Below are 71,487 nucleotides of genomic sequence, written 5' to 3'. Positions count from 1 at the left end.
AAAAAAAATCCAGATACTACTTTTAGACAGAGAGTTACGAATAGGAAGCAATATGGGCACATTCTAGCAGCTGGAAAAATTATGCCTAGAATTAAACAATATAAGTGGACAACATAAAGCATAAAGCAGGGCTGTTCTTTCTCATTTGCCTTTTTTTTTTTTTTTTTGCAATGCCACAGCTAGAGCCTTTATTACAGCACCGCATTCCACCTCGAGCAACCGATGTCCAATTGCATCTTTTAAGAAATATTGTAGAAACACATTAACACCGAAATTAAGTAACTGGCACTATTTGTTGCCCTTGATTTTTGAATTCTCATTGGCTTTTGTTATTTTCTCTCCCACCCCTCAACAGAACAAGATAATTAGACAGAAGCAAATAAGACGTACAGAGCTAGAAAACAGAAGAGCCTGACATGTGTAGTACATGCTGTCAGCCATATGGCATTCTATATATATTGTTACAGATGAAAATTGTACCACACACTGCGCTGTACATTAACACTGGAATGGTATACAGTAATTCATGTGCATAAACTGATACTATCCGCTGTGTTGGCTAATAGATTTTTGAAGTTTTCTCCATAGCATTTTATTTTAAATGACAGTGTTTTCTATTAATGGGTGGGCACTGTCAGTTTGTTGACCCCGGTCGGGAAGGATGTCTTTTTGTTCAAATGGCAGCCATCATTTCTGTGAAGTGATGCATGTAAAAAAGCCAGTAAATGCAATTCACCTCACACGCGGCTGTCACTCAATTTGACATCTACATGTTGGAGTATTTTCTCAAAGTTTTCTCCATGTGACCTGCAAGTTAAAGATCAGGGAGGTTACCTTCATCCAGCCCATCCATGTGTCAATCATCCCCACCTAAAAATGAAAGTTACAAATAAACTGCAGCTACTATTTATACTCCGCTGCCTGTCCCATCTTTTTCATGTCAATCTTGCCGTTTCTCATTACAGCTACATCATGCTCCCCCCCACTTCTTCTTTGTGTATCCCAGATTAAGTTTCTTTGTTTTTCTGCCGCTGTCCTTCTGAGCGTGTAAAGTCTTTAATGCCTTAGCTCTCTTTTTGGCCCTGTGATAACTTCGAAAGGAAACTTAGAAAGGTATTAGTGGTCTTTTTAAAGCAATGCACGGCCAGAAATCAAATACAAGCTCCCTCCTCCACAGGGGAACACAAGATGCCAGGGAAGGAAATACAACCCTGCAGTCACCTGAAGCTGAACTATCCTTTCTGTGCAAAGGATGCAAAGCCCGTTGTTAGAGAAAGCCAACAGACCCACCAAAATGCAGAGGCAGGGACCTGCACGGGCCACCCATGGGGCTCCCACACCACAGGCAGCACTCCTCTGCCCGTGTCAGTGGGGACGGACCAGCTATCCACACCTCGTGAGTCCCTTCTCCCACCCCCCTGCAGGTCCCAACACAAAAATCCGCTTACTGAGGATCTGCGCGCAAGAGAAGGAAAAGGCTTATTGGTGTATTGGGTGGGACGAGATTAAATTTGACCCAAAGTGGGAAAACAGACAGCTCAAGAGTCTGAGATCCCTGAGACTTCCATGTCTTGCATTTTGAGATGCTCAGTGAAAAAGGTGTTTTCCGATATCATTGGTGTGTTGTTGTCACTGCCCATTAGAGACGAGGCATTTTACACATGCTGAAAGAATGCACCAAGGAAAAGAAAATACTACTGAAAAAGAAACTATTACTGAAAACCATCTCTCCTGATATTCAAACTCCTCTCTGTGCTTTAAAGAAATGGCTTCATAAAATCATGACCTCTTCCTAATCAACACAGTCAACCCTGTTCCCCAATCCCTGAACGCTGAACTGAGGAATAACCTAGAAACTGCCCAAGAAATCTCGAATAACTTCAGCTAGAATAAAACTTGATGGGAAGATAAGAGGTCACTCCTTCACACCCAACGGCTTGAGATCAAGCTCCTTGTACTACCCAAGGAGATCTACTCATCTGCAATATCCCAAAAAATACAATCTAGACGAGAAAGAGGGAAGAGCTAGGGAACAGTGCCCTCTCCGTTACAGAGCAGGATCATATAATTATTTATTTTCCTTATGTTTTGTTACCAAACATCTAGATCGAGTTTCAAACATTCTTTTTTTTGTTTCAGTGTTAAAACCCAGTTCATGTCGGGAGACAAGGTGGATCGGGACAAGGCAGCCAAATGCAGAGCCTCATCTCCACACAGGCAGCCAGCGCACTTGCAGCCCTGTTCAGGTGTAGTACACGGGGTTTTCCAGCCTTGGACACATCCAGGGAATCCAGAGGTGAGAGAATATTTTCGGCCTTTCTCCAAAGAAGTGTATTTCCAAGCACCATCTTGTGGGAGGTGCCTTATCTGGCAGACAAAATAAGATACTGCACTGCAAAGAGCAGAAAATACTTTTTGGCTTGAAAAGTTATGCCAAGGAGTCACTCTCACAGTCTTCGTCTCCTGCTCCATCAATATTTCGTACTTCCTACAAAAAAGAACTGGCTTAACAGAAAAGATGCATGGCAAATACGTGAGAATATCTCCATCTATCCAAATACATCTCCAAATATCTCAATAGTTGGGTTTTTTTCCTTAATGGTGGGAAATGCAAACTCCAGTGCTTGCAGGCAAAAGAGGGAGTTGAACCGAGGTCTGCTTCATCCTAGACAAGCACTCTGACTCTTGAACGTAAGCAGGTTGGGACCATCACTTCCCTAGTTTCTTCTTTGCTTTCAAAGATTTCATTTGAAAAGAGGGAAAATAAACAACCAAAAGAATGGTTTGATCAAACCTAGTATTTCCCTCCACCGTTTTAGCCTGGCTGCCAAATTTGGGGTAGGGGAGGGAGGTCACTCAGCCAGAAGCACAATATGTTCAGTCTGCAGAGCGGCTCTGCTGCGGGCTCCCAGTGGATATGCTTCTTTGGGCCTGCCAGATGGAGCTCCCCACCCTCCACTAAAGACCCTCAGCCCATATGCCAGGACTTACCCTGTAGCTGTACATGGCCCCAGTTCTGCTCTTAATAATAATTAATGGAAATATTTTCATTCCTTATCTCAGAGCACCCATAGAGACATTGTTCTAACCTGCCCCATACTCCAGAGCAAGAAATAGTGCCCAGACTTCTCTTCCTCTGACCTGTCATCTTCTGCATGAAGCTGAAACTTCTCTGTTCCACCTGCTGACTCTGTAGGAGCTCACCAGGACTTCATCACACCACTGACATGGCATGGTTAACCTCACTGGTTTACACGCACTTCTCCAGCCACGCCAGAAGACAGACAGTCCTTCATATATCACATTCACGTGGCCACACTGTGCAGCAATAAACTGACTAGATCAAGTCATTGTCAGTTCTTTGGTCATCTCCACCTAGTTCAGTGGCCTACAGCTTGCAAAACAGCCCCAAGAACCAGTTGTGCCGAAGAGCTTCCAGCTATTCCGAGACATCTTTCTGGAATAAGCGTGTACAACGGCCACCTAATGGCTGCTGGACTGTCGCACTGAGTCTCAGCTCCTCACTGGTTCAGCCTGCTCGTAGAAATTCAGAAGGGAGGTAAAATGTCCACCCTGCTTCAGCTTGTCTCTCTTGAGGGCAAATCTCCTTCTCAGCTAGGCTACAAAACGTGAGGAATTCCTCCTGTTTTCTGACACAGCTAACCAGTGAGGACGACATTTTCACAAGGTGGTTTGTAGGAACCGTGGCTGTATTAAATGACATATTTTACAGCTATTTTGACTGCATCGCTGTTTACATTTCAGACTTTCAAACCTACACGAAATGGTCTAAGTTTACCATTTAATTAAAGAAATTTTGATTTAGGAGACCCACCATTTGAGCTCACGTTTGCAGCCCACACTCACTGGCCAACGGGTCTGTGCTCCCCTCTGCTCACAGGAGGGCTCAGGCACAAACCTCCCCGACATGGTGACTACCTTCATCATTTTCTTGTGCCTCAGCTGGAGCACAGAAGAATGGACTGAGAAATAGGAGGAGTAAAATATTGCCGTGAACTTTTAAACTAAAATAGCAATAGAGAGTTAGATAATTAAATGGGAAACCAGACCCAAATGTCAAATAAGGAGGGAGACATCAAAGAGAAACAGCAATCTCTGATAAAGATCAAGAGAGAAAACTAAATTTTTTATGGCATATGCTGACAAATGGCTGAAGCAAAATATAACAAAGTAACTTGGTTTAGCAATATTTCTACAGATTGTCTGAACTACACTGCTGCCGAGATCAAAGGATAGAGCTGGAAACAAAATACCAAAAGAAATGACACACTCCCCTTCTATCTCCTCCCCCCCCCCCCATCACCCCCCCCCCTTTTAAATTCATATTTCAAACCTAAGACTCAGAGCTTGGAAATTTGTAAGGGTTTCTGGAAAGGTCACTCCATCAACTGAACAAGTGGGAACTTTTTATTTGAAATCTCTTTTTAGTATCCTTTTTTTTTTTTTTTTTCCCATTAGAAAGGTGTTCAGAAGGCAGGTCCAGCCTGTCTCTAGCTCAGATCTTTTCTCAGCTGAGTACCAGATTGCCCTCCGGGATGCACGGTTCTCCTCTGCATTTCTCTGGGTGACTCAGTCACATGTCTTCAGCAGATGGGTTTTCTGCATTTTTCCCAACAATGCCCCCATTGTTGTTCTGGAAACTTTTCCTCCCGCTTTAAGCCTAGCCCTCGTTATGTGCAGATTGATCCACTGGTTCTGATGCTCCTCTATCAACAGTTGCATCCTCTACGAAGAGAATAATCTCTTATTTTTGGTTTGCTTTGTTGACTTGCTCACCACTTTATCATACAGTCTAGCTAAATATATCTGTCAATGGAGGCATTTTGAACATTTTGCTAATAAAAAAGCCATCTGTAATTTATTTAAAGTTTATTTGCAGCGATCACGAACGCATGACCTCCTCCAATTATTTTTTGTTCATATTTTCCAATTACTTAAAAATTAAAAACGAAATTTCATATGGAAAAAACCCTGATTTTTCCATCCTACTTGAAAGCCAGCTCTCAAGATAGCTGCTTTTCCGTAATACCGAGAGACTGGGAGATAAAGATGATCTCTGACTATATTCTCCTCCTACATGAGAACAAAGACTGTTTTGATAAGCGGAACTGGGATCCTTCCTCCTCAATGGAAAATGATTGCGCTCAAAACTAAGACAGCCAGGTGAAATCCTGGAGTACACGTTACATGCAAGACTAAACTAGATCTAATGCCCCTTTCTGGCTTAAACGAAGTAACAGATTTGCTGGAAGTAGCATATGGGCCAGCTACTTTCTGCAAACGTGTGAGAGTTAAAAGGAAATTGCAAGTACATTGGAGGGCAGGGTAGAGCCATTAGACAGGAGGCACAAACGTTGACAGATACAGTGGTTTAGTGAGTTTAAAATGTCTACTTAGTTTAAATGCAAAATTACTCTTCAGTCAGTTCTTGCAAGCTGGAATAGAGTAAAACACCACAAAACGTGTGCAAACTGCTGCAAAGTCTCCAGTGGAGCTTTTGCCATTTTCTACGGGATCTCAGTGTTTCACCTTGTCTGCAGCGTGAGTAAATACCAGTTCCTATCACCAGCTACCCAAGAGTACGACAGCTACAAGTTGAAGACAGATCACAGGGCCAAACTCTCGATAGCAGGAAGAGGATGTTTATTGCCATCCATCTCTTTATCTCTTTGCAAGAGAGACGTATTATATGCATCTCAGCCTAATATTTAAACCAAAAATCTATTTACATCAAGGGAGTTGTTCAGAAGTACAAGTGCTAATTGCTACGGTTTAGAAAATGTACAGACGTGAGAGAAGAGACAATGACTTGAACTGGGGGAAACTCACCATAATATTCACCAATTCAGTCTGTATTATCAGATGCTAGCAGAGATGAAGAGCTTTCTAGCTCTTTTTGATCCTTTAGCTTACATGTTTGCAATGAACAAAGTTCAGCAAAATAAACTGTTGATTTTAAAAAGCTGTTTGTCTCCTATGTATAATATATGCTGACATTTCCTCCCTGTTGAATCATCTTGTGCCATTCATTATACTCATCCGCTGTGTCTTTCCTCTGACGTCTTTATATTTATAGTTCTGTGTCTTCTATTTTTTTTCACTGCCTCTTAGGACTGTGGAGTCAAAAAACAAATGAGGTGCCAGCAGAGACAACTGCCATTGGATTTTTCCAGGGCTTCCTAATTTGCTTCTGAAACATCCTGCTATAAATCCTTATCTCACTGGAGTGGTATGAGCCTGGGTTTATACAAGATACATATGAGAGCAAACTTTGGCAAGGTACAGCTTAATCACAAAATAACAGAATTTTGAGGGACTTTTTGAGGTCCTTTGGTTCATTCCAAGCCACAAAGAGGAACATGAAACCTAATGACTTCTGAGGCCAACCAACGTCCACAGATGGAGACACCACAACTTCTCTATAAGATCTATTCCAATGCTTTGTGCACCTCTCACCCTGCAAAGCCCCTCTAGATTTAAAATGATCTAAAATAAAGCTTCAAGTGAAGTCCTGCATTCCTAAATAGACAAAACACCTACTAATTAAAATTAAAAAAATCAGTCTGTGTAAAAACTCTTCATTCATCGTTGTCTGCTGGCAGAGATTTTCAAACTCTAACAGCAAGGAAAAAATCCATTGTTGCTGATGACAAGCAACAAGCATTCTTTGTTAGACAATAAAGCTTTTTAGTTTAATTCCCTGTGACTTCAAGACACAGTGTATCAAATGTTTCTGGTTTCACACTTCACTACCATCGTTTATTTGGAAACAGAAGAGGCAGCACATAAAAATACACAGTATTACAGGCTGCTTCTAATGGACAGGCAAATCCAAAATACCTGTCTGAAACTCCTCCGTGGAAAGTTTTCTACCTAATTTCTACACTGAGCATGGAGTTTAGTACATGTATTTGTTAGGGAGTGATAAGTGGTGGGAAATTGTTGCTCAGTAGTAGGAATTAATGGTAGTAATTAAGTTTCCAGATTATAAGGCAAGTGATAACGAAGTGTTGATTGCTGCAGGTGAAAGAATGACTACAGCACTGTATCCAACTGGGAGTTTGGTACCTGAAGCTTTAACAAGCTCAAAACTTCCTAAATAAACTTTTTTTCTGTTCTTTTCCACCTAAAACAACTGGAAGAAAAACACCAAACTTGAAACAGACATTGATCTCAGCCCCACCAGCATTATATAACTTTAATACAAAATTAAGTAATTTCAATACAGTTTAAACCAGTAGTACAAGGACATCGCAGACTGGTCATAAATCTCGTTGTCTGATCGAATTAATCATCAATGCACGTCCATCCACAAACTTCTTCATTCAATTAAACGTTGATAACACTGTAGTTTCCCCTCAGCTTTAACCATTTTTTAATTTTAGGCAGAAAAAAAGATTTAAAAGCAGCGTTGTTTCACATGCTGGCTACTCCTTGGCTAGAAAGGGATTTGTGATTCCTTTTACTGTCCTCCAGTACCCAAGATTATAATTGCAAGAACTATATGAAGTTTCAGAAAGGAAAAATACCCGAAACTCTAAGTAGTTCATGGGAAAAACAGAGAAATTAAGAGAGAAGATAACGATAAATAGACTTTGGTGATTTCAGAAGGTCTGATCTAGGGCTTAAATGTCGCCTAGAGCCATGGTCCATCTGTCCTTGTTCAAAGCTCAGCTGGGAACTCCCAGTGCATCGGTGCTGACGCTACCTGCAACCCGCCCTGTTGCACTGCTGCTCTGCTCCTTCCCGCTGAACGAGTCACTGTAAACAAAGAATGGTTAACCAGCTTTTAGAAAACTGGCTTTTAGAAAAGAACTGCTGGCCAGCCTTCAGAGATAGGGAGGGAGGCCGATTTGTACTAACCCTTCCGCATAGATCCATTGGTGACTAACTGACACCTTAAAGATAAGAATGCAGCAGAATCCGCCAAGCGAAGGACACCCGGTGGGATCCTCCAGTCAGACTGTGGGGCTCAAGGAACACAAAGGACTGAGCGGGAGAGACAGGGAGGGCAGCGAGCAAGAGCTGGTTCTGCGAATTGGAAAAGCCCCAGGATGATACAGGGCACGCGCCACAGGGCAAGTTCAAAAGTTCAACCCTGAGGAAGACTCGGACCTTCATCCCCAATGGCCACCAAGGACCCCTGATGGGGGCGTAACTTGGGCGGACTGAGGCGGGACTATGGGAGGAACTTATGTTAATGGCTTCCTGCAAATAATTAGAATAACCCAACCTTTTCTTAGAAATGTAATGAATAACCATGAAAGCTGTAAATATAAGGCAAGAATCCTAACGCTTGGGCGCGTACGGATGGAAGGAGCCATCCCCCGTGCTGCCCGGTGCCGCAATAAAGAATCCCTGCTGGAAAACATGGAGTTGTTATTGGGTTTTCTTGGCTTCGTTACACCAAGCCCAAACACAGGAACGGTTAACAGCAAAGCGGTCCAGAGGCAGGAGCTGTGACCCCCACACAAACGGGGCTGTCCAGGGATCTCCTTCCCAGCACGAAGGAGCGCTGGGCACGGAGCAGGGCAGAGAGCAGAGGCTCAGCAGCGCGCTTCGGAGCGCAACCTCAGAGCGCTGCCTCCAGGGGCAGGGGAGAAGAGATCTACTGGCTGAATCGTCTCGTACACCCAGATGCACAGAAGTAACCAACAGCTTTGGCTGCTACGTGACCCTTCTGCTGGCTAATGTGCTGCCTCTTCAGGCTGGGATTTCTCCTGTTACCTGGATCAGTCAGAGATGCACAGACGGAGAAAGGGAGAAGGAAAAATTGCACAGAAAATGTTCCACGCACAGACGGAGAAAGGAAGAAGAAAAAAATTGCACGGAAAACGTTCTATTTTAGTTTAAGCAACGTTTTTTTCTAGCTAATTTTCCTATTTAGCACCACCATCTACGACACAGTAGTCATCCACGCACGGCAGAGTGCGATGAGACCTGCTTGGCTGATAAAGCGGGGGTCTGGCGGGCTGTGCTGCTCTCCACAGTTTGCTGGCATCTGATTACCCAAAGAGGCAGCCTGCCTTTGCAGAGAGCCCTCCTGCCCCAGGTCAGGCACACAAGCCAGGGAGGGTGAGGGACCTCTCTACCTTTTATAGAGCTTGTGTCCATTCAAATCAAGATAATAAGCACTATTCGCTCTCATGCTCCAGGCTGTAAGATGATCGCCGACAGGTCTCGGAGAAGAATTTTCCCACAGAGCTGGTGAATAGCCTGTGAGCGCTGTGGTTTGCCTGTGGCCTGTTTTCTCCAATCTGAGATGTCAGCCGCTGGTAGGGACTGGTTAGCACAGTCTGTTCCAGTATAAGCACCGAAGCCATACATTAAAGTTGGGGATCGCAACTGATGCAAGTTATTCCAAAGAAATAACTGTGCAAGAAGCCACAGAACAGCTGTTACTCATTAATTACCGATTCGACAAACGCAGTACATCAGGAAACCAGCATTTACAGGCACTAAAGAGTTATAATTCATCTCCAGCAACTGTTATCAGAACTCCTAACCAACGAACAGTTTAGTGCAGATGAGTTTGATGCGCTTCTTCAACGACGGCAAAAGAGGAAAAGCCTTTGCAAACGCCTCCATGTGCGTGGGCACAATGTCCCTTTTAACCGCAATCCAGTAAACCAGACGTTAAGATATTAAGTTGGAAGTATTCAAAACTTCGGAATCAGGTCTGCAAAAACACAGGACTGAATTCGAAGGTCTTTTATTTTTCTCTCTTCTTTTTTATAGGCCTTTGTGGTAGACCTTGCTCCATGGCCACAAAGACTTTATTTCCTCTTACTTTATTAAATAAAAGCTGAGACTCTCAGAAATAAAGCAGGAATCTAAAAATCTGGAATGTGAGCAATGCAGCAAATAGAGCAAGGCTTGCAATGAAATGGGTAAGCGCTGCCAGTACTGTGATTGTCTTTGAAGACATAACTGCTACGCAATGAAGAAGGCACTGAGGCAAACTCAAAGAACACATTCCCCATGGGAAAAAAAAAAACTCAGAAAATTAACAATACAAATTTTAGGTCAAGAATTTAACCTAAAAATACAGAAAATAGTTCACAAGGATCAAAAAGCAAGAGATATGAAGAGGAAACCTACAGAGGTATGTAGCCTACAGTAGGATTACAGGCTTTTGACTCCAATTCTTACCACGAGTAAGGATTAGCTTTGATTACACAACGGCTCTGTTACTATTAGTGACTTGCTCACTAGCCAGTTACAATAAAAGCAATGCAAAATGTATTTGGTTAATTTTGACATCAGAAACGCAGCCACAGGGCAGTTATTTAACCACAAATATGGGAAGAGCCCTGTTTTTTATCTTCCAGAAGTAGATGCAGAGTTCAGTTCATACTAAAATCAACACCATTATGCAAATACTGCCATTCCTTCTAAAATCTCTCCTATACCTTTACCCCACATAAATAAAACCAACCAACCCTCTAACCCCAGTCTCTCAAGCAATGCTTCCAAAGCACATTCGGTCTTAAAAAAGTCACTGTTCAGACTGAAGCAAATAATCAACCAAAACCATTTCTGTACATGCACTTCTCACATGGGATTGCCTGAAACTTGAGATTTCCAGTTGCCTGCTCTCCTGGCTAACTCAGCTACAGTGTGAACACTCACACACACAATAGCAGAAGGTAACCTACAGCATTCATTCTGTCCAAGGGCTTGTGATATTCTTAGCCAGATGATACCACCACAGAGGGTCATAAGGAGACAGAGCTCTACGTTGCAAACAGTAGGACAAGCAGATAAATGCATACGTTGTGATCCCTCAATACATTACATTAAGGTCTGATTTGAGGACGAAGGGGATTTGATAACTTCCCAGAGACGCAGCAACTCAATATATAATTGGTTTTCGACTGCCTTCAGAGCACCTCTGCTCTGCACCTCGAGCCAAACAGTCCTAAGATTTAAGACAGATCCCATTCAGCCCTTGTCCTTTCAAGCTGAGTGCCCTGTGCACCGGGTTGTGGACTCCTGTTCCTACTAGTGTTCACTGGACTAACTAATCTTGAACAGGAAAAATTAGTAAGGCTCCTGTCCCATCCACCTGTAACGCAAACAAATCACTTGAGAGATGAGATGTGAATTTCCCTGTTCAAAGGAGGAAATCGAACATCCATCTCTATTTGTGCAACACACAGCATTTACTTGTACAAGTACTCTGATCCCAGCTATTTGCAAGCCATTTTGGTGGTCAGACCACTGCTGTCCTTCCACCTTTCCCCAGCTACAGCTCTGAATCAACATGGGGATCAGGTTTGAGTTAAGCTTGGAGCTCTTCATCCGCTCTTGTCAGTGCTGATTCTCAAATCAAGGAGGATTCTCAGGCAGTTCGCAAACACAGCTAAGGAACAGAAGCATTTAAACACTTGGGCATCTTCAGGAAGTTAAAAGTTTTTGGGAACTCCATTTTGGAGTTAGCCAGTAAATTTTACTTAATATTTAGGTGCCTACGGGTACAGCGTGGCAGTCAGCTGAAGCACACTTAAGATTACGTTCGTTCTGACAGGGGCGATTCTGACCTTTCCAACCTGAGTGCACATCTCCAGTGCTGCTTCTGCTTCAGCTCTAGCAGCCTGCGCAAGAAACGAAACTTTCCTTTTCCTTTCTCAGATGACCGTGCTTGCAGTGGCATCAGCTTGTTGATCCGAGCATCTGCATAACTACTCGAGCGCTGCTGTCAGTGCCAGACAGACCAGGACCATGAGCCTGAGAACCGGGAGAAAGCCCAGATTGCTCCTGTTAGCAGCAACGTTGACTTAAACCATTTTAATTCGGTTGCAAAATACATTCTTAACTACTTTATAATAGCGCCCTGATCCCATCAAAGGGAACCAGGAAGACAAACACACGCACAAGTCTCTCTTTGGAGCACTGGTTCGGCCTATCTCTGTGTGCTACTCCACACCGGCAGGTCTCTGCTTCCAGGTCTCCGTGCCATTCCCTACAAATGCTTCCACTCCCAGAGGAACGAATGCAGAACTCTAAATACAGAAGACAGAGGTGAAAACAGCATTGTAGCTTCTGCTTTTTACTTAATTGCCCTCATTGCAACAGGCATTTCAGCAGAGGGGTGAAAGTCCAGCTCAGTTTCTGGCAGGAGGTTTGGTTAAAGGGGGCTATGATGGACCTTAGCTGTACTCGTTGAAAAGTAGCATACCGTGCTAACTTCACCCACAGTAACTGCAAAACCCTGATGCAGGTGACACTTTAATCTACCACTAATCTTCTAACTGATAAATACATCCCTTTTTCAAATCCAAATTCTCTGATGCCTCTAGAAGGAAGAGGATCCTGCTGACTAAAGACAGTGTTAACACCTCCACTGACTCCCTGGATTTTAAGGGAAAAGTTCAGATACTGATCTGAAACTCGAACTCTCTTAAGGGCTCTTTCTTTCCTCATTACTTGCGTGGCCAAAATGGAAATTTACTATTAAAATTTTCAGAGAAAAAGCATTTGGGAAGAGAGCTTGAACTACTGTTATTAACCTTACCTAGTTGTCTTAGCCAGGAATCACAGAATTGTAAATAATTACCTTTACAGAAATCAGACAAAAAGACTGTAAGTACAGATACCCTTCAGGCCTCTACTGTTTTCTGGAGTTTTTTGTACACCGCACTACAAAGATGTTCCAATACCATAACCAAGTGATAGGCAGCATGCATACTCCTTTTTTTCTGATACACTACTACATATTTATTAACAGTTCGTTTAAATTGATTTAGTTCCTTTTTTTGACCAGTAAAGAAAGTCTTTCTTTGAAGGCATTGAAGGTACCAAGACTGATGTCTTTCTGATCTTAAAAGACGGAGCTGGCATACTGCTGAGTAACTTTTTGCATTGCTTTATTTATTAATTGGCACATGCAGCTGTAATTATGGTGCTCAAAACACATCATGCTATGATAAGTAAAGGCAGATATTTTTTTCTGGAGTCTTTTTTCCAGTGAAAAGGCCTCCTTGGGAGATTTCTGATAAACGTCCATGCCCTCAGACAGTGCGGGTACAGGCAAAAACTGCCCTCTTTGTACCTCCGGGGGGATGAGATGTGTGTTGTTATGCAAAAGTTTACAGCAGCACCATCTACCGGAGAACCCCTTCGCTCTGTACTACACCGTGAGTTCCTTCCACACGTTGAAAAAGCAAAGAAAGGAAAAGTTGTGACAACAGTTTCACGTGGCAGACATTGTCCACTGTTGTACGTGATGCCCAGAGGGGCCCTCGTGACGTCAGTGCTACATAAAGATCACTCTTCTTGGGCTGCTCCACATCTTTGGACTCTTTCTTGGTCCTTCACGTTACTGGAAAGGAAAGACAGGCAGCAGGGTCTCCTTTCCCCACACACAGGGAGTGAGAGACAGTCCTTGCTTTGAGTACAGACTGATGTGGTGGAGGCAGAGGCGGCATGTTCGCGGGAGGAAAGGAGCAAGGGTGGCTGCATGAGACAACGTGGGAACATCCAGCCCAGCTCTTGGCATTGGTCCCTTGCAGGTTTGGTCCTTTAACAGTTCTGGTGCTGTGGCTTCCCTTTTGTCACAGACAGCGTCTGCTTTCCTACACAGTAATACTTGTAAAACACTATGAGATCACAGATTAAAAAAACCCAACCCCACACAAACACCAAAAGAAACCACTCTGTGGAGAGACTTTGGGAACGAGCAACAGAGTTGGGTGCTGCTCTGGCTCCCCTAAACACTTCTTTTTTTTAATCTCAGAACAGCCACTGAAATTCTGTGCCTAAAAAACTGCCTTATGTAAAGGAGTAAAGGCAATAGGATGTAGCTCCCCAAACACTGATCCTTAGAGCTTCACTAGATAAAACAGGTTACTAAGTCTCTTATTCCAAAGGATCAGTCTAAGAATTAAGATGGAACGCGGATTGGAGACGAATTAAAAACTCTTATGATGTATACCGGAAAATATATCCCTATCACCTAATTTAAGGGATTTAGTTCTGCTGAAAATGAACTCGCACTCGTCTAGGACAAACTGTCCTCCACTTCATCCAAAGCTCTACCATTAAATTCAAGGGAGGGAGGCTGCTCCTTAACAACGTTTATCTATTTATATCTTGGTTCTTAAATAACTGTAGAAATCTCTTTTCTGGGTGAATAGGAGCAGACCACAGAATATTTGTAAATGCGTGCAATGCACGATCTTGTTCTAGGCTTTCTAGAAGTGCCATCCTCTCAGGTGGAATTACCGGAATTAATTTAAGGACGATTAAAGGACAAAGCTGTTCTTAAAAAGGGAACCAGACCAATTTATCTCTTGGTTGCCAAGAAATGCATTTAGGAAAAATCAGCTATTTTGCATTTAGAACATGATATAATTTAATAATGTCAACATCCAGCAAAATGGACTGAAGTGCTGAAGTGACTACTGCCACGGTGTAATTAAGACTCGTGTCTTACACGTTGGAAAGCAGATATACCTGTATTCCACTGGGGTTGACTCCACTACACTCCCTAATTATTTTTAAGAACAATGGCAAACCATGTCAGACATCTTGCTGCTGATTTAATAACACTAAGCTTCTAGGATACAACCTCTATCTTTCAGTTAAACCCGAAATAGCAAACAGGACATTTAAAGAAAGGAAAGAAAATATTCCAGCTACTCACCTTTCCTCACACAAACACCTCAAAGCACATAATACCATCTACAAAACATCAAAGAATCCATTTGAAGAAGCTTAAATGCGCACCCACACAGGAAAACGTCATGAAAATTGCATAGTTCTTTTACTAAATTTACCAGGTTTTATTTGAATTATTTTGAAGGCTTTTTGTTTACTTGCGTTTATTATTCATTATTCAAATTCTTTGGGGGAAGTTTTTTCCCGTAGCTGTAATAATACGCGTTAGCTCTTCCATTTCCACTCAATCTTTTCTGATGATACAGGCTGATCAGAACCAAGTGAAGCAATGCAGGTAATGCTGCGCATAGAATCGATATGAGCCATTATAGTAGCGCAGGTTTATGCATTTCTGAAAACAGCTTTACGTTTAACTACTGGAGGTTATACATCTGAACGGTTATCCAAGAATCTGCTTACAGGGACTTCTGGATCTCTTTCCTGAGGGTCTGGAGTGAATTTAGAAACTATCTGTGTTCTATCCATGTGGTTAGTTATAAGGATTCTTTTAAATACGCTTTACTGCAACTTTAACATTTCATTTAATTTCTTTTATGATGCCCAAACGCCAACGTATATTGGTTCCCTCAAGTTTCATCAGCCTCTCTAGTCCTCAGTGAGTCGCTAATTGGTTTCATCTGTAAATTTTAGCATCTTTTTGTTCACATCATATCCTGAATGTTAAAGAGATCAAATGAGATGCGATATGAATCCTTGGGATACATCTCTGCTAATTCTTTGGTCACACTAGGAGTTGACTGTTGTTCTGATGCTTTTGGGATTTTTATCAGATTAAAAAGTAGTTACAAAAGTGAAGAAAGATTAGCTCTCTCCCTGACAATGTAGTTGTTCTCCTAGCTTATCCTAGACATTGGAAAGTGCAAATTCATTATCTTAATTAGTAAATCATAACAAAAAATTTCTACTGGACCAGAAACACATGATTGTCAAAGCAGCTATACTTTTCCCAAATGCCTTACAGGGCAGTTACGACTAGATCTAGTTGGAAACAGGAATTTTCCCCAAGAATTTCTTGACTTTTTTTTCAAGGCAGAAATATAAACTTTTCATCCCAAACCCAAACATTTAATTTTCAATGGAGAGGACCCATTGGGAAGGCTGGCTAGAGTTTAAATTTTCCAATGGAAAACAATCTGCTTCTGCACACTTATGGGCAAGATTTTGTCAGAAAAGGAAAGGGGGCAATTCTTCATTAACAGAGAACTGTACATCGTTCCTAGACATCATTTCAAGCGACAGCCCTACACCAAAGACAGGCTTATTCAAGCCCTTTGGTGTTTACTTAAAGGCACACAGCATTTTTCCCGAAGGCCCATCAGATGGCATCGTACCCAGCAGGTAGGAAAGACAGCGTATTTTATTTAATGGTTCAAACATTTAAATGTCGAAGCCCATCTAGTTTAGCTGATCTGTCGTTTTTCAGGGTTTTTTTTCAGCTCTGTCATTTTTGAGATATCAATATCCAGCACTGCCTTTGTCCCTTACTCCCTGCCACTCTTGCTTTTGGTACATTTGAAATAATTTCTTGTTTATCTTTCTATCTTCAGTCGTTGGTGTTTCAATTTCCTTCTTAGTCTTGCTTGACTTTCCTGTAATAGTTTGTTCTTTCTATTGCATCCATTTGGGCAGGATTTCCATTTTCTCTGTTTGGCTTGAATAACCTCTTAAACTTTACCAGCAGTGGAAAAATCTGGTGTTTTGATTGAGCAATTAGCATTCTTTAGGCATGTTAATGAAAGGACACTGACAAGTGACGGAGCTATATATAATCATGGCCTTTGAGAAACTGTCACCAGAAAACCAGTAAAATAAATTCACTAATACCAGGTCTTTTAAACCCTATTAGAGAGTAAAGTCTATGAGATAGCCTGAACATCTCATCAGGTCGCCCAGGCTCTTTTCTGGTTTTATCTTCATGATGAGGTCCTCATTGCCACACGTGAACTTTCCAGATGAGATTCACTCATCTGATTATTTCCCTGGGGGATGGGAAGAGCACAGCCCTAATTAGCAATCTACTTCGATAAGAAATAAATATTAATTGCCTTTTTTAATCTGAAGGTGCCTACAACCCCTGCCTTGTACTACTAACGAGAACCCCATTCTTTTCATTTTTTTTTGGTTTTGTTTTTTTTTTTTTCTTTTTAATCTCAGAGGTTTCTTTTCCTTTCACTATTAAATAGGCCTTAAACTCACGCAGGCAACATCGCATAGTTAAAGGTTTGTATCGTGCTATTACTGAAAAATCACTGGGGTTTATAGTTCTTTTCAAGTCTGTTTCAATGTGGCACTGCAATAATAGGTCTCAACACACACAACCAGACATTATATTGTATTTTCCTGTCTTCCTTACCCATTATGCTTCCTATGCTTCCATTAAAGAGAGCTTATCTAGCAATGTTAAATGCTCTGGTGACAAACAGATGCAAAGCTGGGAAGTGTTCAGTCTCGAGGCATCACTCAACCGACTATCCCGATCAGCAATTCAGGATCCAAAACTTCATCACACACTTCACAGTCTCCTTTCAGTACACGGTAGGTGGTTTATTTGCCTGGTGAGCACATTTCGGGGTGGTGGAGGGGAAGTACCTAATCATGACTCTACCAATCCAAAGCACAAAGTGCATAAACAAATCTCCATAAGAAGAGACATGAAAAGTAGGACAGATGTCACTTACGTCACTTAAAGGGCGACCCAAAAATGCTCCGACATTGTGGTGATGAGGACGATATAAAATTCACCAGTAAACAGAAAATAAATTGTATTCTCTATCTTGCACAATTAATATTTTAAACTAACACTTCGTGGTGAATGTGTGTTACTTACTCTTGAAAAGGAAAAGAAACCAAGCATCTCTCTAATAGATGAAGCTTTTTTTTCTTCTTCTTTCAGGTTTGAAACAACCATAACATGGGATGACATTTATCCCATATTTTTCAATTTTCTGATTTCTAGAAAAATCTGTAGGATTATATTCCCAAAATAACAACCAGATGTAAACACCCACTTAAATTCCTTAAAAAATAGACCCTTGTTGGTCTACTTTTATAGTATTTTAAATACTTAATGAAATGTTGAAGCAGTACGGACTTACCCCTGTAAAATACATATCTGGAATTAATCTAGCAAGTGGCTGTCACTGCTGCTCAACATTTAAGGGATACAGCACCACTTATCAGGAAGTCAGCGAGATGGCTTTCTAAGAAGGCAATTAGAAGTCATCAGTGGAGGGGAATGATTAATACTAAGGCCTGGAAACAGGGCATGGGACTCCTGGGCCTGAGGAGCAGGGGTGGAAGAAGACAAACATACTGCAGAGAGAAAATGAACGTTCTCATTTCCAGCCCGGTGCTGGTTTTCCTCAAGTGGACCTTTTGTTTTTTCTGTGCCATGTTTTCCTTTTACAAACAGTAAAGACGTTTCCTGACACAAGATCCACATCCGGAAATCATCTTCCTGTAAGAAACCTCAGGAATACGCTGTTAGCTTTTCAACTTCTCTTCAGCAAGGGAGGAACGGCAACCTGGCAGAAGTAAGAGGCAGGCGTGAAAGCCTCGGAAGGATTTTTTTCTGATTATCACACCATCGCATCTGAAATAATTCCAGGATTCAAGCCAAGATCTTTGACACAAGTATTTGTAATGTTGAGCTAAAATACCAAACCAAAACGCAGTCAAGCTCTGTTTGCTAAGTCAGAAATCCTCCTGCGGGGCTTCTAGATTTATCTGTCTTCAGAAGATGAAAGAAAAGAAGAAATCCAGAAGTTTTTCTGAACTGATACAGCTTCAGGATTAAGGGCAATCTGTAGACAGAACATTTTGCAAGGCTTTTTATCCCTGACACGGCAGCCATTTCACTTGAATGTTCTGTTTCTGTAGCCACGGGGGATTTTCAAGTTTGCTAAAACAACTGAACACATTCTTCAAAACAATACAGTGGGTCTTTCTTGGGAAAGCAAAGCTAATCAAATACAGCATCCTGTGCTATTGATGTCAGCCAGCAAGCCACTCATGGCACTACTAGATTCTCTGCTTTTAGGCCAACAGCCATATTATGGACTGTTTTCTCCATCTGTTCTCAAAGCAAATGCCAAGATGGTCAAGGTGTCAGAACATCCCACTGAAAACCAGATCAAAGAAGTGACCTGAGCTGCCGTGCCAGGGCTGGAGTCTTTGCAAAGACAAAATCTGTAGAAATAAAACACGACAACATATCTAGAAAACATTTATAAGATAATTCAATAGGAACAATCCTGGATGGACTTTGAGGCTTTCAAGCAGAGTTTGCAACCCAAATGAATCAATGGAAGTGAAAAAAACAGTGAAAAGAACTGATCCTTTTACAAGGCAAAGTTAAAAGCAGAAACCTGTGTGCTTATCAGTGCTGATAAGCAAACCTGAGTTCTTAAAACACATCTTGAGAGCTGATGTTGGCCTACTGCAGAGGGATCCCATTGCCCCAGTGAGGACAGAAGCTGAATACTGTACTGAAAACATCACCAGACAACCACCCGTGACACAGTCCCCTCTACAGGCCTAAACAGCCCCAAAAGCCCTATCGCAAAGCACCCAAGGTGTGGTTAAGGAAATACGACGTGTGATCAGAGAGCTTTGAGAAGTATGTTAGCCTCCCACGTGGCTACAGCCACCTCTTTCTAACCTGACATTAAGGATTTTCTTATTACAGAAAGAAAGAAGAAAGCTGGAAGAAAAGGTATAAACAGGATGGGTAAATGAGGCAACTCAGACCTTAAGAGGCTGGAAGAAGAGAAAAGGAGAGGAATGGTAAAGGAGGCAGTGACTGACGTGGACACAGTGCAAGAAAGAAAGGAGACTGCAGGCAAAGAACACCCTTTGATGGAAGCAAAAATCGCTTCCCACAAAACCAAGCATGGGGTTTTGTTAAAATCTCTCTTGAGAGCAGCATATCATCTTAGAGGCTGGAGGAGACGATACTTAAATAAGAACAAGTACCTGGGAAATGGGAGCCAGGAAAGAAAGCTGAGATGGACTCTCACGTGGATGTGCACGCGTATCCGTGTTCTCTATTTGTACTCACGTTGTGGAGGCTCCTTCTCAGCTCTGGGATGTGCCACCCCCTTCACCCGGCCTGCAGAACACCACGGATCCAGCAGAGAGGGGACTGCAGATAGAGCACAGCTCAGCACTCAGCGCTTACGCTTCCACCTGATGTGCCACCTCTAAGAAACCAGGAACCGAGCACGTCCTGGCTTTTGCCCTTCCTGAGGAGCCCAGCCAGCCCCGCTGAAGCCACCAGGACAGGTCACATCTTCCTTCGAATCCAGGTGCCTAGCACAGCTGCCTGCCAGAAACGTCCGTAGCTAAGCTGGCCAATGATTTCATTGCCATGGAAAGAGGCACCCGAACGGGAGAGGTGGCAGCTACAAGAGTAGAGGAGGACCTTCATTTTGGCAAAAGCAGACACTGCCACATCACTCCCCCTCCACCAAAGCGGGCAAGAACAGCAAATCCAACCTTGCAGGGCTGTTCATCTCTCCCTCCCTCCTTCCTTTCACACCTCTTACTGTAGGAGGAGGGGACAGTCTCTGGCACCTCATCAGAGGTAGGAAAATTCAATTTTACCAGTGCTGCGGAAAGACCTGGGTGAGTTCTGGACTACTGTGCTCAGAAAGAAGTTTAAACTGATTGTAAAGCCTAGATCATTCAGGCAAGCACTGAAGTTTTCCATGTTTTCTTCTATAGTGATAGTCAGAAAATGCCTGTGGATTCAAAGCTTCAATTTAAATGTAAAGCACCACATTTCCCTGACTGACCAGAATACCCTATTATGATTTGTGTATTAAAGCCTTGTGTTTTCCACCTATCCAGTGCATAAACAACAGTTTAACCTTTATCCCAAGGCATGTACACCCTTCTACTCCTAGAAAAATGAATTCATGTTTAGCAGTCAAATCAGTATCAACCTGACCTTTAAACACATCAGTGTTTCTTGGAAAAATATTATGGCTGAGATGCCTACTGTGGTAAACAATATTAGCTGCTCCAACCCATTGTTGAGCCATGCTGTGCGGAGCCTTATCAAAATAAGGGGGTGGAAATCAGCGGGGACCACAGATCTTCTGACAAACTCCACAGGATATGAAGAACAATGTAAATGTAACAGTACTGGCAGATATATTTCTATATTACTGTTCCAGAGATAACAGCTAAGGTGAATCATTTCCCACCACCTACAGTACTGAATTATTTCAAATTCTGAAGGGACCATATTTATTTCATTGGTAGGTAGCAATTTACTTAGCTGAAGATCATTATATTTATGTGTCTGTGAAATCCTCACAATAATTATATATTTGAGCTGTCTCAGAAGTGCTATATATATTCTCATTAGTCATGTACTTCCAAAGATATTACCATTTTTTTTTCCTTCAACAACCTTTGCAATCCGAGTGTGAAGTACTGCACTGCATATGAACCTCGATTCTTATAGTTTTCTTAAACTCCAGTTTAATCAAACAGCAGGGTGGCCTACATTCAAATGCAAATGCTAAGCGTGCTATGAAATATCTTCATTTCCTTAAATGACTGCACTGTAGAGCTTATTTAAAACAGACCACACTGCGCAACAAAACAGAGGAGGACATGGGAAAAAAAGTCCTCTGTTTGATATTACTTTTGCAAAACTTTTCCAAAAAAGGCCACGAAAATGTTTAGAGCAGGGTAAGGAGATGAAGGCGAGGGGTTTCTTTGGTTCCAATCCCATCTTTGCCAAGTAGTTAATTACACCTCTCCAGGGTGGAGACAGGTCCATTTATTCTCTTCAACGCACTTCAGGAGTCTCATGTGAAAAATATTTTCAAAACACGAAACATTGTACGAGTCTAAACGTAAGCGGCAGTCCGTGTAGGTAGAGGTTAACAGACCCAAGGAGAGTCACCCCGCGGAGCTGCAGCGTGCACCGACGTTACAGCCCTCAGACCCGAACAAGAAGATCATGCTTCCCTTTACCCCCCAGCTCGTTCCCCTCTGCAACGTCCCTGCAAGATCACCATGTCATTTTGTTCACTCCCTCCTTTTTAAAGGCAACAGTGAGAAGAGGTGCCAGGCTGACAGTCCTGGAGACTGAAGGTCCTCGCTTGTGATTAATGTTAATACTCCACCCTTGTGCAGAAAGTTCAAGCCAAAGAAACCCAAGAGCTTTAAAAATATTAATCACTCGCATCGCTACTCTCATTCTGTCTAGTTTCTTATTTATTTGAATACCTTCCACAAGCAATAAAGAAATGGCCTCAGTTGTATTTTCCTCTACCATCCTTGCCAAAACCAGACAGGCTTTGTAGTCCGTTTCTCCTGGTTCAGCTGATGGATTTTTCTTTTTCCTTTTTGAAAATAATTGAGTACAAAAAGATGCAATGTAGAACCTGTATCCAAGGTACATCAGGTCATACCAATTACTCATTAGCCTTAGACCTACCGAAATGACAAATCACAGTTAAAATAAACAACAAGCATGTGTAGAAGCCTCAACATCACATCTCATGCATGCAATGTAGGAAATCACAGCGGACGAAGCAGACGTGGTCCCTGTAAGCTTGTTACAGCCCAGCAGCAATGCACTACAATTACCAAAACCGGGAAAGAAAAGGTTAGAGGGTAAGTTCTACCTCAGACTGTGTAAGTGAAGGCTGAAACAAAGATAAACAGTTCTCCCTCCTTTTGCTTGTTCGGGAGATTGAGTAGTGAGGGGGATGCTGAGGAGTATCTTGCCACGCTCTCCGCAGCCTCTCTAGCGCACACAGTTACCCTGGCAGAGCACCCCGCTGCCAGAGACCACCATCCTCCGAAAAGCAGCGTGGGGAAGGCTCAGAGAGGTGGGCAAACGCGTACCAAGCACCACGCAGGGCCGTAAAGCAATTTAAGTGAAGAACATTACAAGATGTTCTGGCTTGAAATGTCAGCTCCTCTTGATCATCAACCCGTCGCTGCAATAAACTTTATTCTTCCCTTTGCCAAACGCACTCCTCAGTGAAGGCATTTCCCATGAAAATGAAACTCTATTCTTAAAGTTTCAGATCAGATCACTGAAGAATCAACTGAAAAAACAACTACAAAGTTTTGTGTAAACCATCCTTGTAGCAAACAAAAGTCAATCAGTAACCGACTTTGAGGCGCTCACTGCACCCCCCACCTTAGGTATCTCTCTATATGCACGAACACATACGTATGAATATATATCTATTATCTATCTACAGATGATCCTGTTGACTTCCGTGAGGCTGCTTCCATAAACCAGGAGTGCAGCTACATGCTGGATCTACTATTTCTCTTCAGGTAATCGCCGATTCCCACCAAAGGCATCGGAACTTTTTATTTCTATTTTTTAACACCCCACGGCTGTGAAAACAAGCACGGTGCAAATGTAAATAAGCATGACTTGGCAAATTGATATACCCATGGTGAAACCCATCCACAGCAAATTAATAAGCCTAAAAGACTCTCACAGTTTGAAACTCTGCTTCCTAATCTATGATCGCTGCCACACTTATTTTATTAGGGTATAAAATAAACATCACACCTTTAAACTTTTCACATGGCTAATAAATCAGCTCAGGGGGGATGACTCTCATAGAGGATCGTGCCTGTGGTTTGCAGAGTCCCACAGATACACAAGAGATGCAATTATGCCAGAATAGGCAATTCTACAGCTCTGACACGGCTTATTATTTGACTAGCAAACAAGGAACTTTTTCAACTTAATTGCAGCCTGGCTCTTCTCTCACTGATCTTCTTCATCCTTCTTTTTCTTTTGCCTTCATAGAATTTTGTTTCACTTTAATCCTTTGGTTGTCGACGTGCCTGTTTCTCGGGTCCGTGTTTTGTACTTGCTATGGCTACGCACAGCTTCAGAACGAGGTAAGCAGCAGTTGCTGACATGACTTACCCCATCACAGCTCACTTGTTAGAAATCTTTGATTCAGACTGAAGGAATTCGCAGCATTAATTGGAGCCATGCACTGATAGAGGTTCTGTAGTGCAGCAAGGCCCCTGAAACCTATGAAATTATTGTTGAAACGTTTATTTTTGGATGCATCTTCAGACAGAAACGTTCCTTGTATCACAATGTACGTATGTTTGATAAGGAATTTAACACTACAGAGGGCAGCACTAAATACGTGTCAGTGATGATCTGCACGACCTGCTAGCGTGGGAGAAGAGCTGAGCTTTGCCCAGCGTCAGAAGCAGAGCTCGTTCCCCCAACAGTGCCCTTGCTCCGTGGAGCTGCAGGTACTGATCACTATCAGCCACACGCCAAGGACACCAACTTGTCCCGACTGAGCCACATGTCTGTCCCCCTGCCACGTACCACTTCGATTGCCCTACACAGAAGGAACAACTGATTTTCACTAATTAACAAACGGCCCTGGCACAGGGCCCGGGGACGCGGCTGCCCGTGCTCTGGTACCAGCTGGGAAGTGCACGGCAGAGCAACTGCTTTTGCAGGACCGGGCCTTTAAAGGTCAGGTACTTACCAGCCTTTCAGAAGCATAAACTGCCTTTAAAGTCAACAAAGTAAACAAAAACTATTAGGGGATTCATCCAACATTTATCTTTATACTTGTTATCCCCGATACACGAACTCATTCTTACACTGTTTGCACTGTAATGCATAAAATATTAAAATTAAAAGGCTCAGGGACTTCTGAGGGAAAAAAAAAAAAAAGAGTAAAACTATTTCAGATTCAGAAACATTTCATCAATATGTAGTGTATTTACATACTGGAATCAGTGACTCCTGATTATGCATGTTTATTGATTTTGGCTTTGTTTTGATTAATGATAAAACTATGTTACGTCTTGTGAGGTAGCAAGGCTTGAGGGAGCTTAACACAATACGAATGGTTTGTATTTTAAGAAAACCTATTTATGCAAATAAGAGGACATTCACATGCATTTTGCTCAACCATGGTTGTAACAAAGCTCTAAAAACATTCTCTTTTATACTCTGGATAATTTGGGGAGGCATGTTTAATACAAAAATGCTGCATAACAATTACTTTTTTCTTCATTATGAATGACTTCCATTATATCACCTCGGACAAAAGAACAAGCTTAAATTCCCACTGCACCTAATTTATTATTACTGCTGAAGATATTGTTTTGTGTCAGAGTGCATACAGTATTTCTAGAAATGTATTGCAAAAATCCTACTGGGGGGAATTAAAGGGGAGTGGGGAGAAGTAGGGAATAAATAGCAAAACATAGCTGGCTAGAAAAGTTTTTGCATCTTTGTAAAAGAGCCATGTTGGCATGTTAGCTTACAGTCAGGCCACTCAGGAAAAGGGGAGAGAGGTTTTCATTACACAGAGAAAGCTGGAGACAGTAAAGTGCAAAGAAAATGTGAAGACAGACTCCCTATGTGCAGTGTATGAGGACATCCACAGTGGTGCCAGGTCATACGCCTGTCGTAGATACGAGCATTTAGACCATACACTGGGCAGTGGGCAAAGATTATTCCGAATTTATCCAACCAGACACCTGCACATCAAGATAAATAAAATTATCAGATGGCCTGTGTTCTAACCCATGAGTTATTCTTGCAGATCTCAGCAGGATCTTTGCCTGTATGACAGCTGCCATATTGGCTCCTGACAGCTACATTGGCAGTAAAATCCGAATCTAGATTGTTTAAATACAAGAGCAACCAGAGAATAACGGCGAGGATGGAGGTGAAGAGGATCTTCCTCCTTAAGGACAACTTGATAATCCAAAGCTGTGCTGTAGGAGAAGGCTATGGAACAAAAGTGTCCACTTCTGCAAGCAAGAGCTGACCCATCTGCTAGCACACCCTGTGACGACTTATTTTTAGAGCACGGTAGGGTTTGCCTTCTGCGGGCTGGTGGGGCTGGGGACAGCTGAATATGACTCTTCCGCGTCACGCCCCCACGACCTAAGAACACTTGCTTCCACAGCAGTTTCCAGCTGCTTCATGCTGCAGGAAATCTGGTGGAATCACTTCTCCAGGTGCTACGGTGTATTTGGAGAGAGACTCGGCGTGTCTCGGAAGAAGTGGGGTCAGCTGAACAGCAAGAAAGGGTCGGGCTGCCACACGGTCATTCCTGCAGCTGAAGGACTGGATTTGTCTCTGAAATTGTGCCTCTTAATGTCTTCACTGCTTAACAAGCCCTCTTCTACTTCAGGGACTTCGTTATATGTGACAGATGAAACGTTCATCTTCCTCTTTCAGCTCAAGATGCTGGAAATTTTTCTCCACTTTCCGAAGAAAAAGCACTGCCCACTGAAAGCCTTCATTCTCCATTCACTGCAGGAAAGCAGGACTCCCAGGTTGCAGAGCAGCCTCTGCTTAACAGCTCCGCAGGGATCTCCCTTCCGTGATGCTTCGGGGTCGGGAGCAACGGAGCCAAGTGCTCAGGAGCCCATCACAGTAGCAGGGTCCCTCCCAATTACTCGGCAAGAAGGGATCGTCTAAACCCTGAAAGTCCACACGCGCACACACACACTTCTTCCTCTAACAAAAGAAGTTTCATTCATTTTTCCGCTCACTTGAAAAGGCAAATATGGATTGAATGGAATTTCAAATTTCGTAAGGAATTATTTAACTCAGAGGCTAAAGCTCTCTTATATTTAAGGCCGAATTTAACTTGAAGCATAAAGAAAACTGTAGCATAAATTAGCACATATTGGAAACTTGACGCTAAAAAAATGAAAAGTCAAATTAAATCTAAGTAGTAAACTAAGGAACTAATTTTGTTAATTTTAATAAATGTTTAATAATTGTTTAATTTAATAATTGTTAAACTGGATATTGTCAGTGATTAAATAAGTAACTGTAGTCAGACTATAGACTCTCAAAGGCAAAACAAGGTAACTGTGGATTGAAAAATCTTTGAACTTTCTAAGCATCAAAAATGAACAACTGGGAAAAGATATTTACACCCATAGAAACCACGAGACTTGCATATTACTATTCGGGTCCGAATCAAGTTGTTGCATTTCTCTGACATGATTGACAGCTCCCTGATACCCGTATAAATCCGATAATTCAATTCATACAGGAGATCTTACACTAACGTAACACTGATATATCAGAATAAAGCTGTTCAACACATCTGCCCTCCTATGGTACCTAACTGTACTGCATATTACAAAATATTTTTAAAGATTAAATGTTAATTCTATTCTAAATGATAGCAAGCTTAATTTGGAATGAAAATTAACACCACACACGCACAGAAAACCTTCACAGTAATGCTTAAAAGCTGACAATGTAGAATTTAACACCCGTAACAAAAATAGGATTAGGTATTTTTGATGGAAAACATTCTGCTTTTGTATCAACAGTCTTCCCCCTCCCAGTCCCCTTTTTTCTGCCTTTTTTTTTTTTTGAAAAAAGTCTTTAAACCTGGTACTTAACTCCGTCCATGAAATATTATGCAATATGTTGATCATGCTGTTTTTTAATTTCAACTCAACTGAAGAAGCATTGTTAAAAAGAATCACTATATCCCAGGGGAATCAGGAAATTAAACTTTATATATTGGGTTTTGACTTTCCCATAAGTAGATACAGCCATATACCATCTGATTACCATCTGAGGGGAGGCACAGCTTGAAAAAGAGCACTGCCAATGTGCCACTGGGCCATTGATTAATTAAGCAATAAGATGAGAAGGTCTGTCGCTTAGGGTCATTAATGCATGCCTAAAATGCCATTTGAGGCATGAATGTCTGGTTAGTATTATAGAGCCTGATCCCACAAGAATTTACATCTGAGCACAGTACTTGGTACTTCTGCTGGTCTGTTTGCATAGCAGGCACTGCCATTTGTAGGTATTAAGATATTCTGGGCAATCTAAACACAATCTTTATTTTGGGGGGGGAGGGAGAGTGGATGTTCATTTGAAATTTAAAAAACCACTTTCGTTTCAGAAGTAGCACGCTTCAAGTTCCAAAATTTGTCTCTCGTTCCATAGAATATTGAAAGGGAACATAAAAACACATACACAGCCATTAGTTTCTTAAAATAATACACTGGCAGGCACCTAGGTCTCTAATAAAGCTCTAAATACTCTACAGCAGATCTCTGCACAGGGGAAGAATTGCTGGTGACAGCGAAAGTCTGGGAGTCAGGACTCCTCCATCTTACAGTCCTGGCTTTGCTGCTGACTAAGCAATCACCCTCAGTACAATTAAGTCCTCTGCAAAATGAGTACCACTACTGAAATCCTTCACAGGGCTGCTGTAAGGATTAATTCATTGCTATTAGGGGCGTGCTTTATGGTCATCATGTCACTATTTCTAGACATCCCACAGCAAGGAGAAAAAATAAAAATAAAAATAAAGTATTCCTGAGATTCTTCTGATTTTCTGAACTGGTTCAGGTAGTCTGGAGAAACAACCACTCTACACCCCTTCTGCCAGAGCTGCTACATTTTGTATGAAATAGTTAAACATTGAGCTTGAATGAAAGCACAGAGTTCTCTCTAGTTCACCGGTCTGGGCACTAACCAGTGAGCAGGCAGATCCGAGTTCCAGTCCTTGCTTCCGTTAACGTTTACTTCCCACTTAAGAGCCATACAAAGACCCCAACGCAGGCAACTCCCTCCCTCGGGTGGGTGTCCCAACCCCTGGGCTAGATCATCATGTTCACTCGTGTATATCCATGAACTTTCTCTTCCTGATGTAATGAACATCTAAATATTCCACATGAGGCAGCTCCAGGAAGAGGAAAGTAAAGAAAACTTGCACTCCTGTGTAAGAAGCCATAACCCTCTCCCTGAAGCGATGCACGAACAGAGGCAAGGACAGAACCTTTTTCAAATGGGTGCTCTAATAATCAAGCTCTTACACACAGACAGGGCAATAGCTGCTCTTCATGTGCCCTCTGAAGAACTTGATGTGTTTGGGCATTCTTCCAGTTTAAAGCACGGTGGTGATACGAGGATGATTAATTTGTGAATCTTTCCCCCAATACAGGTTTGAGCTTGGTGCTGTCAAGTCTAAGGCTCTTTAGACCAGACTTGTCCAGAAGTAGCATTTCAAGAACCCACCAAAGACTTCTGGGACTTGGGTCTCTCTAGCATCTGCCACCAGATTAACAGGAGTTCAAATACATATAAGTCTCTATAAATCCTACACAGTTTCCACTTTTGCTACACACAGAACTAGCTGCATAACCTCAGAAAGGAGGAGGAAACGCAAGCTCAGCCAGCTGTCGGGGGTTTTTTAACCCTGTTTTACAGACTGTCCAAACAGATGATTGGCTTCAGGAGAGATTAAGGTTTTGAGAATCACTTCCTATGAGCAGGCTGAGAGATGTTATTATTCCCTCAGTATTGTAGGCTGAACCTGGAATAAATACCTTGACCAGCTCTGGGCTGCAGGGATCCAGCAAAACATAAGACGCTCAGAGGCACGTGACTTGTGAGGAGAAGCTGAGGAAAATGGGTTGGTTTGGTCTGGTGAAGATCAGGCGAAGACCAGTCTGTGACAACCTGAGGAACTACCAAGGTGATGCACCCAAGCTTTTTGGTAGTGCCTGATGATGCACTGAGAGGCTGCGGTCACAAAGAGCAGACTGGGCGGTTCGGGATGGATATTGGGAAAATAATTATTGTCTAGCACTGCACTGTAGTGCTGGAACGGGTCACCAGGAGAGGTTGTGCAAGCTCCCTCTTTGGAGGCTTTCTAGACTCGGATCAACAAAGCCAGGGCTGAGCTGATCCTACGCTGACAAAGGTCTGGCCCGAGCAGGAGGCTGGACTACACATGTCCCACAGGTCCCCTCCGAGCAGCACTTCTTGGATTCTATTTGGCCAAAACTCTCCTGTTTCAAACACCATTTCTTTCTGTTCACCGCATTTAAGAAAACATAATTTGAGATGTTTCGTTTTCAGGTGGATATACTGAAGTATAACAAACCACCATCAGACAAGAGAGCAAGCTGATAACGTGCTTTTCACAAATGCTATACAGCTGCCTGCCTGAATCATAAATTGGGTGCTTTAATGGTTCAGTCACACCCACTATTGCCATACATCCAAATTAAGGTCAGTTAGGATTACTTCCCTGTTGAATAGACTTCCCTTTAATTAGATATTCCAGAGATAACGTTTTAACAGCTCGTTATTTCATTACTTTGCTGGGGAGGCAGGCATAAACCAAGGAATTTCAGATGAGGCGGCTCTATGTAGTCCTTTCCCACTCCCGAGTGGAACAGGTCTCCGTACTTGCTCATTAGATAATGTAGCAGGGGGGGAGGTTAAGGAATAACAAAAAAAGTTTGCAGACTGTACTTTAAGGATAGGGATGCCTAATCCAAAATTTCTCCGTAATTTCAGAAATTTTGTCTGGCCACTGTCCCAGCATAAACACTTCTGTTAGATACAGGCCTATACTTTCGGTTCAAGATTAGCACCATCCCAGTTACCCCAATATTTTGCTCAGCGAGGGAAAAGTTAAACCAGTATAAGAACATTTACAGAAGCTTAATATTATTCACGCTTTATCACTGTAAATAAACCAGCCCCAGTTTGGGGTTTAGACCGATTGCTACCGCATAACTGTAGCCCAGGGAAGGAAAAGGGCTCATCTCCAGTGCCACACCCAAGCCAAGTCACTTCCCTCAGACTAACCTTGAGAGTACCAGCTAAGAAACAACATTTCAGCTACACTGAGTAACTCGATTACGAACACAGAGAGATTAGATTAGCAGCAGATGACTTGGAAGTCACGCTGCTGCATCCCCACTGAATTACTAGCGCCACGAGCAGCAGCCCGCCCCCTTCCACCCAACCCTCCCCACAGGACAGGCAGTTCAGGCTTGACGCGTCTCTTTAAGCTTCTTTAGACACCAAGTAAACAAAAGGCACAATTCAAATCTTGCCCCCTATTGTACCAAACCCAATTGGCTATCATACATCAAAAGTTTGTCTTTCAGGGTCAAAATGACTATTAAAAGCATTTCATAGGTCACAACATTTCAGAAAAGAGCTATAAAGGCTGACATCCAGCTTACCAGGAGGCCGCACGGTCCACGAGACAGCAGCTTGTGAGTGAGACCATTTTCTCAGATCTAGTTATCAGCAACCAGGGCAGAAAAAGAGGAAAAAAAAAAAACAAACACACGTTAAAGAAGTGGCCATAACCACACAGGCACAGCATAAGCTCATATTCCAACAGGGCCGAAGCGATGCAAGCCGGGAAGCAAGCTGTCTCCCACCAAGGCATGGGAAGCGGCCAGGTTGCCATTCTTCAGCTGAGCCATGTCCATCACCAACCTCCCAGCCTGTTGTGGGGTTCAGCTGGCGAGGAGCAACTCACTGCACCCAAGGAACGTGCAGGTGTACGCCCAGCTCCTTGGTTTAACTGTTTTAATGCATTTTGCCAGAGTTCTGTGAATTTAGCCCACATACTGAAAACACTTCTAAATTAACACTTCTAAATTAAGAGCCTTCTTAAGCAAGCTGTACAGACAGTCCCTAAACTGCTGTTGGCTCAGGAGAACAGAGGGCAACAACAGCTGCTCGTTCAAAAGGACTGTGGTACAAAGCCTGTTGTTTCTGCGAAGAGGTTTTGGCTGCGTTCACGTTGTTGATAATTCTGTTCAAGGAAATTTTGCAACAAACTCAGCTGGGGTGATTTGGAGGGGTTTTGTTTGGTTGCTTTTTTAATAAAACAAGGTACAAAAAAGTCCACCTTTATCAGCACCACCTAGAGCAGAACCTCTACCTCTCCAGAACAGTATTTGGCAGAGTTAACCCCTAGCATGCCCATTGTGCTGAGCCTACCTACACCCATCTGATTCTAATTAACCACCAGCCGACAGCACTTCCCTGCACCAACTAGGAAACCTTTGGGGGAGTTATCAGGCCTCCTCCCCTCTCTTCCATTCCCCAAGAAGCAAAAAAACCCCTGTACTGCAAAAATATTTTAACTCAATAGGGCCTTCTTCTCAGAGACATTATTATCACAAGATTAAACAAAACTGATGGTTTCTATCCAAAATATGCAAGGCTACGACTTGCTGGAATTTATCTGGGGTGTTTATCATTCGTTTTGAAATTCAGTGTATTGTATCTCATGCTATTTACCCAAGAAACACAGCCAGAGCATGAGATATGTGGGAATCACCTGTTTTGTTCAACCCCGACCAGTTTGTATAGAGGTTTCACAATCTCTCCAGTTTCTCCTCTGGAATCTTTATCACAATACAGTTGAGAACATGAATTAATCCCCAGTGACTTTAAAAAAAATAAATAAATTCATGTTGGAGTCAAAATGTGATGGAAAAAAAAAAAAGAGGGAAAAAAAGAAATCTGGAATCTTTCTATTGGTGTTTTAAGGCATAACAAACTACAGCAATTTATTTCACCATATCCAGTTGTAACGCTAAACCACAGATAAACATTACCAATGTAGCAAGAATGTGTTTCTTCCTTCTGATGGAGGTCCAAGATTGCCCTCTTGAGTATGCCAAACAGCATGGGGTACTTCATTTACCATGTGATTGGCACACACTTTAGCTTTGAATCAGTTTGGAGATGAAATTGTTGGCCAAAGCTCTGGAAATTCTGACTCTAGAGTTGTCAGGCAGGCTGTCTTTACTTTGAGAAAAAATAATTCTTTTTAATAACACTATGTTACTTGGCTTTTTATCTGTTTTTGCACTGTTCATTAATGTTTTGCCTTTCTACGTATTGTGCAGCACCCCAAGAACTTCAGTAGGGGAAACTTCATCAAAAAAAAAAAAAAAAGCAGCTTATTATTTCAGCGTGTGCTAATAAAATTACTACACATTTGGGGAAATATTCTAGTACAATCTATTTTGATGGCACACAGAAAGGTCAGCCCTTGCACGCTGACACAAAAAGTGTATCTGTTCACTGAAAGACAGAAATAATTTCTTAACGTGGCTCATTCTCAAGGCATCTCTTACAATGCAGGGAATTCTAAGGGCTGACGGTTTATTTTTCCATCTATCTTGTAAACAAAGGAAATTATCCCATAAACTCGTGTCTAAATTTTTTTAGTCAACATTATTTTGCATAGCAACAAGCTTATTTCTAGCATAGTTCAAGACACACAGTTTGGTTTATTACTTTATTGGTATTAATGGAAAAGATCCAGAAAAGATAAACACATTATTTGGAGGTCTGACTCTAATGCCTTCCATAGCCTAAAGCCAGTGAGTATTCTGGGAGCAGGGTGTGTGGAGGACTGGCTCTGAATTCACTTCTTTAGGGCACATAACTATAAAACCATGAGTTCTTTTCTGATTTAGCCCACCCCAAACCTTCATGCAGCCTTCCACCCGCCCCGCCGCCTTACTGCCGTGAATGACGCGCACACACACACACGCTCAGGTGTTGCAAGTGCACACACAGGCACGTGAACATGGTGTACCACATCCCTTCTTTCTTCACTGACACACCTGCTGTGTTACACCCAAACACCACGTCATTTTGCACAGCAGATTGATACGCAGCTTCTTCTTTATCTGGTTTCCCTGATGGCCAGTAACCTGCCTTCACGGCCATGAAAGCTTTCAGAAAAGTTTCTCTCTTACCTGAACACGCGGGTTTGGCTCCCTGTTGTGGTGAACCCTCAAGAAGCCAATTCCTTTATACACTTCTGTCAACACTGTCAGCTGTCAGCTGCTTGAGGTACAGCCATATCGGTGATTTTGAAGTTGAAGGAGCTTTTGTATCAAGATGAGGGTCAACCAGTGTCAAATAACACAAGTACAATCACCACCTCTGTTCTCCTAACAGAGGTATTTCTAAAATTACACACAATCAGGCTTTTCCTTATAATGCTCCTCTTCATTAAAATTTTTGTAGTAATGTACGTCTTCAGAGTAACCTACGATTGTGGATTTCCATGAACTCTCAGCTGTACGACCACATTCACCTTACTCAAATGCTTATTTCATCATCCATCTGAATCACAAGTAGTTCAGATCTCGAGAAGAGGCTCTGCTGATGGTAAGTCAGTGCCACGAAGGTGTGTTTATAATTAAGATGACTCGTTTGGCTGCAGGCTGTTTTCATTCTCAGGAACGGGTTTGCAAGGGCGACGCTTTTCTGGGTGGTGTTTTGGATATCGCCTACAAAACGGGCCCTCAGTATTTTGAATTTTCACAAATGATGTCTGATAAATGGTTAAGCCACCCTTGCTGCTAGGAACTGACTCATGAGCCCACAGGAAGAAGTTCTGTGAGTTCTGCTGCCGTCTCTCTGGTTCCACCTTCCTCCGGCCCATACCCTAGAAAAAAAATTGCAAGAAAAATTCATGTAAACATATGACTTACAGTCACAGCTTCACAGATGAATCTTGCAACAGTCACTACCCCACTGGGAAGTTAACGAAGCTGTTACCACAGTGATTTCAAGAACTCATGGCTGATCTTTAGCAAGTTAAAAATAATATTGTCAGACTTGCCTGTATGCACATCTCTGGTTGCATATATAACGGGAAATCTGTTGACCTTCCACCTCCTAGCACTAATAAACCACGTACACTTTGCATTTCTGTAGCATCCTATACACTCAAGGTTATTTAGCTATACACTGCTACATTAATCTTCAGAGTAACAGAGAAATAGGTTAATAGTTTTATGTTGAGGCTGCAATAAAGAAACTGAGACCATGAAATCTGAATCTTCAAAGCTATCCCTTGTGTATCCAAACACGGAGAGACGGAGCCTGATTTTCACACTCCATAGCTTGCGGGAAATTTGTTTGGAATTATGGTTGATCAGTATCTCCAAACTACGAGACACTGCACAAACTGCACAGAAAGGGAGGTTACTCAGAGAATAATGAATACCAAAAAATCTAGGTCTCAGAGAGCTCAAAGTCAGCCAAACTTTCAGTATCGCTGCTTCCTCCTCTACCCATTATCTTGTGAACTGCATTACATCTCTTGCTGCCTAGAAAGATGTCAACAATCTAAGAAAAGTGGAAAAACATGAAACTGTTGCAAACACAGAAAAGCCCCAAACCATTTAAATTCTATTCAAAGTTGTGGCTTCTGAAACATACATTTAAACAGGTATGTTAAAGAGATGTGGATCGGAAAATAATACATTCTGGAGATATATTGCGGGTGTCCTATGGATTTTGGTTAAACTTACGATAAAGAGGAGCTTGAACCAAGTAAGTGGAGCTGTGAATTATGAGTGGCTGAGATCCCTACACGAGTTCACCACAAGGCCAGTCGCTCTCAGCAGACTAACAGGACACATAACTGGGTACAAAACCCTGTTAAGACATAAACCCCAGGACCACTAGAAAATGCCTGTCAGAGCCAGATCATGGGGGTTTTGTTCCGCTTGAATTCTGCCACTCTTGGTGACCACATGTGCTGCCATATACCTGTGCCAGCCCCAGAGGAGTCCCATCCCTATGCTAACAAGAAGTGTGTTTTTCTTTGCTGCTTACATTTTTCTCTTCTCACAATCTTTATCATCTGTAATTTTTGCAGGGGAGAGAAAAGACAACTGTGTTTCACCTCTGGCAGACTGAGAGATACGAACTTGCTTGATTTTTCTCAGGGTTGGGTACTTACCAAATCAAAATACTCTCCTACATTCTGTAGACAGTGTCTGTTGTCATGAGAAGAAAATGGGAAATTGGTGTTCACCGCTCTCTGAAAAATAGACATTACAGCAAAAAAGTGACGAATTTTCACACACCTTGTTTGGAGTCTGCAAGTCTTAGTTCTTATATTCTGACAGATGCTGAAATTACAGCAGCCTATGTTCTAACAAAGAAGTCGTATTCACATGTTGAATCTTCAACTTCACATAATTTTAGAGGGGTGATGTGGACCTTCTGTATTTTATTTTGGGTTGGTCTTTTTTTTACAAGATCATCAGGAGGACTTGTGTTCCCTTGATTTGCTGAATATACACACGATTAATAAAAAAGTGGGAATTTTCAAATAAGAAATGGTACACTCTGTCTGCAAGCAGCAAAATTCTACATATATGTCAGGATATGTCATGTTGCCTTGTTTGATTCACTAGTAAGCCTAAAGCTAATTAAAATGAACTACAAAAGGGACCTCAAAACTGAATTAATCTATGAGTTATGTACTGAATGTCATGTACACTGCTTGTTGCAGGGGAAGTGAAGGAGCTATTAATTGCATAACTAATTCATAGTCTCATTCTTTAACATAACGTTCATTCAGTCTCTAAAATGAAACTAGATTTTAGAAGAAAAAAAGGACAACTGCAAAAGAACTATTTAAAAAGTAATTTAACATAGGTACTTTTTTTTTAAGTTTGTTTTTTACACATCATTGCAATATTATTAAAATAGCTGAAAACTCTTCTGGACTATTAGATTGCCTCTATTCTTCCCTGAGCATTATATTCCTGCTTCGTGCTGGGAACGTTATGTGTTTTTCTGCAAATGCTCTGGCAATTTTTACTTTTAACACTGTGGAATACATTCCTCATCTTCCAACTATGACATTCACCTCCTTACGGAAGAGCAAGTTTTAATGTAACACAATTTAAAAAATGTATTTCAAGAGTAAATGAATCTGAGCCAGTTCTGAAGATAAATGTAACTGGAGCCCTGATCTAGCAAACAGAGAATTTGCCTGCATGGAGTCAGCTGCATGATCGTATCCTCGGGTATTCGGTATACCAGACAGATTCTCTACCTTTTTGAGGTACGTGCCACACATTCCCTTGTTTTCTTACACAGATTCAACCAGACTGTAGTTGAATGGATGAGTAAATTCAATGGATACACTCTTACATGTGTGTTTAAAAATAAGGACCTTCTAAGCCAGTAAAATGTAAGACTTACTAAAATATCCTACTGCAATTACACGTCAATCTTAACATTTTAGGAACTGTGTTTATTACTAGTGCCTATATGTTGCAGGAAAATTGAAACCCAAGTGGTAAATGTTGAATACCATCTCTTCGAGGATTTCCTGTATTAACAAATGGTAAAAAAATAATCTATTACAAAATATTTATAGGACTATCATGAAGTAAAAAATAAGAGGTAACATAAGAATAGACAGCACTGTATTTCTGAGCAAATGAATTAACCTCACAGCCAGTGAGTTCCCTCACACAAGGAGATTAGAGACATCCAGCTTCACGTGCAATGAGCTTCCAAAATTCTACCAGCACTTTTACAAAAAGTCACATAAACAAACTGCCTCAGATTGTATCTGTGGCACTTCATTTTAATTCTTGATTTGACAGATACCAATTCCACTAATTCTTTTTAACAGTGCAGGGCTGGTAAATACAAGACATAAAACATCAGGTGGGCAGTCACACTGGTGTTGATAAAAGGCCCAGCTAACCTGGTTCTCCTTTTCAGACAGCAGCTAAAGCTCCACACAGAGGTATATGTAATATCAACATAATGTATACTCACGTTATAGTATAATCTTCTCCTTTTCTTCTCACTAGCCCCAAGTTTCCCTTTTAAATATTCCTTCCTAGCCCATTTCTGCTCTTCATTATAGCAAAATGTGTGAAATGAACTCAATGCAATTGCTCTGCTTATAGAAAATGAAAATAGAAAATGCTCTGTGCACAAAGTAGGTGGGTAAAGCAAAGCTCAGCGTGATGATAAAATCAGGACATAAAAACGTGCTTATGAAATTGTAGCATTTTAAATACTCGTGATTTTAAAATACTGTATTGTTTGCTTCCAAAATTGTCCCCAAATCTCCTCATTTTTAAGCAAGCCTTAAAAATGTTTCAGATGGGAAGCTTCTAACTTTTTAAAGATCAAAAAAATAAACCTTTGCCTAAGACACAGAATTTCTGACATTCAATTCAAAACAGATCATTAAACGTCCTTCCAGGGCTTCACACACAGGTTTTGGACTGACATCAATCATGAGATATCCTGGCACACAAACGTGTCTCGAACAGCTACAGCAGCTAATAAAAGGGAAAAGCAACTGATGCTGAAAAGCAGTGATAACTACAGCGGGACTTGGAGTATCCAAAATTATAACTGAGTAACAGCAAAATATGGTTCTTCCTCAGCACAGCTAGCAATCATTTCACCCCCTGAGGCACAAAGTCTGCCAGCCCGCTGCGACCGCCTTGCCAACTGCTGGAAGTGCTCTTCTTCCTCAGAACTTAGCAAGTGAGATCTTGCGAAAACGAGCTCTGAATTGACTGTTTCACCACAGGAACTCACCTGCTCCCGAGCTCTGTAGGCTGGCGGCAATCTATCCTCGAGATGTTGAGCTGCTCCTGCGTCCTGGACCTGTTTCAGGGCAGCGCTTGTCGCTGACTCAGGTTGACTCTGGCATCTTCCAACACGAGCAAACTAGAAAATAATGAAAATCGTGACCCATTTTTTTTTTAAAAAAAAGCGCCAACAACCAAAAAAAAAAACCCCAAATAAACCTGATCAGAAATGTGGGCAAAAGAGTATTTTCCTATTTATTTTTTATTATTTGGATTGCAGCAGCACCTAGTGGCTTCTAGAAAAATGAGGAGCCTCCCACACCCAACACAACCCCTGCCATAAAGACCTCATGGTATAGATCAGTAAAACAGACAAGAACATTTTCTTCAGGAACTTGCAAAAAAATGTTTATACAGCGATAATCCACCCACCAAACCCACTTATGCTATAAAGTCTTCTCCCCCCTTCCACGCTGCTCCTGCTGTTGTACGAACGTAGGCTGGAAAGCACAAACGTTCTGGGGAACAGCTCAGCCAAACTTTAGGGCCACGTGCTCAGGGACTGAAGAACAGCCCGTGCCAGGCGCGTGTCACGGTGCCCTGGGGTGCCCAGACATCCCAGCCCAGGGCTGCCACACTTCTCCTGAGGGTGAGAACTGAGGCAAACGTCAGCTGGCATTTCCCAGAGGATAATCAGCTAGGGCTAAATATAAAATAAGAGACCTCCAGCACTGTTGGAGCACTGGAAAAAAAAATTCCTGCCGGAGTTTGCTTTGGCATACTTCCTCTGAATACCCAGGGCACGTCTTCCTCATAAACATCAGGAACGAGAGACCTCCTTTCTGGCTGAAGGACAAAGTCACCCTTAGCTCGGCACTTTTTGGAGAGTTTAAGGATCAAAAAGCCCCGTAGGGGACACAGGGGCTCCTGCCCAGCCCTCACCCAGGTGCTGGCACACAGCTCGCTGGGGTGAGACCCCCTGCCCTGGGGCATGGATCCGTGCCACCGCCCCCCCCCCCCCCCCAGCCACTCTGCCTGGGTCCTGGGGCACCGTGGGGGCCACTTGTCCTGCTCACACTGGAGGGTGGGGCAGGGGGAACCCCCGCTGTGACTTCACACCCTCCCTGACTGCGTCACTAAGTGATGACGGTGTTTTGGTAACATCCAGACAAGCAACGGCAACGCTGCTCCTACCCATCGACTGCAGAAGGGAAACAAAGTCGGTAAAAGTAGGTCTTAAAATGGGAGAGAACTGGGCTTTTTTTGCCTTTCTTCCCACGATGTAGCCATCAGCACACCCTGCCAGCAAGCGCTGCCCACGCAGGGGCTCAGGGAAACACAAGGGGGACCGTGTCCCTCGAGGAATTTGGGGGTGGCAGTGCCAGAAACGCATATGCCATCTGCACCGTGCCCCTGGCCCGCTGGCCAGGGAAGTTCCTAGTCCGTTCATTCGCCCCTAAAATGGATGCCACAGACTTTATGTATAACATTTTGTAACGTGTTTTTATGGATGGTGAAGTGGAGAACCAACCAAAACGTAAGGCTTATTTCACAGGAAGAAAAACCGAGGCACAAAGGCCCTGCTTTCCACGGAATGAGCTGTAGACAAGGCAGAACTTGCCACTAAACCAAGCACAAACCAAGACTTTGCCTCCCAGGCCTTGACAGACCATAAAGAACATGACATTCTATCAGAAGTGGCCTGTTTTCCAGTATATTGACGTTCACGGCTAACTTATGTGGGAATCTGATAAGATGGCTGGCAAATGGAACAGGAAAAAAATACGGTACTTGTGTTAGTTAAGTATAAATGATTCAGTCACAGCCATTTACAAAGTGCAATTACAAAGTCCCTGCAGGATAAACTTGGTTTTCCATCTATCAGACACTGGTAATGTTTGGGAATACCAGTTGCCATCATGGAGATTTTTGAGGATTTCTTCTAAACAACTGTCTTCATTTAGCCCGTATCTGGGGCTAAACTGTAACAGTTACTCTACCATCGAGTGATCCCTCCCCAGTTGAGAAGAGGAACCGGGGAAAGGAGAGCCGGAGGGTGAAGCAAGGGCACGTGTAATGAAACAGCAAAACAAACGAAGTGTACACAGTTATACCCAGCCTAGAACATCTGGCCCTTACTGCCCTTGGGAGCAGGGGGAACCTCAGCAGGAACCCCACAGGAGCTCCCCCTCCTCAGCAAACCTTCCCCCTTTATAACACCCATGACATTATGGGATGGGCTACCCCTGCAGCTCACTCAGGTCAGCTGCCCTGGCTGACTGGAACTGCTAACGGCCTGCCAGCATGGCTGGGCTGGGATCCTGTCCCAGCTGAACCAGGACAATAACCCACTTTGTTTCTCTAAGTATCTGTTGAACTTTTGATAATACAGATAGGCGCAATTATTTGGAACTTGTTATTTCCAAGGATGCCATGCTGCAAGCTACTTTTAAGTACAAAATTAGGTAAATGACTTTTAGGATGATTTACAGAGGCTAATGTAAACAAGCTGTTCCAGATAATGCAATGTTGGTCAAGTTAAAAAACCCAACCCAACAATTGTAAACAAGCTGTAAGAGCAACGTGTTTTGAAACACTTTCAGGATTGCATTGTCACCTCAGCCTTGACTGTAACAAGCTGCACGGATGTCTGAATGTGCCAGAAGACTGCGGCGATAACTCACGCTATTTTTAAGACTAAGACAGTGACAGAAACAACTAGAGAAGGATAAAGAGCATGACAGGCAGAGGAACCTGTCAGATGTTTTCACTCCATTCTATTCATGATCAGATTCAGTAACTTGGGGACTGTTATTGCAAACCCAAACAGCACTTTGGCTTTTAAAGTGTTACTTCACTAGAATCTTCCTTTTTTTTTTTTTTTTTTTTCCTGAAGGGCTGCAACAGCTTTGTATTTACTGCTGTTTTCCAGCAAGATGTGGGGAAAGCTGAAAAAGTTTAAGGATGAAACTTGAAAGGTCCCTTCCTAACACTGTAAAAGGATTCTAAGGGATCATCAGGAATAAATAATTAAAGAGTTGTGCCAGTCTGCAGTAGCAGTAGGCATAGGTGCAACATAATAAAAAGTTTCACTAAAACCGCTTTAAACCATTACTTAAATTTCTATTTCTTATATAGATTCTACTTCTACATGTGTACTTTCATACCAAACTGTACTGTTGTATTTATAATATTGTTGTAAGTGCTAAAAGACTTGCTTTGTGTTAGTAAAAAAGAGCAAAGTTCAGCTCGGTTCACAAAGGAAACAAGGCTTATGCAACTGCACCTTCTGTCTCTGAAATCCCCTAACTATTTTCAAGTCTTCAGGCCATTTTCAATCAACTCTGAGAGAAAGAAAGAAATTTCAAAGACGACCAGGATCATCTAAGCTCCATGAGGATCAGTGGCAGCCCAGAAAAGTTCCCCAGCAAGGAATGGCAGGCCCTGGCCCAATTGCTATATATATTATCTAAGAGGGTGATGACAGGCAGGCAGCATTTGTACCTCCTGAGCAGTCACAAACAGTACTGTCTCTTGTGGCATGAAGAATTAAAGAGTATGTCCTAAAAGGGAAATAATAAATATTAAAAATCCTTTCGGCACTACTCAAGGCACTACTTGCTCGCTCAGGCCATCATAGCAAAACCTTTGTCAAATTCAGTGGACGAGCAGAGGCCAGCACACCGCAATTCTCGATCCCCCCTCGCTCGGGGCCCCCATCACCAGGCGCTCACTGATTTCAATAAGGTTACAGTTACTCAGCCTGCCTGCAAACCCCACCAACAAGCCCTGCTGGCCCATTCCCTTACCTAAGCTACCTAACACAGCCGTGCAGCAGCCCCTTCTCAGGCCATGGTCGGGACAGCCCAGGCCCGCGGGGTCCCGGGAGCACCGGGCATGAGCAGGCCGCAGGGCCTCAGCAGCTCCCCCTCACAGAACCGCGCCCTGAGCGCAGCGCCTCACTGCCCCGCTACGGCACGGGGCGGTACGGCCGCCCCACCGCAACCACCCGCTTCGGCTCAGCGCCCCTGAGAGCCGGGAAGCCGCCCAGAGCAGCCACACCAACCCCTGAGCCGGGGGAGAAGCAGCGCAGCAAACTCCCGCACACCCGCCATTGCCCGCCACTGCCGCCCTTCCCCTCACGCCTCGACCCCGCCCCCCCCCCCCCCCCCCCGCGCGCCCCACCACCCGCGCTCGCCTATTGGCCAGAACGCGCCTTCTCCCGCCTCCCAGCGCCTCCTGGGGCTTCTCGGGAAGCCACGCGAGAAGTGGCTGTTCCCGCGGTGAAGGCTTCCCCCCCCCCCCGCCCCCGTTCGCTCCCCGCCGGCAGCGGGCGCTGACAGCGGCCTCTCCCGCCCCGCGCCCCGGGCGCGCCCCCGGCCCCGGGCGGACCATGGAGGAGCTCTGCGGCCTCGGGGCTGCGGCCCCTCTGAGGGGAGACGCGGAGGAGCCCAAGCAGGTAACGGCCGTGAGGCGGGGACGGACACACGGACGGACGCGGCTCTGCCCGCAGCGCCCCGCGGCTGAGGGGCACGGGGGTCCCGCCGCCGCCCGCCTCAGCCCGGCCCGAGCGGGGCGGCCGGTGCAGCGGGGCCGGGCAGGCTGAGGCGCGGGGTGGGGGGCGGCCGGCGGAGCTCGGCGCTGCCCGTTTGGCTGCTGTAAACACAGCCCATGGTCATGTTTTCAGTTGCCTCATGGGCGTGCGTCCTCCTTTCCAGTTCGGCCAGTAAAGGGAGTGCTGCTGTCAGAGCTGGAGTACGTCAGGGAATGTGCTAATTAGGATTAGGCACTAATTGCAAGCAGGGTTTCTGTTGTTACGCTTAAGTGCAGTGTGCTGCATTGTATTTACATAAATCGTGTCCTGTGGATCCTTTTTTTCCCTTAATACATATCGCTTCGAAGCTCCCAAGTGTGACAGCTGCGTGTTTTTTTGCCATATTTGAAAAGAAATAACGCCGTCGTAAGGCTTACTTGTTAAGGCAGAAATGTATTGAGCTTTAATGTTGGTGTTTGTTAGTGAACGCGTGCTTTCACAAGCTTTTGTGGCGTTAGAGGGAATTATATTTTAATTTTGGCCTTTCTGAGTAATTTCACGTTCTGTGGGGAGCTGACCTTAATAGCAGTTTAGCCTTAGGACTCAGAAAGTGGAGCATGTGCTTGGTGCAGCTCTTGGAGTCAGGGGAACTCAAATCCTTCTGAACATGTGTACGAGAAAATTACGAGGGAATGCAGGACAGGGCTTTGGTCCCTTGCCATTGAAAACAGCTTATCGTAAAGTGATAGTTTCAACTGCTGTTATTTTATAAATTAAAGACTAATTTTTCTTTAAAAACTAGGGGTCGGTGTTGTTTCTTGGAGGCAACGAAGTGAAAAGCAGCGCTGTGGTGAAATACTCCTCTGCCCCGCCGCAAGCAGCGTTTGCCCGCCTGCAGGAGAAAACAGACTTGAAGCTCCCACCTGCCAACTGGTTACGTGAAAGCGCTAAGCTGGGCCCCGCAGGTGCAACCATTCTTGGCAACAACAAAAAAAGTAAACCATTTTCAAGGTAAATACCAGCAGGCTCTGTTTTTTCCCAGGCTTTTAAGAATAATTGTAACAGGAAACTTGGACCCTCTGTAGTTCAAAGTGTAAAGTGCAGACTTTACCGTAGCAGCTGGCTATCCCTTTTGCTTAACTGCCTCCCTCTACTTTTCCATCCTTAGTTCTTGCCTCTATGCTATAATTGTGTCTCCTTTTTAAATAATTAACGATGCTGGTAAGGCTGTTGATTATTATTATTTTTTAAACGCGTGTCGACACCTCACCTGAGATGGTCAGACGGGCTTCGTGTTCTTCTCTGGCTGGCCAAACTCGAGCTGGACTGGTTAGCCAGCTGTTCCGCTTTTGGTAGCGGGGAAATGGAACAGATGTGGTTTCCCTGGAAGGTTACAGAGCCAATTTATAGCTCTCTGGATCTTTAGGAATGGGGCCTGGCTAACTAATGGCAAAGGAAATTTCATTTTGTGTTGAGAGTGAACACAGAAAGTGAAATAAGGGGCGAAACCCAAAAGCAGTGTTACCTTTCAGTGTGTGGATTAAACAGTTGGATGAGTTGAGTTCAGAGTGTTTATAAATAGGAGGCTTAAATCCTGTGCTGAACAAGCAAATTCACGCTAATTCAACTAGTTAGTGAAATTTAACAGTTTGTGGAGATGTTTCTCGGAGCTTTATGAATTTTTCCTCTTTATTTTAGGTGTGGTGTTTGTTTATCAAATAGAGGCTGGCGGTTTAATCTTTGTCTGTACTGTCAGTATTAAAAAGCTAATAGTGAAGGTGTAACTTTGGGCACTTGCACATCATTTATTGGTTTGTGCTGCAGTAACATCTGTTTTGATTGTAAAGAATGATCTGTACATTGAAGTATTCTAACTTACATTGCTTGTGATTTAGAGAGGCCTTAATGAGGGTGGATGAAGAGACAAAGATGTGTCTGGTACAACACGTAGGCCAGTTTTAGAAAACATAAATAAGAGGTAGAATGAAATGACAGCTGCTAAAGTGAAAGTATTTAATGTGCTTAATGCCTTCAAGAGAAGCTCTTTGAAAAACTCTTCTTGTTTTTACTGTTAAAAAAAAATTAAAAACTCAATTTCTCTGATTTCCCGTAGCTGTCTTAACAAACACTTTAAATAATTCTGTTTGTCTTGTTTTCAGCAAAACATATACTGCCTGTTAGAATCTCTTGAAATTGGATGCCAGCACTTCCAAAGATTTCTTTGAAAAACTTGCAGAATATAAAAATGAAATGATTTTGTTAATTAACTTTAGCTGTCATTACACCTGTCAGTGTTTAGCTAGACTTTTTCTTTGATAAAAAAAAAAGCTTTTGAAGATTCAATAACCTTAAAAACCCCCAGGTCTCTATGTAATGTCACATTGCATTTTTCTAAACAGCTTTGGGATGGCGTATGACTTCATCGACTCGGTTGGAAATGACGTAGATGTTGTGTCTGATTCGGAGGTACGTGTGGCTTTTGAAGTTCCATCATTCAAACTCTTACGTTACATAAACCTTATTTTAAGATACTGTCACGGCTTCTGTCGTCTTTGTGTCCTTTGAGGGAAAGTGAAGATCCCCTGGTGAAACGCAAACGGATCACCTGACTTTTGCTCTGTCATTTGAGGGAGTTGTGATCGCTGAATAAGAAATGTCGAGATAAAATTGTATTTCCTGTGGGTTTTTACAAATAATCTTCAGCTAAAATATGTGGTTTAGGGAATGCAAGACATCAGTCTTGCAATGTAGCAGTCTTGTGTGTTTGAAATTGGTTACTTAGATGTAAATTATTACTCTCAAGATGATTTTTTTCCTATTCTTGTCTAGAAGAGATAGTCCCCCTTCAGCCTGCTGCTTTCCTCTGATTTTTGTGAGCTTTTTTTGGTGCTGGCACTATCTGTGGTGTTGAGATGAGGCTATTCAGAAGAGGAAACATGCATACTCCTTGATTGTCTCAGTGTTGATGTTAGGCAGGTTTTTATTCAGACTTAGATCTCTCTCCAGATTCCTCTGGATATCTGACAAAGCGTTGGTGTTCCTGTGGGGAAGATAAAGCTTTTAAAATCCAAACCATGCTCTTGCATTTTTTTTTTTGACACTTTTGATGATACCTGTTGTGATGATCCAAAGAGAGAACGTGTTTAAACCATATATGTGGTTTATACGGACTACTTGGTGTCTTTGTCACTGTCGTTCACGTTCTCTGACCTCAACAAATGCAACTTCTTGTCCAATGGCCTCAAAATCACCGGCGCCATGAGGTTCCCTTTGCCTGCCCGTGCCTCTCCAATGTCAGCGTATTCTTTGCTTCTGATTTCCCAAGAATTGCCTTCCGATGCAGCATAATGATATTGAATATTATCTCTGTTCTCTTTTCCTCTGCAAGAATATTAAAAAACTTCTGAAGATACCGTACAGCAAGTCACACGTGAGCATGGCCGTACATCGCATTGGGCGGACGCTTCTGTTGGATGAGCTAGATATTCAAGAACTCTTCATGAGATCGTCTCAGGTTAATAATTTCCTTTTTTCTTAAGCATGTCATATGGTCAAAATGCATTATTTCAAGAGTAGCATTGTCAGCAAGAAAGCACGTGTGTACCAAAATTCCCGAGAACATATGTGAGTACAGAATGTCTACGTGAAGCATATGCTGCTATTCTGCAGCGATTGGTTTACCCACAATCTGCATCTGATGTCCTCTTTTTTTTTTGGTATTGGGGGATTAAAATTCCATGTCCCACTTTCCTGTAATTACTTCAGTATTGTTATACTATTTTATTAATTTTATCATTAATAAGTATTTGTTACTGTGTAACCTCTTACCGCTTCTGACGAAGTCAACTTCTCCGTAAGAGCCTGACTTTTCTAGAAGATACATTTTCAATAAATGACCAATTCAGGACTTTGGCTGTGAAGTTATTTTCTGGGTTTTTTTGTTGTTGTGGATGAATATTCCTAAGTTAATAAGGCCCTTGGTTTACTTTGCAGATGCTTCTTGATACTAATTCCATATTTATGATATTGCCTAGACAGGGGACTGGACGTGGCTGAAAGAGTTTTATCAAAGGCTGATTGATCAGAAGTGGCAACGAAAAAAGAAGAGTAAAGAGCATTGGTACCAGAAGGCTATACTTTCTAAATTTTTGTATTACAGGTAACTTTGCATGAATCTTGAATTCTGCACCACTTACTTTTGCCTGGTTTCTTGTCTTGAAGTAAATGTTAAAATTCCACTATGGTCTGTGTTCTTTACTGCTTTATCCTTATCCAGAGGAGACTGAGGGGTGAGATCGGGAAATAACATGTAAACGTTTTAACAGAAATTGAAGTATTTTAAAGGAGGTATAAAATAAAGAGCAAGACTTAATTAACTGCATATCTCAGTATTTCTGGGTATGAGGGAAGAACAACTCAAAATGGTGACACCTGCTGGACTTTTGTACGAGTTTGAGCGATGTCGATGTAGCAATCTTGTAGCGCATTAGGACAGTCATTCTTTGAGAACAGTGTGTCAAAGATCACACTTCTAAACCAGATCTGTTTGCATATTGTCAGCTGAACTTTTTAATGTCGCTTTGTCAGCATTAACGGTGACGGAGCTGCTCAGCCTGTTCCTTCCACTTCAAAACAGCACCAGGAGGGTCCTGTTTCAGGTGAGAGTGATGACGCAGGAAGGGCCTCCTGGCCAGCTCCTTTTGAAATGCCTTCTTCATTATCTGAAGATCCAGGTGCCTCTAACCAGGTTAGTGTGTATCATGTTTTAAATGGCACCTTAGTTTTTATAAAGACCTATATATTGAAAGGTTTTCAGAGGTGCTGCTGCAGTATTCTTTGCTGAAAGAAATGAACTAAGGCATTGGAAGGACTTGGCAGCACCTGTGGTTTAGCTTAGGCCGGTGTTTCAGAGCTCCAAATTTCAGAAATCGTTTATTTTTATGTCACTGTGATACTACCTCTGTATTTACCTGTGTGTTTTTGAGAAACAAAAGATTTGGCTAGGAGTAGTCATCAATGACTTTCCCTAAAAGTAGGAAAATCTGATATTCAGAGGGGGTGTATGGAAGCCTAAGGTTTTTGCCTTTCTTTGTAAATCTGCCATTAAAATGAATCTGTTGTGGCCCTGAATTTATTAGGTGAAGAGGAAATAAAGATCTATGAAAATGCATGCAAAACAGTTGAGCAACATTTACAAATACTTGCTATGAGGTTACACAAGTGGAAGGGGGAGATGTTTATAGTAATTATGCAATAAACTATGATTAGTATTAGGCCCCAGTCCAGGGTTTCAGTCTCTGGCTAAGCTTATTTGTGAAAACTGTTAATTCCTCTGGGTTTTGAGTAGTATAATACAGGAATTGATAACATTTTTGAGAGGCTGAAAGATCTGTTGTGTTCAGTCTGCTTTAATAAAATAATGATGCTATAGTTGTGTAATACCAACTGGTATGCCCAGTGATGTGGTCAGCTGCCTGACGAAGGCCCTAACCTGCGTTATCCATGGAACTGTAACTGCGTGTGCTGTGGTGTAGTGATGTTCTAAAGTGGAGAAATACTGAAGTGCTTGAAAGCTTTTCAAAAAGGACTACTGTCTTCCGCCTTGAGAAACTATTGCCTAACATGGCAGACTTTATCATAAAGAAGCTGTTGTGCATTTGTACAGTGTCGCTTTCTTTAATTTATAATGGAAATGGCCTCAAGTTGTGCCACGGGAGTTTAGATTGGACATCAGGAAAAATTTCTTCACTGAAAGGGTTGACAAGCACTGGGACAGGCTGCCCAGGGCAGTGGTTGAGTCACCGTCCCTGGAGGTATTTAAAAGACGTGTAGATGTGGTGCTTAGGGACAGGGTTTAGTGGTGGACTTGGCAGTGCTGGGTTAACGGCTCGACTTGATGATCTTAAAGGTCTTTTCCAACCTAAATGATTCTATGATTCTATAAATAGGACATCAGGATAGAGGTTTTACTTCTGGAGACTAGTAATCTGGTGCTGATCTTGGGGTAATAGCTTCTATAAAAACTTTCTGATTTCTTTCCAAAGCCTTTGAGAATACAAAGTACAAAATTTTGATACTACCTATAGAAAAGAAGCGTTCTTGTCACTGACTAGAGGCTTTTTGTAGTTTAATACATATTTATTTAAAGATGTTAGAGGTAAAGGATTTTCCCTGACATGCTTTTGTTGTTTAGATTTTTTTTTTTTAATGGCCTAACTTTACCTTAGCAGCAGAATCACTCCTTATCCTTGTGCTTTTCACAGGGAGGTGTGCCTCTTGAACCCTCATATATAGTGGGGCATGTGGCCTCAGCCCCCAAAGAACAAAACCTGACTACTTTGTTCAATGACGGGGAAAACAGTCAGGTATGCTATATGTGAAATTTGAGCTCAAACACTGAACCCCCAATTTAATCGCTCACTTTAAAATTTGGTCTAAATTGGAACCAAGAGACAAACTAAGTCCCCTGTAGTAGTAGCTTTTGTGGCATCTGTGATCTCAGTCTTTTTAAGTTCATGTGAATGCGTAGCATAGTTCATTTTGTGCTTTGATTTGCTGCTTTTGCTTCTTGCTTTCTCATAATTCCACAGAATGTCATAGAGCACAAGTTTTATACTAGCGATTTATAGAGCAAATTTTTTTTTTTCTTTTACTGAAGGGACTTAAAAATGACTTTGTTCGTAATATCTTGTGGACCTTTGAAGATATCCACATGTTAGTAGGATCAAATATGCCTATATTTGGAGGTGGGAGGTACCCTGCCGTGAGCTTGCGTCTCAGGTGAGTTTTGAAGTGAAGGAGATCGATATACACCAGTGTTGACTGACTCAGCGCTTTGCTTCCTGCATTTGGTTTGGTTGCCTCTTAATTTTTCTTTGCAGTTTATAGAATAAAATTCGTGCTTTAGGCTTAAATGGTGATGGCATCGCAAAGTGTGGGAGAACAGGAATGCACAGGGCCTCGAGATGCTCTGCTGATTTTTTGGGCTCTGTAACTCGGTCTTTATTTGAAAGTACTGGCAGTTGGCAGCCTTTCCTGACTTCAGTGTGAATGTTGAGTGTCAAAACACGTCTGTACATCTAGTCCTTAATTTCATTCTATTGCTGTTTTTATAAAAGAGGGCAGTAGTATTTCTCCTACTGGGATTCTGAATTTTGGTAACTGCCAGCTGGGTGTAAGTACTTCAAACTTGTGACTACAGGAATTCTATGTTCTGACTGTCTTACTGTGCACTAATACATTGTTGGTCGCTTGATCACCGCTCTTTCCGCTCCTGCCTGTGCGTAGGCAAAGAATGAGCAAAAACTTGAAACTTGTTTGGTGTATTTGTCATCTTTTTAAGACACATGGAGGGATTAACAGCACTTTGTTTTGCCAGGAATTTTGGGAGCTTGTGCTATAATTAGTTGCAGCTAATACTGCTGTGCCTTTAGAACTTCTTAAGTGCTTATTATCTTGGCAGTAGCGTGACATCTGAAGCTCGTTAAGGTTTCAGTCTAAGTGTGTGCAAAAATTTGAAATTCCTGAGGGCCCGTGAGTGTGTTCTGTTAGATCAGTACCTCTGTTCTGTTTGCTCTAACTCATCGTTTGCCTCTTTATACCAAGTCGCCAATAATTGTTTTAGTATCCATCCACCCCCAGGTGACCCAAATCTACATCCCGTTAGTAAACATCCCTAATATTTTCTGAAGAGTAAATAAAGACTTAACACTATAAATATTTGGTTTTAGGGATAACAACAAGCCAATAAATGTGCTAACAGGAATTGACTATTGGTTGGACAACTTAATATGCAACGTACCAGAGCTTGTGATGTGCTTTCACGTTAATGGAATTGTTCAGGTCAGTCTGGCTCTTTGCATTATGCCCAGTTAATCCGTTCTCCAGTTTCTGAATTTGCTCCAGTTGTAACAGATCTCTTTCTAATCTCACTGTTCTGGCAAAAAGATCACAAAAATCCTTGACTGCAGAATGGGAAGCGTCTACACAGCTTGCAACAGTCATCCAGAAATACTGTGTTTGGTTGTTCTTCTCCCATGTGTGCCGGGTTCCTCCTTCCCCTGATGTACGAGTGAAGGCAAAAATAAAAAATGGAGCAGCGGAAATACACCCGTTTCTTGTGTTTTAAAATCTGTAGCGTTCACTTGTCAAGAGAGATGTGTGCTTTTCACACTTTTGTTTGTTTTTACTGTGTTACAGGAGACCACACATAGCAGCTGAGTTTCTGTTCTACCTGGTGGTTCCTTACTAGGCTGACTAGGTTTCATTGAAGGAATAGCTAGATGTTGCACTTCCAGCACTTTTTTATCTTTTTCACCTTTTGTTCTCCATTTACAATGTTTGTCACAAAAGTGAATCCTCTTTAAAGCTTTCATTGAGTACTGTAATCAAGCTGTGCTTGCTTTTAAAGTAAATCATAGAAATTAATGTATCAGGACTGTGTCATAATAGTAGACTTTGTTTCTTTGAGCAGTTGAGAGACACTGATCTATAGGTTTCTTTTTTGGGGGGTAGGTGGCAAAAAAACCCTCCTAATCTTCAGTTTTAACATACATTCCTTGCAGAAATATGAAATGATCAAGACTGAAGATATTCCCAATTTGGAAAACTCTAATTTTTCTACCAAAGTGATAAAAGATATTGCTCAAAATATCTTATCTTTTCTGAAATCAAATTGCACCAAAGAAGGACATACTTATTGGTTATTTAAAGGTAAGTAGATTTAGATCAGTTTGGAAAGTTATATGTTAATGTCACGTTGATTAATGAAAGGTCTTACCTTTCAGCAAGTGGGAGCGATATAGTAAAGCTCTATGACCTCACCACCCTTTGTGAAGAGACAGAAGACAAATACCAAAACCCTTTTACAATGCCAGTGGCAATTCTTCTGTACAAGTGAGTTTTGTCTAATTTTTGCGGTAATACTTAGTTCTTGGTGCAGTCGTGTTAAGAATACAGTCCAACAATTACGGTGAAATGAAAATGCATGAAATTAAAATCTTTTATGCCTGAGCTTGGTAAGCCTCAGTCTCACTAAGGCAAAACAGTCTTTCTCCTTTTCACCGTTTCTCCATGTGACCTACGCTCTGAGTAAGTCTTGTAGAGCCATTACGAAGTTTGGGAGATCTGCAGTAGTATTGTTTAAAGCTTTTTCTTCTTCTAGCACAAGGAAATTATCCAGGGATTTACTGTTCTGTTGAACTTTCTTTTAAGAGTTGCTTGCAATATGATGCTGAAGAAAAACCAGAACAAGAAACACTATGGCACTATCAGAACATTGCTCCTTAATTGTCTTAAGCTGTTGGACAATGGTAGACATCCTCAGGTGAGAACTGCCTGTTTTCTTGTTGTGTAAATGTAACAGAAATGCTGTCATTGTCATACACCGGGTAATAGTTTGTGTGGTACTTCCTCCTGCCTTTGCAAGGGAGAGAATTTAAATTTAGTTATCTTAGAAATTGATTTATGTTTAAAGAAGCCCCAGGCTATTATTTTTTTTTTAATTAGTAGCCTTCACTGACCGTCATTGCTGCAAGAATCTCCTAGAAAAGGAACTTCTCGTTACATTTGCCCTATTGCTCTTGTTCCCAAAGAGCCCTTTTGTGTTTGGAAGCTGTACAGGCCCTGAAGCAGATCCCAGCTAGGGGCTGTGAAATGTGAATTTAAGAACATCTTTACTCTGAAGGTAGCTGAATGTTGGGACAGGGCAACCAGAGAGGTTATGGCGTCTCCATCCTTTCAGATACTCAAAGTCTGACTGGACGTGGTCCTGAGCAGCCTGCTTTGAGCCAGAGGGTTGGGTTAGACGGTCTCCAGGGGTTCTTTCCAACCTCACCTGTTCTGTGGTAGGTGGGGGAGTCAGAAAAAGAACCTCGAAAGTCTTGCTGTCTTCATCAGACTGTTGTCAGCCATGGGTACCTTGAGATACTCTGCACTTTCAGAAGCAGTAAGAAAAGGAATGGAAAGGAGATGAAGCTGTATTAACCTCTTTTATTCTAGATACTTGATTGTGGTTCTTTTCTAAGAAAAAGAAGAATTGCTCTGAAGGACAAGGAGTTTATTAAAGTGTAGGGAAGTAAAGAAGGCCTGTATGTCTTGAACTGAAGTATTATTGCTGCCAGGTGTGCTAGCTTCCTGGTTAGTGGCAGAAGATAGTGGCGTGTGCTGCTTTCTGATTTTGACTCACATCTATTCTTCCTTGAAGTCTGAAACTCAGAAATCTGAATACAATTCAGAATTGTATAAGGGAGTATCAATGCGTTGAACCACAAAAGTAAACTGGGATGCTGCAGGAGGCGGGGAAGTTGGTTGAGCAGGAGCTGCTTTATGCAGGCTCTGGTACACAAACATGGTAACTTCACACTTTGACATTTACAGGCAACACATCGTACATTTAAAAAAGAAATACCTATACTGAAACTGAGACCTAATCCAAAGTATAACTTAGTTTATGTGTAAGTGGTAGATTTAACCTGTTTTCAACTGAAAGTTGATCCCAAAAATGTGATGTGATAAACCAGAATTGTATTTAAAATGGATTACCAGAGGAGACATGGCATGTATTAACTAAATAAGTATTTTGTCAGCTCCTCCTGAAGTTCTGGAAAGGTCTCAAAATCGCTCTAGAAGCTCTTGAATTTTGTTTGTGGGTTGTTTTTTTTGCTTGCATCAGATCCTTCTCTCCTTTGCCTCTGGTAATCTACAAGCTTTTAGAACAGGTAACACTCATTCTTTACCAGTTGGTTTTTATTCTCCTCTAAACTTGATCAGGCTCGAATGCTTTTCCCTTTCCTATATAGGATTTTTAACTCCGTAAGTAACATTTCAGTAGGGCAGGGGAGAGTGCTTATTTGAGCTGGTTAACTGCATTCATACTGCTGCACAGTGGTGGCCTCCTTTGCCTTCTCAGCAGTATGTTGGTTCAGAAAACAGCCTGGTGGAATAACTCATTTTCTGGGATTTTTGTTTGGGTGGGTTTTTTTAACACTTCTGCCAAGCCCTCCAAAAATACCCAAGAAGTGTAAAATGTTTGGTTGGCAGTTCAGCCAAATGTCTAACGCCAAAAGGCTGCTGTTCCGATGGCAAGTTACTGAACAAGGCTCACGTGACCTAGCAATGGTGCTGGGGAGAACTTGCACCTCAGTTCTGGTTTGTATGGAATTGGTGGACTCTATTCCGGTCCGGTCTCCCTAGACTCCAGTAGAACCAGGAGCTAGAACGTGCCCTTCATTACCAGAACCAGGAACTCTAAGTGGCCATGCTGTCCTAAATACAGGGCTTCAGTGGCATGAAATGTCATCTTTTTTTGAACAGTCAGAAGTCGAGAGGGAGTTGGGAAGTGGATGAAAGGAATGTGGGCAAATTACTCTTGACACTTTTCTTATATTCAGAATGTTCAGGAACTAAAACGCAGGAGTTGATATCCCCAAGGTGAATTTCAGGGGAGGTAACTGCAAGTCCTTCGCTTGATGCTCACTTTGCATCGAGAGGGGAAAAAAAGGCATCTTGAAAGCAAGAGATTTCGCTGTAAAAACGTGTTCTAGCGCTTATGCCCGGTCATAATCGCCCTGTGTGTGCATGACGCAATAATGCAAGTCTTTTGGCAGTCAGATCCTTCTTAAGGTGCCTAAATCCAAAAGTTCAAGCCTGACAGCTGTTACTTAAGTGTTTGCATAACCCTGGAGCTACACAAGAGTCAGTAATTTAAGGTGGGGCCTAAGCACTTAATATGAAATTGTCCATTCCAGTTTGGGGACCAGGTGCCCAAAAGCAGGTCACTTTATGACACGTATGTGTGTTGTGTGTTTGGGGGGTTGTTTTTTGGTGTTTAATCGATCTGAGCTAAATTTCTTGGCAGACCTCACTCATTTCTTAGTGTCAAAATTCATCGTGATAGGAATGAGAGAGCTGTCCGAGCAAGAGTTCAGTCTTCAAATAAACTTGAGGTAGAAAGCAAAGGGCTTAACATTACTGTAAAGATTATTGTTGTATTGTTCTTACTGGCTTAATTGTTTGGTGTGTTTATGGTTCCAAAATGACCTTTTCCCTAAGCACTTCTGCCCTTAAAGTTAGAGGGGAAAAGTGTATGTATGTGTGTCTGTGGTTTATAGACATATTTCTCATCTTGCTGACTTAGTCCTTGATGCGAGTGGTGAAGTGTTCTGGGGCACAGCCTGATGCTGGACCAGGCTTCCTTCCCTTTAGAGGAAGGAGGGGAGGTTAGAGACACACACAGGACTGCCTAGCACAGTGAGGTGAGAAATTAGATTGAACTGTGGAACACCTTGTCTCCAGGCTCTTTATTTCTGTATGAAACCCAGCTGAAGCAGGAGGGAATGCTGCTTGCTTTAGGCTGTCACCAGTGTGCGTTGTATTTCTCCTGACTTATTTTATTTCCTTTCTCACTATAAAAAGCGAGCTGTCATTACCTCTAGAAGGAGATGCTGTTTGTGCCCTGGTGTCTTGTTTGACCCCTTCACTTGCAGTTTGAACTATTTGTTGGGTTGTCGGTTTTGGTGGTCTTTTTTGGTGTTGAGAAGTTGAAACTGATGTTCTGAGTTTTCAGTCCTGTGGATGTTGCTGCTGCTACAGGATAGCTTTTCAATGCATGTATCCAGTTATCTCCTCGTTCGTCACTGTGTCTTGAAACTCTGGCAGTGTATAGTATTACAGTACATAGAGGAATGAAATGTGGACAAGGAGCTATTGGAGAGAGTCCAGCGGAGGGCTATGAAGATGATGAGGGGGCTGGAGCATCTCTGTTGTGAGGAGAGGCTGAGAGACCTGGGGCTCTTCAGCCTGGAGAAGACTGAGGGGGGACCTTATCAACGCTTATCAATATCCAAAGGGTGGGTGTCAAGAGGATGGGCCAGGCTCTTCTCAGTGGTGCCCAGCGACAGGACAAGGGGCAACGGGCACAAACTGGAACATGGGAAGCTGCACCTGACCATGAGGAAAAACTTACTTAAGGGTGACAGAGCACTGGAACAGGCTGCCCAGGGGGGCTGTGGAGTCTCCTTCTCTGGAGACATTCAAAACCCGTCTGGATGCGTTCCTGTGTGACCTGCTCTAGGCTAACCTGCTTTGGTGGAGGGGTTGGACTAGATGGTCTCCAGAGGTCCCTTCCAACCCCCACCATGCTGTGATTCTGTGAATGCTTAGCCCTACCAGAACATAGCTTTCACTGCTTCATTTTTCTCCATGTCACAGCAGTCCAGAGAAGAGAGAGGGTAAATATCTCCTTGCCATCCCCTAAGAAGATAGCTGCTGGGTTTTTTTCTTGTGGCAGATTTTACTTTTCTTGCCTGAATTAGAACAAAAGTGGAGAAGGTAAAAGCTTCTCTGGAAGGCAGCGTAGCTGCAGTTTGAGGGAATCTGTAAAACTCGACAGATGCAAATAAACAAAGAGGTTTTTTAGGGTGACGCTCAAAAGAAGTGAATAAGGGTGATCAAGTGCTGCCCTTCTGTATTTATTGTTCTTTTAAGGAAAAGCAACCAAAGCTGTCTGGGGCCTGGGTGGCCTGTGTTCCCAGTGTTACCTTTACACCCTCACTTGCAAAACAGATGAAGCTCTTGTGAGGTGGGGGGTGAAACCAAGTGTGGTCAAGCTTGATTGCAGGGGCTGTAGGCACATACACGAGTAGTTGACAACACGCTGTCTCCAGTGATCGGATTCTTAAATACTGTTAAAAATTCAGTGCTCAAACATGGTCTTACAGTGTGTGTACAGGCTGTATGCGCAGCTTATCAAATACCTACTTGCATGTACTGTTTACTCCTTATTGTAAGACAAATTATATTGATGTTGTGCCTCAAAAGAAAAATTTATCTTGAAAATATATCGCTAACTTTTTTTTTTCCTTATTTTAAAAGATTATTGCTTCAGCAAACTACATGTTATCAGAGCTTTTTCAACTGGATGAACCTAAAAAAGAAGACAGCACAGACTTCCCTATAAATGGAAATTCTGATGAAAGTTACAGCGAGGAAGAGGAAGAAATGCCAGACAGTGATGAAAACGGTTCTTACAGTAACAGTTCTGATCCCCCAGATGACAATAAAGCAGTGGCCGTAATCAAATCTGTTGGAGAGTTATCAGTACCAGAAAAATACAAATCTGTTCATCGAATACGTGTAAGTGAAGCTGTGGATTTTTAAGGGTTTTTTTGAAAGACTCGGTTCCTGTAGCGAGGTTTGTTACTGATACTCAGTTACTGGTTAGTTTTGTCTTCAGGTTAACTAAAGCACAAGGCAGTGGGGAAAGAAACTTTTTGTGAGCTGCTTATAAAACTTGAGCTCTTTAAATTTCACAGCGTAGCAGGTTTAACATGAGATTGTTTTCCCCTAAAGCCTTGCACTTGTCCTTTATGGCATGACTCTGCTTAGCTGCCTACAGAAAAATCATTCCTGTCACAGCAGCAGAGAAAACAGTGCCAACTGTGGCCACGTGTAAGAGCTGCAGACAACCACAAGTCTGTGTGGATACCTGGGTTAGCTTGGTATTTATTTCTGGAGCAATATTAATGGTTGGGGGTTTTTGGGGAGCATCAGCTACGTCGTGTCCACGGAGTTTTGTCTTTCATTCCCCTCTGTGTTTCGTCTTTCCGAGGTAACTGGTCAGAATACAGCAATTTGATTTCCTTGAAATTTTGGTTATAGTTAATTTTGGAAAAGAGATGAAGCTTTACTCTGCCCACGTGTACATGTTGTGTCTAGGGGGACAGCTGCGTGCATAACCATAGCGTTCATTGACCTACGTGTGCTTTGTAAAGGAACGGGCAGAAGTGTCACCCTGCTACCTTCCTCACGCTTTGTGTGCAGGATTACTGAAACGAAACAGAGGAATAGGAGAAACTGGGGAGATCAGTGAAGAAACTGCTCATAGCATCTTGCTTTTCTTCTGACGTTTTGCTTATCTTGCCTACATAGGGGTATGATTATGAAATGACTCTTGCTGGTCAAAAGCTAAACCTGTTTTCTTTTCTAAAGAACAAGATTTCCTAAAAACAATTGTAACTCTTGTTGCTGTCTTAATTTTTAGCCCTTCAAGGTCCATTAGCTGAAAATGCAAGAACTTGCACCGGTGCAGAGGCACTCAGTTTCCCCTTTCTTCTCCCCTTTCTACTCTACCCCAGAAGAAAACAAAAATAAAACCCCTCCCAAAAAACCCCCAAGGCATTGAGTTGTTCAAAGGTGATGAAAGCACCACTTTGTATAGGCTGAGGAGATAGTTTCTGCATATGAATGTGCTTATCTTCCCGGGTCTGGGCTGCAGACCGTCTGTGGATGCTGTTGTGATCCTGTTATGGAGCAGAGTCACCTCATCTCTTCTGCTCTTTGCGTTGTCTTTGGTTACCAGGAGGACCAAGTGTAGATGCTCAGGTATAAGAATCCCTCACTGACATAAGGGAAAAAGCAGTACTGTGACGCTTCATAGCGCAGACTTCAGCTCTTCCATTAACGGGTTTCCTTAATGCAATTTCTCATTTGCATCTTCTAACCAGTAATTTTGACATTTCATGTGTTGAACATTTACTCTCCTCTTTTTTTCCTTCCCCGCTGCCCCCTCGATGAAGCCTAGCTGTGCCTTTCCTGTCTGCCACGGCACTGAGGAGCGCTGCAGGCTGGTGCTCAGCTATGTCCTGGAGGTAAGCTTACCCTCAGCCTTCTAACGGTGTTTCACCTAGTGCCCCATCCTTGATGCCTTCTGTATTTGCTAAATACTGCTTTCAAGGTGAATTAAATGATTTCTTCTTCTTGCAGGGCTTGAAGTCTGTCGACAGCAGTGTTAAAAAAGAGGGTGACCTTCCTGCAGCTGACCCCAGCACGCCCATCCCATTGAAATATGAAGATGAATCCACCAACGGTGGTCCCGAGTGTCTGGAAAAACAGATGGCGTTATTTTTAGACAAAAGTAAGTTGTATTCTTGTGCAAATAAGACCTTTCCAGTGCCAACACAAACTGCTGCTACTTTATTTTTGATTGTCAAAACAGCGTGCTTAGAAGTCACTAATTACACTATTGCATAAGCAAAAGTAGCATACGGAAAAGTGGAGAACAGTCTGTTCCTCTTTAAATATGAAAAGAATAGCTCATTTGGGATATTTTGCACATCAAAGCATCTTTTATTAGTAAACACATAATTTTACTGGACCCTGTTTGGATGTGGCTTGCAGATGACTTCCATAAGGGCTTAGTATTTTGGGATTTGGTATGTGGAGCACCATAAGGTGTGTGGGTTGTTTTTAAAACAGTCTTCATTCTTTTTTTTGGGGGGGAAGTTTTGTGGAGATCTTCCTACTTCTGGCAGGTTTTTCTCCTAAATTATGCTTGCTGCTGAATTGCATATAAAATGTTAACTAGGATTTTGTTTTCTTTCTTAGACCTCTACAATTGTGGAAGGAAGCAGCAAATAAAAGATACTTTGTTTGCTTAAATACTCAAACTCCAGACTATAGCCTGTCTATTTTACTTTTCTCTGGAGTGCCATAAAAGGGCGTTAGGAAAGACTCTTCCGAAAGTAGTAGAGTTCTCTGCAGGGCAGGAAGCCCTATAAGCATAACCTGGAAAGAAATTTGCCTTGCATATTTTTACAGTTCTTTATTCTTTCCTTTTTCCTCCCTTCCCCCTTTGAAAATCTCTAATTAATAAGCAAGTTCAGTTCTGAGTTACTCGTTCAAGTGTTCTCGTGTTTCTCTTCCAGTTTTATGGTTGTCTCTTGAACGTCAATGACCTGGAGATGCATGCATACTTTCTTAGTTTGTATCAGATGTGTGACCACAGGATTTAACCCCTCCATCAGAAAGTTACATTGTCTTGATCTCGCATAAATTCTGCACAGTCCTGTTGATATGGGCGGTGAGACTAATTTTTACCAAGATCTACTGAGAAATTTTTACCTAGGTCAGCTCAGCAAGAACAGTGTGCTTATTTCAGCTCTCCTGCAGCTAGGCTCTTGTCTTCTGCCTGCAAGATTTGGAAGGGATGGCACATTGCAGCTGCTTGCCAGCTGGCAAGGAGCATGTCCGCATGTTAGCTGCTTCTGTTTAGAAACAAGTGTTTCCTGGGGGATGTGGGAGGTAAATATTGCACAGATCAGAAAAAAAAATATTTTAGTTGATTTCTGGAGCTGTGCTGGAGTTCTTCCCTGCAGTAGCAGTGGTGCTGCTTGTTTAGGTCGTAAGGATTGAATTCAACCTTGAGAAAAATAGTTGAAACATGAGGGAGAAACTTTTGCTTCTCCATTATGTGGATTGGTTTGTTTTCTGTGATGCAAATTGTGTAATTTTTCTGCTATGTGTGTATGTTTACATACATATAGGAAGGATAAGTGCCCTTAATTCTTGGAGAGAACTACTTCTGAATAGTGTATGGGCACAGTATATGTGCATTCTGTGTCTTTTAATTGCAGGAGGTGTTACTGTGTTAGATTTACTTTTGCCCCAACGTAAACATGGAGTTCTTCTAGAACTTACTAAAGATAGCGGGCTTGCAAGTCAGGCCTGTAGGTCCGCCTGTAAGCAAGAGACTCACTTCTCTGTGCAGATATTGTCAGGACAAAATTCGGTCCTTTAGTACGGCTGAAGTCAGTGGCCTGTTCTTTCTGGTTCTGTAACCGCTGCAGCATCGAAGAAGGAGGCTTCATAATCTTACGCTGAGGATGTCTTGAAACAAGTGTGAGACACTGTGGGAAGGACCAGGTTATCCAGCTCCTTCTGTGCTGGAGGCTAAACCCACAAATGGAGGCTTTCTCCCTTTGAGACTGTTCGTACAGGAGCAGAGTATATATCCTGAGGATTTGGTGGAGAACATGACAAACTGTGCCTGTGGCTCGCTTGGTCTTTTCCACTGCGACCTAACGGAGTAGTCTTGGCCACTGCAGTCGTGCTTCAGAAGCTGTTTCAAGTGTGAGAGGTTGGCTGCGTTGTCACTGCTCGCTGGATTTGGGCATCCCTCCGTCCGGTGGAGTACGTGGAAGAGTGCCAAGTGTTGGGTCCATTTTGCAGATGAAGACTGTAGTGGCAGGCTGGCTGGCATAACTCTACCTGTGCAGAGCCGTAATAAGGCACTTCACATTCTGTCTGCGCTGGTGAAGTTGTGTCCAGCCTCTGGCATACGTTACGGAGGTGAGATTTACTCATGAGGTTCTCTCTGTGTTACAGTGGGCTCATTTCAGAAGGGCAAACATTCCAGTCAGTCAGGAATGATTCCTGGATCGTGGCAATACAAAATGAAACTCCAGCTCATTCTGAAATCATCAAAGGCTTATTATGTCCTATCTGATGCCGCTATGATTCTGCAGAAATACGGGAGAGCGTTACGGTACATCAAGCTGGCTTTACAGTGCCATGGTAAGTTGCTAGGACGTGTCTGTCAGCTGTGCCGTTGCCTGGATGTACCTTTCACGATATCAAATACTTCTCTTGTGCTTGATTTACCCTAGTGGTGTGCAGTGACGAGTCTGACAACCGTGTGTTTAGTTAAACTAAGTGTCTAGCTCATTATTCAGGAGGGAGGTTTGGAGTCAGAACAACTCCTGTCTCTGGTAGAAAGGTGCTCCCGTTTTGACAGATGGGGACACTTGGAGAGTGCAAATTTGGAGCTTCAAAGCACTTGAAGTTGGGAGAGTTGGTCCTGGTGCCAAGACCAAGGTACTATTCTGTGGTCTAAGTGCTACTGCTGCAAGGAGATAGTTTTTCCCTGGAAATGCCCAGTGGTTCCCATTTCATGTAAATATATTCCCGAAGCTCAGAAATACCAAACTTGTGCATCAGCTGAATCGGATGCTCCTCCAAAACGAAATAGGTCTTCAAGTATGAACGAGGAAAAGGAAGGACGTAGAATCAGGCTGTTCAGAATATTACTAATGCAATGAGAACAACAAATCGGGAAATGCCTTCGGCTTCGTACTGTAGTGCTGCTGTTCTGCTTCGATATCTGCAGGGCTTGGGGCAGGAGGAGGCTTATAAAGCAAGAACAATTGATTTTAACACAAAGCATCAATATGCTTATCAATAACCCGAAGCATTCTTCAGCTTTCATGAATCTTGAGAACTGAGTTTAAACTGTACCTTTTGGAAATTAATTTTTATATCTCATTTGAGTTAATGTGTAGACAGTCAGTTTTCCTGTAGTCAGACTGGAGATTACCAGATTCACTGCTCGTCATGGACAACATCATTGCTCTTTTGAAACTGTCAGCTGTGTAGAGCAACTATGACTTTACAATAGGTTAGTCCTGAGAAGAGCACGTGTTGTCTGCACCCAGAGCACGTGTGTCTGCACACAGAGAGGAAGTGTGACAGGTAACATAAAAACCAATTACACTGTCAGTCTGTGTCAAACACTTCTACGTTTCATTCTCTTCTTCCCCCTTCCCTCATCCGTGGGGTGTTTTTTTCCTAACAGATACCTACTGTTGTCTCTGCGCCAGCATGCTTCCCGACGTGCTAGTGTTCCTTTGTCAGTGTTTAACCCTTTGTGGAGATATCCAGTTAATGCTTGCTCAGAATGCAAACAACAGAGCAGCCTATCTTGAAGAGTATAATTACCAGACAAAAGAAGATCAGGAAATACTGCACAGCCTTCATAGAGAATCCAGGTGCCAAGGTATGGTACTGACCCGAGAAAGCTGCCGTGATTCGGTTCTGTGACAGACATAAAGTAATTTCATGGTGCTTCCTCAAAACCACACGCTAGCAACGTTTCTGGAGAAGGGTTTGTTATGTTTCAGCTCCGTCTGCTTCAGAGGAAGCTTGTCGTGCCTGTCATACGTAAGGAGGTTGTCAAGATACTGTATGACATGCCTGAAGCTGTGAAATAACCGAAGACAGTCATTGTTTAAGCAAGGGGTAAATTTTACTTACCTGTAGAAATTGTGGGATGGTTCTGACGTGGGTCGTGCACTTGGGCACCTTTTCCTCTAGACTATCACCAATTTCAGTCGGTTTGGAAGGGCGGTTTGACGCGCAGGCTTTGCCTTTTGTCTTCTAGTGTTTGCCTGGGCTACGGACTTGTCCACAGACCTGGAATGCCAGCTTTCCGTCAGCTGCAAATGTTACGAAGCGGCTTACGAAATCTTACTCTTCAGTAATTTAAAAAACCAAAATCCAGAGCAGCATATACAGGTACTGAAGAGGATGGGGAACATCAGGAACGAGATTGGCGTGTTTTACATGAACCAGGCTGCTGCAGTGCAGACGGAGAGAGTGGGCAAGTATCCTTCTTTCCACTTCTTGCTGTTCCACGGAGCTAGACGATGATGGTGTTCACTAATAGCGTGAGAAGTCTTGAGTATTTCTGATTATGATGATGACATTTAAAGAACTTTGTAGTAAATGCTCTTCTGTAATTGATGCTGTGTAACTTTAGTGTCCATTGTAAGTATTTGCCTACAGTAGATCACTGTAGGCTTGTACTTGAGCCTAAACTGAATAAGGGAACATATAACTTTGGAGAAATTCCTTTAAAGTGTGTAGAATGCCCTCAAAAAACCATGATGGGAAACTTTAAACCAGCTCTGTTGTGAAATGGAGGGCAGGTTGCATTGTTCTTGATGTGTTTGGTTTAGCCCAGCATGAACAAGCATAAGCTGAATTTAAACAAGAATAGTTTCAGTGAAGTCAGCTTATGAATTTTTGGGTAAGTAAAGCCTTGGCAGCTTTGCTTCTGGTTTATTTTTGGAGGGTTTTTTTTGAGGAAATGGAGGCTGCCTAAGCTGCTCCGTAGGGTAAGGTGTGTGTGTGTGGTGGGGTTTTATTTTTGAAAGCAAAAGCAATAATGTCTGGCCTACCAGTAAGTGTTATATAAACTGGAACAAACGAGATGCTGGTGGTTCAGTGTAAACAGCTCCAGTCTCCCAAATACCGGCTGTTCTCTGTGACCTTTGGCCAATTAATATTTGAGGGATTCTGGGTTGGACTTTTAATTCTGTAATTTTTCACCATCTCCATGTTTTTGCAGAAGTGCTGTTTAGCTGAAGTCAAAGCTCAAATGCTGAATTTTGCTTGTCTGTAAAAGTCACTTTTTACTCGTTTCATGCTGTAAGTTTATAGAAGTGACTGTGATACCTGGAAAATTGCTGTGGAGAAGAAAAACCTGCGTTCTATCCTGTTAACTTCCCCTGGGTTTTGTGTATCGTTATCACAGTTCTTTGGAAAGTACAGTATGTGTAATAGTGCCCTCTAGCTATTTTCATACGTTTGAGGCTTTCTTAAGGGTATTTTCCATGAATTGGGTCTTCAGAATCATTTACCACCCTTAAATTTTAAAAGGTTGTTCACAGGAAAAAGAACATAATGAAAATGTTTGTTCAGTATCTGTGAAGGATTTGAGTGAGATGGTAAGCCTTGTGTCTTAACCCTAGTGAGTAAAACTGTATCGACGACAGAGCAGCAGCTCTGGAAGAAAAGCTTCTCTTGCTTTGAAGAAGGAATTCAGAATTTTGAGTCAATTGACGACGCAACCAACGCTGCTCTCCTGCTCTGCAACACAGGAAGACTGATGCGAATTTGCGCTCAAGCGCACTGTGCAGCTGAAGGGGACTTCAAGAGAGAGTTTTCCCCAGAAGAGGCCCTTTATTATAACAAGGTGACATGATACTATTTTTAGAACGGCCCACACCCTAATATGCCTTTTACTGTAGAATATTTGTGAATATCTGTAAGTCTGGATGTAGTAACTAGCTGCTTTCGTCCTATCCTGAGCCCTGCTGTATAGGCTTCGGTATTGTTGAGGTTTGATTCTTTTGCTCTGATCTGTTAAGCGCCGTGACGTTCAGATCTTTGTGTTTAACAGACTGCAACCCCACACACGAGGGAGATAGAACTGCACGGTCAGGATTAAAGTCAGGACCAAAATGGGTGTAAGGAAACTACTGAAGAAGGCTCAGACAGATTATGCTTGAGAATGAGTAAAGGGAAATTGATTTCTAGTTGCTATAAACTGAAGTCGTGACCACGTATGCGTCTTGTTTTGTAACCTGCAGGCTATTGACTACTATCTGAAGGCACTCAGATCCCTAGGGAAGAGAGATGTGCATCCAGCTGTTTGGGATTCCGTAAACTGGGAGCTGTCTACTACATACTTCACTATGGCCACTCTACAGCAGGATTATGCTCCGCTGTCTCGAAAAGCTCAGGAGCAGGTAACGAAGAGCATTGGGACAACCTCTGGTAAAAGAACCCATTGTCATCCTGAGGAAGTAAACAGCGAGCAAAGCTGATCCTGGAATAACTTGTAAACCTTCATTAGATTGACGAACTTCCGCGAAGTCGTTCCTGCAAACCGTGAAACGTTTAGTCGCTTGCATTAGTAACGTTTTGCTCAACGACAAGCTAGTGCTGCAAACAGAGGTTTCACCCTTACACTTGCCCATTGCGGTGTTCTAGTTTCAAAGTAATCGTACTACACAGTCTGGTTTTATCTTGTAGATAGAGAAGGAAGTCAGTGAAGCCATGATGAAGTCCTTGAAGTACTGCGACGTCGATACGGTGTCTGCACGGCAGCCTCTCTGCCAGTACCGGGCCGCGACCATCCACCACAGGCTCGCTTCCATGTACCACAGCTGCCTCAGAAACCAGGTATTAGCACAAACTTGCGGGTTTTTTTGTGTAGGTTCCATACCTAACGTGTCCCTGGGTGTGGAGGTTGATAGTTCCCCTTCTGCCTGCAGCTGGGACATGTTCATTTCAATGCTTTAACCAGAGAAGGGAGCGGTGGCTTATTTGCAGATCACTGTGAAATCCCGTGTTATTTAAGAGCGGGTCAGTCCTTTGTAGAGCTTATTGAGCGTCAGGGCTCTGTCTGTCCAAGTACTCCCATGCTCTCGTAACGGAAGCCATTGATGATAAAGATTTTCTTTGGTTTCTTTTGCTTCCAAGCCACTCTTCTGGTACGTAAGCAGGCAGCCTTCTGCTAGAACATTAGCATAGGATTTATTAAAGCCTTTGTGTAAACCTGCGTGCCGCTTCCTGATGATTTTTTTTTTTTTTTTTGGCCAAATTATTATTCTTTACATTTACCTTAGTTCTACTTGACAGGAATTCGTTAGCATTAGCTTTAGAAATGTCAGTTTGTCAGGTTGGTGATGTGTTCTAGAAACGTGCAGACCTTCAGATGAACCATTATGAAACGAGCTGGGGAACAAGTGTTGGTAGCTCACGTAGTCCATAAGCAGGTTTTTCCTAACGGTTCCCTCGTGAACGTACACAACTTGTCTGGGATTTACTGTGTACCCTACCTTGAGCGCAGGTTGGTGATGAACACTTGAGGAAGCAACACCGTGTACTTGCTGACCTTCATTACAGTAAAGCAGTCCGACTCTTCCAGCTCTTGAAGGATGCACCCTGCGAGTTCCTTCGCGTGCAGCTGGAAAGAGTGGCGTTTGCAGAGTTCCAGATGGCGAGTAAGTCTAGCTCGGTCTCGCTACAACAGCTTGCCAAGCTACCTTTCCCTTTTTAATTTCATTTTTAGATAACTTGGTATATGAGAGCAGGAGTAACCTGCTTCTTGGAACAGAATGTTGCTCAAGAGAGGGAGAGACACTTCTACCTGACTGGTTTTCGGTTGACTAGGACAGCACTGCGCTTCTCTCAGGAGAACTTTGGCAATCTGCACGGAAGGCAAAAGTGCAATCTGTAGCAGAAGCTGCTTGTGTCCTTGATGTTCTACTTTTTTTTTTCCTTTCTTTCTTTTTTTTTTTTAGGTCAGAACAGCAATGCTGGGAAATTAAAGACTTTGTTCGGGGCCCTAGATATAATGGTGAAAACCAGGGGTGCGTTCCAGCTCATCAGAAAGGAGCTTGTGGCAGAAAGTGAACAGGTAAACCCAAGTCGGGTGGTCTGGCTGGCTGCTCCATTGCACCTTCTGCGCTCTCGTAAAACTGGAAAATTGGCAATGAAGATGTTGCTTTTCAGTAGGGTTAGTTGCTTAAATAGCGCGGACGGGGTTTGAACCACTTCTAGCCTCTAAGTAGAACTGGATTAAAACAAAAATTAACCTTGAGAATACATCTCTCTACGTGGTGTCAAAGTTCCACCTCCTTCACGCAACGCCGTAGTAACTGGGCGCTGAATGGAACTAGAAGCTGTTTGTGGGTTTTTTTAGAGCCAGAAGTTTCTCCCGCGCTCCCCCAGTTCCCATCTAGCCTTTTTGTGATGGGCTGATCTCTGGATTCAGAGACTTCCCCCTCCCGCCGTGTAACTTCAGTAAAGCGCTTTGTACAACTGGAGTTGGCACGTAGACCCACAGATACAGAAACTTCACAGAAAAACTGTTTGATGTTCTGAATGGCTCTGGAGAGGTGGAGTGAAGCACATCTGCACGTAGATGTGCGCTGACTGACTCGTTCTCTGAGGGAATGGGGCGCTCTGCAACTCTGTATTATCCCCTGAAAGTCATCTTTAGGAACACAAGACTGTGTGTCCCATGGAAATATGAATTCTCTCTATACAGTACATCTAATGTTGAAATACTAACGTGGAAGGTGTTCGTCGCTGGTGTTAACAGGTTCCTGATGCTTGAACAAACCATTACTTGCTGTATTTGCTGCTATCTTCATCCCTCACGGACAATTTGAGCAGCAGATGGAGAGTTCAAGTCCATAGTTTCCTGATGTTTCTATAACTAGTCTCTGTACGTCCGTGTGACGCAGGCAGTCGCGTAACTTGTGCACAGTGTGTGGGTGCGAGCTGACGGCTGAAGCCCCAGAAACAGCGTCAGCGGTTGTGACGGCGGTGCTGACCCTGTAAAGAGCCAGCGAAGCTGCCGGCGTGGTTGTCCGGCTGAACCGAGGCGCCTTTGAATCGGGCGGTTGAGTGAAGTGGGGTTTGTTTTTTTTTCTCTTGGTGTAGCTAAGCCAGGATGAAGGTGGTGCTGAGACTGTGTCACCCAGCGATTCCTCTGCTGGCCTTAACAAAGAAGAAGTGTTGAAACTGCTCAGCATTTTTGAGTCCAGGATGTCGTTCCTTCTCCTCCAGTCCATTAAATTGTTAACTTCAACCAAAAAAAAAATGGGGTAAGTTGAGCCTTGATATGCACGTGTAGATGTGATTCTCGTCCACAAATCCGTACAAACTACGTACTCTGCGGCGTGCCAGGAAGCGTGATGCTGATTGGTTTTAGGAGGTGACACTTTTGTGTCGAGAGGGAGCTGAGATACACCTTGATCGTCCCGATTTTGCACATTTTCCGTGGTTTTGTGTGTAATTGAGGGAATGACCAAGAAACACCTTTACTGAGTGTGTCCAGGCAGCTTTGTTCTCTCCTCTTTCCTGAGAGCAGTCCAGGACAAAGAAAGTCAGACTCGAAGGGTCATATTCAAATAGGAAAATAGTTTGTGATTGCCTGACATGCAGGGTGCAGTGATGAATTCCTGACGCTTCATCACGCTCTGTGACAGCTAGCTTGTCCTCCCGAGGGTAAACCTCTGGCCTTCCTCGGTATAAAGTCAGGCACAAGGCAGGTTAACTTGGACTGCTGTGATTTTGCTGGCATGCTTACCTTGGTCTTTTTTTTTTTTTAATCAAAGGGTTTGCTCAGGGAATGAGGCACGTGTATGTGTGTCCTTTATCGTAACTGCCATTGGTCTTCATCTGTGACACAGCACTTGAGAGCTAGTGGGGGAGAAACTACTGTGTAGTGCTGATCTTGCTAATAAGATACATCAGTGACAGCCTCATTTAGCAGGCAAAATACTTCAGAATAAACATGGACACGTCAGTAACGCTGTAGCTGGAGAGGGATGCGTGTGGGGAAGAGACTTGCTGGCATTAAACCACTTTCTAATGCCTGATGGGGTGCAGTGAAATAATAATCTTCAGTCTTGCTGCTAGGATTTGGAACAAGCGTGGCTTCTCCTCCTTGTGCTGAAGTGGTGTTGGGGTTAGTGTGGCACTGCAAGTCCTTACACCCCTGTTGCTTCTGTTGGTTTGAGTTGGAGGTTGCTTTGGGGCTCCAGAGAATGCCTCGTACGCCCCCCGCAGCGAACGGCTGCAGAAGCCAGGGCAGCACAGTGCTGCTGCTAACGTTACAGAACGTCTTAAAACGCGGCCTTAGTTCCGGTTGTAGAGTTCTTTTGTGGTTGGAAGCTGCGCTCATGGTTTTTCAGAGGGAAGCGCTGCTGCTGCAGGTGCTGTTTTGCCAGAAGTGAACTGGGAGGTGAATCCATTCCATGCAGTCGCGGGTCTGCTGCTGCTGGTGGGAGACTGGTAAACAGAAAAACGTGAGGCCAGAAGCAAGCCTGCGTGCGTCCTTTGCAGCCGTCTGGGCGCAGCGTTGGGTGCTTTCACTTCTTAAAACAGAACGTCCACAAGGTGGCAATCTGAATGTGTGAGGCAGAGGGTTACAGTGGAATTTGTACCTCGCAAGGCAGATGTCCCAAGTAACAGAGTAAGTTGGTTTAGTTCTGTCGCCTCGTAATAAGGATAAGTGGTGTAAAACAGACAAAAAAAACCACTTCATTTTTTGTTTTGTGGGGTTTTCCCCCCTCTGTTTCAGTCGGGTTTTGCACTGAAGGTTCCACGTAGGGAACGTGTTACAGTTCCAGCCCTGGGAAATGGCAGCGTTGTCGTAACACGTTGAACTTCGAGCAATGGTGGATCGAGGCGAAGTTTAAAACTACCTTTTGTTGAACCTTTCTGGTACCTTGTGTACGTCTCGCGTACGCTTCCTCCGCTCTGCCCGGTGGGAGAAGACAACGTCTGCCTCCTGCTTTCATAATGGGCTGAAAGGGGAGGAAACTGGAGCCCACCAATGCTTTTTTGGTAGAGAACGTGTGGTCAAGTTGATGTTTGACAGCGAAGCTGGCAGACGAGCACTAAAGCTGGATGGAATCAGTTTGACCTTCCAACAGTTCAATGCAGCAGCGTGACTGAACTTGGCTGTGTGGGTCGGGGGAAAGAAGTAATTGAAAGTAATGCTTTGTTGTGGGAGTTGTTGTAACTCATCCTGGAAATACTTTGCATTTCGGTGGCTTTTTATTGACTGCCTGCTCTGTTTAATAAATAAACCTGTCTGATTTCTGCCAAGGGTTATGAATTGAATTTGCTTCACCATTTCTTGGAAATTCCCGAAGCATTTGCAATTAAACAGACTGCTGCTTGTGCACGTCCCCACTTCATTTATTTGTAGTATCAACGGCGGCATTTTTTTACTTCTCTCTTTTCTCGTTTGGGTCACTTATTTATTAGTCTTGGCCACTGAATGTAGCAGAGCAGGAGGGGTGACGGCGCTGAAGCAGCGGAGCACTTGTGTGACAAGGGATTCGCAGTGTTTGTCAAATGGAGAGAACTGGTGGGAACTGGGGCTGTGGGCTGGCGAAAGAGGAAAAGCTCTTTTGTGCAGAGGTATCGAGCGTGGAGCAGCCTCTGTCGTGGGGAAACAGCTTCGCTGTCTGGAATTGAGAGGATGAGGCCAGATCACGGGCTTCAGACTCGAACGGGAGAACGATGTCCGCCGGGGTTTAGCCGGGGGAGCTCGGGGCAGGGAAGCAAACGGACCGCGTCTCCCGAGCGTTCGGGTCTCTGTGGCATTTGGCACGGTCGGATTAGATGCTAACGTAGACAGAAGTGCTGAGTTTTGGCATGGAGACCTGGATTCGGAGGGTTTACGATGTGATTTGGGATTATGAGTTAATAAAACGGCCAGGCTGGAGCTGAATAAAGACTGGACGCCGTATCCCTCCCGCAGTATAGACGGAGGTTCCAAGTGCCGTGCTGTGAGGTGGTGGGACGTAGGAACGGAGGAAGGAAGAGACTCACAACACCAGCCGTGTGGTTTTGCAGAGACAGTCTGTTATTTAATAACTGTTGTGATATTTGCAGAGTAAAACGTTGTGGTTCAACAGTTGGTATTACCTCTTTCCTCTTTAGGGGCACTAACGAAGAAGATGCTGTTCTTAAAACAAACAAGCAGGTTTACTCCCTGCTGTTGCGTGCCACGGCTAACAAAGGTGTGGCTCTGCTGGAACGAACTGAGGTCATCTTGAATTTACTGGAGCAGCTGACTCAACACAACGACGCTGGCAATGGAGGACTTCAGTGACCGAAATGCTGCCAACCAGCAGAAACAGTGCCTTGCCGCGCGTGGGGTTCCTCCCCGGGGTCCGTCTGTATTTATGGAAGGTGATGGTATCGCCTGCGCTGTCACGCTGTACCGCTGGGCAAGCACAGGGGCTCCTCTGTGTCCTGCGGGGACTCCGGGCTGGTTCGGCTCCCAGCCTTGCTTGGTTTGAAATGCCAGTTTGGGGTTCTGGATACAAACATTAACGATTTTTTGACGTTGGAGCAAGTTCACGATTTTTCTCTTGCAGGTAATGGGTTTTGCGGTGGTGTAGGTGTCTTGCGTAAAAACGTTATCTCCCAGTTGCTCTGGTTTGATACCTAACGAAATACGCTTTGTAAGCAAGGCTTCGTTGAAACACTTTAACCGGGAACGTGACCCCAAGTTGTACAAGGAAGTTGCTGTTGAGTATGTGGACACACAGACACACTTCTTGTATCCCAGTTCCTGTCCTGCACAAAAACGTGTGCCTTTCTAGCTTGGGTGCAAGCCTCTTGTGACTCTTAGCCAGCCCTGGGCCTCGGTTCACCCCAGAAAGTGAATGGGTTTAGCTGTGTTTGACTGCATCAAGAATAGTATTATCTTTTTCAGACTTGAAACTGTGAATAAAGGAGAGCATATTTTTAAATAAAAATTTATTTATTAAATAAAAACAAGGCAGACCGATTCCTGAGTTTATATTGGTTGTGACTGTTGTGACCCTCAGCAGCGTTAAAACTGCACTGGGGGCTGGAAAACAAAGTCCCTGTGAAATCAGGGCTACGACATGAGGGTAGGCTCAGCCTGCGAGGACTCTGGTTTTTGGAAATATGTATTATTTAAAGATAAAAGTTCTCAAAAATACGACATCAGATGTTGATGTTTTTCTACAAATAAATGGGGTTTATTATTGTATAATACCCTAAACCACACTATCTAAAGGTATTAACAGTTTTTACGTGGGTGTAGGAATGCGTATGTATTTATTTTTTAATCTCTCTATTGTTACACACCGTGAATTAAG

The 71,487-nt window shown here is 43.0% G+C and overlaps 2 protein-coding genes across 2 annotated transcripts; one reads left to right on the top strand and one right to left on the bottom strand.

Moving 5' to 3' along the window:
- Positions 1 to 33,719: 33,719 nt before the first annotated feature.
- Positions 33,720 to 38,883, bottom strand: TEX36 (testis expressed 36). Its single transcript, XM_086466796.1, has 4 exons — positions 38,686 to 38,883; positions 37,898 to 38,029; positions 35,274 to 35,354; positions 33,720 to 33,968 (listed from the first exon to the last, which is right to left on the bottom strand). The coding sequence occupies exons 1-4, from the start codon at positions 38,881 to 38,883 to the stop codon at positions 33,720 to 33,722; spliced, it is 660 nt and encodes a 219-aa protein (XP_086322922.1).
- A 3,400-nt stretch (positions 38,884 to 42,283) lies between these two features.
- EDRF1 (erythroid differentiation regulatory factor 1) lies at positions 42,284 to 71,169 on the top strand. The gene is made up of 25 exons (XM_086466378.1): positions 42,284 to 42,349; positions 43,227 to 43,435; positions 44,824 to 44,890; positions 45,813 to 45,938; positions 46,459 to 46,583; positions 47,012 to 47,171; positions 48,688 to 48,789; positions 49,083 to 49,204; positions 50,155 to 50,266; positions 50,989 to 51,136; positions 51,211 to 51,319; positions 51,638 to 51,749; positions 56,297 to 56,557; positions 58,000 to 58,071; positions 58,187 to 58,337; positions 60,587 to 60,775; positions 61,833 to 62,033; positions 62,418 to 62,636; positions 63,790 to 64,013; positions 64,411 to 64,569; positions 64,856 to 65,005; positions 65,676 to 65,829; positions 66,130 to 66,245; positions 67,277 to 67,440; positions 70,295 to 71,169. The coding sequence occupies exons 1-25, from the start codon at positions 42,284 to 42,286 to the stop codon at positions 70,464 to 70,466; spliced, it is 3,690 nt and encodes a 1,229-aa protein (XP_086322504.1). The 3' UTR covers positions 70,467 to 71,169.
- Positions 71,170 to 71,487: the final 318 nt, after the last annotated feature.

The sequence above is a fragment of the Leptosomus discolor genome, chromosome 6, assembly GCF_034619465.1.
Source record: "Leptosomus discolor isolate bLepDis1 chromosome 6, bLepDis1.hap2, whole genome shotgun sequence".
NCBI lineage: Eukaryota > Metazoa > Chordata > Aves > Leptosomiformes > Leptosomidae > Leptosomus > Leptosomus discolor.
Note: the sequence above shows the minus strand (reverse complement) of the source record. Positions and strands in the feature narration are given on the sequence as shown.

Bases quoted from the DNA above. Each gene is read 5' to 3' on its own strand.
- TEX36 (XM_086466796.1), bottom strand. From the start codon at position 38,883: ATGCCCCAGGGCAGGGGGTCTCACCCCAGCGAGCTGTGTGCCAGCACC. The intron at 35,355-37,897 runs GTGAGTTCCTGT...TCTATTTTTCAG, and splicing joins CCTACAGAGCTCGGGAGCAG to AGAGCGGTGAACACCAATTT. The intron at 33,969-35,273 runs GTAAGTACCCAA...TTTTTTTTCTAG, and splicing joins TAGGAGAGTATTTTGATTTG to GGTATGGGCCGGAGGAAGGT.
- EDRF1 (XM_086466378.1), top strand. From the start codon at position 42,284: ATGGAGGAGCTCTGCGGCCTCGGGGCTGCGGCCCCTCTGAGGGGAGAC. The intron at 60,776-61,832 runs GTAAGTTGCTAG...TTTTCCTAACAG, and splicing joins GCTGGCTTTACAGTGCCATG to ATACCTACTGTTGTCTCTGC. The intron at 65,006-65,675 runs GTATTAGCACAA...CCTTGAGCGCAG, and splicing joins ACAGCTGCCTCAGAAACCAG to GTTGGTGATGAACACTTGAG.